The following is a 72,089-nucleotide window of genomic DNA, read 5'->3' as shown; positions in this document are numbered from 1 at the left end:
GAATTGTGTGTGTGCTATACTTGTATCCATGATGCAACTCCACATAAATTACCAATTATGAAGGAAGATGATAAGAGTAACCATAATGTGCATTTAAAGAGGAGTATTAGTGAAAACTCATAATCTTTTGGCTAGAGGCGCTGCGTATTATGGACATGTTCATCATTTGGTATTACTAGAATGTAACGTTTGTGTATATACACTAAGTTATTCTAATGAATATAATAATGATGCTAGATTTTTTGATGTTATGAAAGAATCAAAGAATTTAGCATAGTTAAAAAACACATTAGTTAATAACAAATGATGGTATAATAATTATTTTGTCTTTAAGTCGTAAATTTTTTTTGTTGTGTTAAGACTTCCATTAAGTATATTGTATCCATAATGGATTGCTGGTTATAAATTAATATATAATTTTTTTCAATCTATTTGCTTTGCATTTATCTTGAGCTATTTGTGAGATTTTGACTTCAAATTTTTTGTCAAATGGCTTGTACCTGTAGATATTGCAAGCGCAACTTACTCGAAGGGTTAGATTTGTAATGAAGAATACGTTGTTTTAAATTCTTTATTAATTCTATATAATTTTAATTTATTATACATTCAAGCATGTAAATATGCATTTGATGCTATCTCTTTGTATAATGAAATCTGTTATACACAAAATAGCATTTAGAAATTTTTAAAAAACTTATGTAGCCTTTTTATTTATATCTGATATAAAGTGTTAAAGTTCATACTTGCGTCTAATGAAGAGCTTTGATTTTGATACTTGTTTTGTCCATGATACTGGACAATTTCCTTGATCTTTTCTAGAGTAATATTATACTCGTTTAATTTTGGTTAATTTTAATGCTCCTTAATATTTTTTTGATAATGTGTCCAAATTATCTATTTGTTTTTGCGAGTTTCTGTAAGTTGACATCATATTCAAAGTGCAAGATGATAGTTTATGCTTTTATACAAGCAATTTCTCTGTTGAAAATACATGCATTGTTTCTTAATATTTTGATTATATATTTCGTAAAACGTGCAAAGTATTAGACAAAAACTTGGTTGAAGTTAATAGTTGTGTATATTATATCTACTTTAAAATACAGAGTATATGGTAAAATATAATGATAGAACTCTAAAAGATTAAAACTTGAGAACTCTAATATTTTGTTTGTGGTGATATAAAAATAACTATATTTATGTAATTGTATCTATTATCGTCAGCAAACACATCACCATTTGCATGATTGGTCTACCATTGATTAAGATACATTTTATATCACATCCATAAACTCTCACCATTCACATTGCTTAACTTGTGAATAAAAAATGTGAAATCTTTTATTTTTTTCTTGAACTAGTTTTTCTTTTTCTTGTTTCAGCTTGTGCCTTTTTGAAAATTTGTTTGAAAGCTAACAATCACAAGTACAACATAGTTATTTTCTTGTTTCCATATAGCAATTGTAAATTATGAGACAAATTTAAAGTACTTATCTCATCACCTAATCCCATTGTATTATCTTTGTTATAGATATTAAAAAATATATAAATTCTCTGCAGCTTTATCAGAAACACTCACAGGAACTTTTGAACTTCACTTCAGCTTTCAAACACTCTTTTGTGTCTTTTACAACCTTGTGATGAACCTAATAGCATGAAGTGCTCTAGATCATGAATCATGATGTCCTACTTACCCTACTCCTAGTCATCATGTGAAATGGTGATAATGGTGGTTTGGTTGCTTCCTGGCCTCTTCGGACTCTCAAGCTCTCCTTTCACCACTTCTACCACTCAAACTCCTACTCATCAACTCAACTAAGGCCTAAAACTATCTAAGTCTACCTAAGTCGAAGGATCTAGGCCAGACACACGCTCCCTAGACTCCCTCTAAGACCTAGAGAGTCCTCCACTCTTTGATCCTATCTAAATGTAAAACGAAACTCTGGCAAGCCAGAGAATCCCTATCCTCAAGGACTAGTCTCGATCACCTACCTAGGGTTTTCATCCCCTGCAGCGACGCCAATGTTGGCGGATACTCGACGATGACGTCAACACAGCGGAAACTCACCTAACAAGATTTGTCAGCTAAGGACGAAGCTCGACCCACAGGCGCGTGGAATCAAGCATAGGGTGTCAATCTACACTCGACCGACTCTCGACTAATTCTTACAGAGGTCTCTACCCAATGTTTAAGCTACAGCCTTCAAGAGTGCTTAAGAAGAGGTTTCCTACAACGCTTCCAAGAGCCAAATACCCATCAAACGGTCTCGAAACGCCATAGAACTTGAAGGAGACCCTACTAACACCAATAGGTCGCTCTCCCTAAGGTCCATGAACCAAAATTTCAACCCTAAACACCTGGTGCAAAATCACGTAGGATGTTTGGCCGAAATTTGCAGGTTGTTGTTTCGGAAAAATTAAGGTGCCTAATGTGTAGCTCTACTCAATGCGAACACGTGGATATGCTGAAATGCAAAAACGGATAACGTATGCTCACGGAATCACCAGATGAAGCTCGTAGGTCAAGCTCGCAAAACCGGACGGTACACCCGCAATGTAGGTATTGGCGCGTAGCTCTCTTGGGGGCAACACGATGCACTTCTCCGCACTCGATTCCGACCATCGGTGCGCGCGTAGCGTCAAAATGAAGCTCTCACTCTCTCTCATAAACAGTACGCTCACTCACAGACAGTACTCTTTTCTAAAATGACAAAAGGTTTTTCCATTAAGGTCAAAAAGTGGTATAAATACCTTACAATCTCAAACCCTAATGTTCCAATTTTTAACCATCTACTCAATCTAAATGTCAAAAATGGGATACAATCTAGAAACTTCTGTAAAGCCTCAATATTTACAAAGGTGAAATGTTGGGTTTTCTCAATAAATGAATAATTACAAAAAATGATAATCCGCCTAGCAGTCATTTTCCGTAGGGTGTGTCCAGCTTCTAACAGGGTCCAATGAGCATTTAACAGCCCAATGACTTGTCTGCTTCCTATTGGCCAGAAGAAAAAGGGGTCCAATGAGAGTTTGATTGATTTATTTAATTACCTAAAGCTCTCACAAAAGGGGAAATGGGGACACATGTCACAAGGCTATCACTTATGCTTTTCAATTTTCATTGGTTAAGCTTTGCAAGGTCCAATGGGGTGCCTGCAAGAGTAATTTGCAAGAGGGGTCTACCAAGAGAGAGAGAGAGGGGACTGATTTTGGCAAGGCATTATCACACACACACTCACAAAATCTCATGTATCAATCAAGAAGACTCTCTCTCTCTCCTTCTCGAGCTTTAATGAAAAGCTCATCATCTACTCCAAGCTTGTGAGAAGGGAGGCCTACAACAACAACTCTTGGCTTTGTGATGCAAATCCAACCAATGAGAACTAGGCTAGAGTAAATCTAGTTTAATTCATTAAAAACACTTGATAAAAGGACCAATAAGAATTAAGCTCTCTAGAAGACTATTGGACAGTCTCCCAAGGGGTCCAATGAGCATTCAGAAGCCCAATGGCTTGCTTGCTTCCTATTGGCCAGAAGATAAAGGGGGACACATGTCACAAGGCTATCACTTATGCTTCTAAATTTTCATTGGCTAAGCTTTGCAGGGTCCAATCGGGTGCCAACAAGAGTAATTTGCAAGAGGGGTTGACCAAGAGAGAGAGGGGGCTGATTTTGGCAAGGCATTATCACACACACACTCACAATCTCAAGTGAGAAGCAAGAAGACTCTCTTCTCTATCTCCTTCTCGAGCTTTAATGGAAAGCTCATCATCTACTCCAAGCTTGTGAGAAGGGAGGCCTACACCAACAACTCTTGGCTTTGTGATGCAAATCCAACCAAGAGCCAAGCTGCAATGCATGCTCATCTCCTCTACCATTCTAATTACTAAGCTATACTAAGCTATTATGAATGATTATGTGAGGAGATATACTTCTTTCTCGTAAGACTACTCCTTCTTCCTCTCAATCTACCCTCATACCCTGCTAGCTCTCACCATGAGAGAATTGATGTTGTGTTTTATAAGTGTTTGCTTAGTGCTTGAAGCTTCTATCTTCATTGCACTAGCTAGTTATTGAAGGAATACTTCAAGCCCTAGTTGTTGCTCCTCTTTACCCATTTAGAAAAGCACTCAAGCTATTGTACCCATGGCTCAAATATCATTAATGTCAAGGAATAGAAGAGAGGGTCTTTCAACACCAAAACAGCCACTACAAGGATAGAAAATCCCTATTCTACTTACTCAACTGTAGTTAATAATACCAACCATTTATAGCTAGCTTGAGGACCTCTCTTCTTGAGCAAGAAAAGAGAAACCTTGTGCTCTAATACCATTGTAACATTTAATGTCCTAGTAACTTGTGTGTAGCAGAAAATAACATGAACATAGTGATCATTTCATTAGAATTGATTCCTACTGAGCATAGCAAGAGTTCTTGGATGGAGAGAGCAACAAAAAGCATAACACCTAGTTAGATAAGCATGAACAATACTTCAAAAGAGAGAGAAATTAAGCTATTGACAACAGTTGAGGACAGGATTTCCATGGAGCCGGTCCCCCCTCCAAAAGGCTTTCTATTATAGGTTTCTCCCATCAAGGGAGACATTTTACAATACAATTCTTAAGTACACCTAAGAATTGTTAGAATGGCTGACAATAGTAAAGAGAGTGAAATTAATGTTGATAGCTTTGATTTTGCTAATGAGTAGGCTACTAATGATGTCCCTATGCTTGTTAACTACCTTGTTACTATGCTTCAACAAGCCATGGGCAATCCATCCCTCTAAAGTGAAGTGCAACGGAAGCTTCGTGCTCATGGGATTCTCCAAGCTCCCCACCATGATGAGAGAGTATCTAGCAAGCCTCCTTGCGAGACCTCCAAAAGAGGTCTCTCTCCGGTTTGGGAAGAAGAAGAGGATCCGTACAAAGGGCTCAAAAATTTTCTTCTTGATGACGCATCTCCTTCCCAAAGGAGAACTCAAGAGCTCCCACCAAAAGAATGAGAAAGAAGTGAGTGTCCTGCCACCTCGATGGAGATAGCTCCATGAAGATAGCGGGCAAAACGCTCTCCATCACCTTCCAAACCGAGAAGACCATCACGCACTTATCCACACTATAATTCAAAGAGGGATGATTAAAAACAAGAGAAGAAAAAGGCGAGAAAGAGGTCACCCATTTCTCCATCTTCTTCATCCTCTTCCTCTTATGAAGAAGTGATGGTGCAGGCAAGGAGGACCAAGGCAAGAAAAAGGCAAGAAAGAGGTCACCCTCTTCTCCACCTTCCTCAAATTCTTCATCTTCTGAAGAAAGCGATGGTGTAACTTTTAAACCATCCAAAAGAAGAGGGCCATAGGAAATCCTATGCCGCGTGGAAGAGATCGTCCAAGCTCAAGAAGTTCAAAGAGGGAGGAAAGAGCATCTCGTCCGCCAGGCAATGGTCGTCTAGCCTACGGACAAATGGTGAAGCTCCACGAACATGGAAAGCTTTAAGAGCTTTCATTATGAAGTAGTTTTCAGCCACCGATGCCAAAGACAAAGTACTCACCGACTGGCGAAGCTTGAAGCTCTCTCCCTACAAATCCATTCATAAATATGTAGACAAGTTTTGGGACTTACACCTCAAAGAAATTGTCTTCAAAAAGATGGATTTTGAGAGCAAAAACAAAAATTTTGTGCGGACTTAATTGAAGAAATGGTGGAGTATGTCAACTTCCAAAGGCCACGTACCATATGTATGGTCATACATCATACTATGGTGGCTTCACAAATCAATTTCCAAACAGGGGCTAAGAGAAATCTTAAGCCCACAAAAAACAGGGGTTCCAATGAGCCTAAAGGGAAGGACAATGTCCAAAAGTCTCCTAAGAGCAATTCCAATAACAACAAAGCTAAGGAGAAGGGAGTTTACAAAGGCAAAAACAAACTCTTTCTTGAAGAGATTGAGCATTATCACAAGCATAATTGTTGTTTCAAATGCGGCAAGCAAGGGCATGTGTATTGTGCTTGTCCCCAAAAGAACACCCGCCATGAGCCTCCTAGAGCTACCTTGGTCAAAATCCAAGAAGAGCAAGCTCACCACAAAGGATCTCCTCTATGCAATGCTTGGGAAAGGTAAGAGAACATGATGCTTTTATTCTCTTTGACCCTGGTTCTACTCACAATTTCATATCCACATAGTTGGCCACCAAGCTAGGCATCCAAGCCTATGAGATGGGAGATATCCTACCCGCAAATGGTGCTTTCAAGGGGCAAGAAGCTTCAGTCGCTCCCTTAAATTGGGAAATTGAGGCTCCATGTCCAAAGCTATGTGGATAAAGAGGACTTCTTTATCTCTTGTCTCAAGCACGAGGATGTAATCCTAGGGGCACCATAGTTTGATCGCATGGCTGCCAATGTTAAATTCCCTGAAAGGAGAATCTACTTTAGGTTCAGGGAAAAAGATATGTACATAGATGCTAAGAAGATGGGTAGCACCATACCCATTGTGCATACACAAGCTTTCAATAAGTTAATAAAGAGCTCTATTTTGTGTACATTATTTTTGTTAAAGATTCTCAACATGAACCTAATGCTTTAGCAAAAGAAAATGTAAACAATCACAATGAATTGGAGTTATCTAGTTTTCTCAAGGGATTTCAAGATGTCTTTATTGGCGACATCCCTTGTGAACTACCTCCTAAATGAAGCAATGATGACCATGCAATTGAACTTCTTCCAGGAAGTTCACCGCCTAATAAACCTCCTTATAGAGTTTCTCAAGCTCAACAAGAGAAGATTATGCGGCAAGTGCATGAGTTAGTTGAGAAGGGCATGGTTAGGCCTAGCTCATCTCCATTTTGTTCACCTGTGCTATTAGTGCAAAAGAAAGACGGCACATATCACATGTGTGTCGATTATAGAGCACTAAATAGGATCACTGTCAAAAAAAGGTTTCCCGTTCCATGGGTAGAAGACCTATTCGATAAGCTACAAGGGTCAAACTACTTTAGTAGAATTAACCTAAAAAGTGGCTACCATCAAATAAGGATAGTTGATCAAGACATTGTAAAGACCACATTTCGCACTACGTTTGGTCTTTACGAATACATTGTCATGCCTTTTGGCTTGACCAATGCACCAGACACATTCAACCGCTTGATGGAGAAGCTATTCAGGCCTCACCTAACCTTTACTAGAGTGTTCTTTGATGATATTATCATCTACTATAATTCACTAGACAAACACAAGCAACACCTCTAGGTAATATTTCAAGTCTGAATAGAGAATAAACTTTCTGTTAATTGAAAGAAAAGTGAGTTTTTCTTACAAGAGACTCAGTATTTATGTCATGTTATCTCTCAAGATGGCATCCAAATTGATCCATCAAAGCTAGAGGTAATAAAAGGATGGCCTCATCCAAGGAATCTTCATGAAGCAAGAAGACGCTTCATAGAAAAGTTCTCACTAATAGCAGGACCATTACATGACCTAACAAAGAAAAATTTTAGGTATACATGGTCTTCCAAGGAGAACAATGCTTTAAAAAGTTTAAAGAAAAGCTTATCTCTCAACCTGTGCTTACACTGCCGATATCTCAAAGCCATTTGAGGTCCAACGTGACGCTTGTGGTGATTGCCTTGGAGTTGTCTTTCTCCAAGAAGGGCACGCCATAGCCTATGAAAGTCGAAGGCTCAATTGACCCTGTTGAGCAAGCTCTAGGCATATATGAAAAGGAACTCCTCACAGTTTTGCGTGCCTTCGACTCGTGGAAGCACTATTTATTGAGGACTTCCGTTCATTCTACGGACGGATCACCAAAGCCTTAAGTACTTCATGACGCAGACCAAGCTCTCCGACAAACAAATGAGGTGGACAAATTTCCTTTCGCAATTTCATTTTCATATTGCTCATATTGCTGGCAAGCATAATCAAGTACCCAATACACTCTCAAGATGACCGAGAGTGAATGCGGTCTCCATAGAAACTCACAATGATCTATCTTCTATGATAGATGTGTACTCTATTGATACCGATTTTAGAGATGTGATTTGAGCCCTTGCGTTAGGGAAGAAAGAGGAACCATTTACCCTACAATATGGTAATCTTCTCTATGGCAATAGACAACTCACTACGTGAGAAAGTAATGTATAAATCTCATGCTCCTCCTTATGCGGGGCATAGAGGGATTCAGTCTACCCTAAAAGGAATTGAAACATTTTTCCATTAGCCTATCATGAAAGAAACATACAACAGTATGTTTCTAAATGTGTGGTATGCCAAAAGGACAATGTTTGATAGATTTGGATTGCTTCAACCTTTTCCAATCCATGATTCACCATGGGAGAGCATATCCATGGATTTTATCTTTGGATTACCTAAGTATGTCCATGGGAATACGAAAATATGGATGATAGTAGGCAGGTTCAACAAACAAGCTCATTTTATACATGTCAAAAAGACTATTAAAGCCCATCAAATGGCAACCCTCTTCATATCACAAATCTTCAAGTACCATGGCCTGTCGATGTCCATAGTGTCAATGAGAGATCCTAGAATGACTAGTATTTTTTGGAAGGGTCCCTTTGAGAATTTAGGGACAAGGCTAAACTTCTCTTTGGCCTATCACCCGCAAACGGACGGCCAAAGTGAAATAGCTAACCTAACAATTCTTGATCTACTAAAAGCCTACATAACGGAAATAGATCAAAGGTCCCAATGGGAGAAGTACTTACCCTTACTGGAGTATGCCTACAATGACACTGTACATACTTCCACAGGAAAAGCACCTTTTGAGGTAATTGGGGGAAGATCCAAAAGTCCCTGCTACTTAAGGTATAGGGGAATATATTCGCTGCGGATGAGTATAGCTGAGACCTGCAAGAATCTTTCCAACAGATTAAGAATGCTATCTCTATCTCACAACAAAGGCAAAAGGCTGTTGCTGATAAGCACAGAAGAGCCCACGCCTTTAAAGAAAATGATTGGGTCTTGCTTAAATTTTCCAAGGCTCGATTAAGGCACACGACGTGCAAGAATCCTACGGGACACCAAAAGTACTATGCTAAGTTAGCAAAAAGGTACTATGGTTCCTTCCAATATTTCACAAGTCAAACTTTGTCACAAGTAAGCTTACCTTTCATTGTAGGGGTTTTTGATGTTCCATGCTTGTTTTGTATTATGTACATCTTGTGACATAAGTTTTTGGCTCTATCTAGATATTCAGGAAACCCTTTGTGTGAGAGCAACAGTACAGATTGTGTCCCTTCACCAAGGTCCTCGCCAGGACCCAACGATAGTCCCCCTTCCCCCCCATAAAAGAAAAGCAGCACTGGAGCAATTGTAGGAGGGACTGTAGCTGGAATTTTGGTGGTGGCCATTGCTATTTGTATTGCTAGGTAAAGGTGGTGTGCCTCACCGTGCTTTGCCCGTGTCCGTCGGCCAGTGTCCGGCTGCCCACATTTATCTCCTTATTCTTTATACATACAAAGAATAAGGAGCTCTCACTCACATTCTCACATGGTGCTCACATAGTGAGATTTGGGAGCTCCACCCCACATCCTGTGTCCTACTCTCTCTCTCTCTCTCTCTCTCTCTCTCTCTCTCTCTCTCTCTCTCTCTCTCTCTCTCTCTCACTCTTTGCACACGCACCGCATTCGTGCACTCACAATTGGTATTAGAGCTATGGTGATTGCGGAGATCACGATGGCTTCGAGAGCTTCGAGGCGATAGATCGCATGGCGGTGGAGAGATTAAGAAAGCCTGGAATCTAAAACCAAAGGACTGCCAGGTCCCGGTCCATCCACCCAACCTCCCTTTAATAGGCTCCTAGCCACTTTCGGACCCCTTCCCACTGGCAGTCGGCCCTAGGCCGAGTCCGTGACCCCTTGGTTGGCCCTTGGCCTGACATTACTCCCCCCTTGGAGAAGCGTTTTTGTCCTCGAAAACAAAAGTGGAGAACTTCTTCTTAAGAACACTAATGTTTTTCCAAGTGGCACCCTCTTCAGGGCGATCTTTCCACTTGACTAAATCTTGACTACGTACATGATGACGAGTACGGAGTTCATGAAAATCTAAAATGCATTCAGGTTCATGCGGTTGAGTGGGAGGTTCAGTGAAATCAACCAATATATGCTGGCCGATAACATTGTCGTCCCCATGCAAGCGTTTACGTAAACGACTTACATGAAATACCGGATGGACACGAGAGTGCGCAGGTAACTCAAGTTTGTAGGCCCTATCACCAACTCGTTTGAGTATCTTGAATGGCCCACAATAATGTGGAGATAATTTGGGTGTAGGCCCAGTCTTCAGACTTTCTGAATGCTCTGGCACACGCAAAAATACCTCTTCCACTTCCGTGAAGGTAACTTGCCGACGTTTCTCATCAGCATACTTCTTATACCGATCTTGTGCTTATCGAACATTTTGACGAGCAAGTCTCAGCATGTCCATATGATCTTGGAGAAACTCCTTGACCTGTTGGGGCTTCTCAGTTGCCAACCCCACCGTCACTGGTGATCTAGGTTGAAAACCATACATAAGCATGAATGGACTAAAACCAGTTGTAACATGCTTAGCACTATTATATGCAAACTCAAGAATAGGAAGATAATCTTCCCAATCGGATTGCTTCTTGCTAACGTATGCTCGTAGCATATCCTCTAGCACTTGGTTGACTCGTGCTTCTGACCATCTGTTTCAGGGTGATCAGCCATACTTAAATTAAGTTGTGTACCCAATCGTTTAAAAACAGCCCTTCAAAAATGACTGTTAAACTTGGGATCACGATCACTCACAATGTTACTTGGCAATCCATACAACCTGTAAAGATTGTCCACAAATAACTTACCTAATTTTGGAGTCTTAATGGTTGACTTGGTTGGAATAAACCGACAAAGTTTAGTCAACCGGCCTACGACCACCCATACCGAGTCATGTCCTCGAATAGTGGTTGGTAAACCCACAATAAAATCCATAGATATACTTTCCCATTTACCATTGGGGATCTCTAAAGGATGTAAGATTCCTCCTGCTTTCAGGCGCTCTGCTTTATTAACTTGACATTTTTGGCAATGCAAGACATAGTCTTGAACATACCCATGCAAACCTGGCCAGTAAAACTATCGTCTTACGAGTGCATACGTTTTCTTAATTCCCGGGTGCCCTGCACTTGGACTATCGTGACATTCATAAAGAATTTGGCGCCGAATGTTCGCGTCTATCGGTACACACACTCTCCCCTTGTGGAGTAGGTACCCATTATCTATGGAAAAATTCTTCCATCTCTGCAGTTCATCACTCGAAAGAGGAGAACTGGGTGTGGAGGAAACAAAACCACTACCAACGTTGGAGTGAGAAGGATCCCTCTTTCTAACATAGCTCCACACCTTGGAGTATGCAGTATTATGCTCGCACTTACCTTTGAGAGATTCCAAAAACTCACTCCGCAATTCTGTGAAAAGGAGAGAGTTGATCTCTGGCATCCGGTTGAGAGCATCAGCCACTACATTTTGCTCCTTAGCAGTCCATACAAACTTAACGTTCTTCTTTGTTAAGTCGTGTAGTGGTCCTGCTACTTGAGAGAATTTTTTTATGAAGCGTCTATAGTATGCACACATATCAATAAAGCTTCTTAGCTCATGTAGATTCCTTGGGGTAGGCCATGATTTTATTACCTCTAACTTTGATGGATCCATACGAATACCATCGTGAGAGATAATATGACCTAAATATTGAATCTCTTGAAGGAAGAATTCACTTTTCTTTTGGTTGAGAAAAAGTTTGTTCTCCCTCAAGGCTTGAAAAATCACTTGGAGATGTTGCTTATGTTCCTCCAAAGACTTGGAGTAGATGATGATATCATCAAAGAACACTCCAGTAAATTTACGATATGGTCTAATTTTTTTTTCCATGAGACGATTGAAAGTAGCTGGTGCATTAGTCAAGCCAAAAGGCATGACTAGATATTCATAAAGACCAAATGTTGTGAGAAACGCGGTCTTTAGGATATCTTCATCCACTATCCTTATTTGATGATAGCCACTCTTAAGGTCAATCCTGCTGAAGTAGGTAGAGCCTTGTAGCTTATCAAACAGATCTTCTACCCAAGGCACGAGAAATCTGTTTTTGATAGTGATATGGTTTAGTGCTCGATAGTCCGCACACATATGGTATGTACCATCTTTCTTTTGCACTAAAAGGACTGGAGGCCTCACCATCCCTTTGTCTACCAATTCCTGTACTTGCCTCATAATCTCCTCTTGTTGAGCTTGTGAGACTCGATAAGGAGGTTTGTTAGGAGGTGAGCTTCTTGGAAGGAGCTCAATACGATGGTCATCATCCCCTCGTTTTGGAGGTAGGTCCATAGGGATATCATCGATGAACACATCTTGGAATCCTTTTAGAAAAGTAGACAAGTCTAACTCTTCTTGATTCCTATCATTTTCATTTGATGAAACATTATTAGCTTTTAGAGACTCTTTGACATAAATCATGTACGCAGAAATTGAGCTCTTCATTGATTTATCAAAAGAAAGAGGATTTACAAGTGGAATAGTGCGACCACGCTCACTAGCATCTATATACATGTTCTTTCCCCTGTAGGTGAAGTAAATTCTCCTTTCAGGGAACTTCATGTTGGCAGCCATGCTATCAAACCGTGGTGCCCCTAGGATAACATCCTGATGTTGGAGAGGAGAGATGAAGAAGTCTTCTTTGTCGACATAGCTTTGGACATGAAGCCTCAACTTCCCAATCAAGGGAGTAACGGAGGTTTGTTGTCCCTTGAAAGTTGCATCGGCTGTTACTATATCTCCCATCTCAAAAGCTTGAATGCCCAACTTGGTGGCCAACTCTATTGATATGAAGTTGAGAGTAGAGCCTGGGTCAAACAAGATGAAGGCATCATGCTCTCTTACCTTTCCCCACGCATAGGAAAGTGATGATCCTTTGCAATGACCATCCTCTTTTGGAGCTTCGATGGTGGAAACCCTAGGAGTCTCATTGCAAGTATTCTTCTTGGGGCAAGAACGATAGCCATGTCCTTGCTCTCCACACTTGAAACACTTATGGTCCTTGTGAAAAGCTTCAAGCTCTTCAGGAGAGTTTTTTTTTACCTTTGTAAACTCCCTTCTCCTTGGACCAATTGTTGTTGTTGTTGTTGGAAGTGCCTTGGGAATTATTTTGAGCATTGGATTTCCCCTTTGCATCATTTTTATCTTTGTTTTCCATGGGCTTGACATTACGTCTAGCCCCTTGATGGAAATTGAAGCGTGAAGCAACCATGGTGTGGTGGATTACTTCGGTAATAGTACCGGCCGTTGAGAGTTGATATATTCAGCTCGGCCATCTCTTCAGGTAATCCCGCACAGAATTGCTGTCTTTGTTCGGCAAAGTCTATCTTTTGAAAGACAGTAGCTTTGAGATGTAAATCCCAAAACTTGTCTACATACTTGTTGATAGACTCATGAGAGAGAAGCTTCAAGCCGCGCCATTCGGTAAGAACTTTATTTTTAGTATCACTTGGAAGAAATTGCTTCATGATGGAAACTCGTAGAGTTTTCCATGTCTTTGGGGCTTCTCCATTTCCACGAAGGCTAGCCCACCATTGACGAGCTGATTTTTGGAAGTGCATAGCTACATGGCGTAGCTTGGAGGACTCTATGAAGCCCTCGTCCCCAAAGGCCGCATCAAATTGTTGGATGAAGGCCAACACTTTGTCGGTAGCACCAAAGGTGCCATCATAGGTGAGAAAAGAGATACTCTTTCCTCCCTCCTTGAACTTCTTTAGCTTTTGTGACCTTCGCCATGCAAGAAATGATTTGCAATGTCCTCCCCGCTTGTATTCTCTAGGAGAATAGCCATAATTTTCATCGAAAGAGGAGGAAGGTGAAGAAGAAGGAGAAGAGGGTGACCTCTTCCTAGACCTTTTCTTCCTTTGTTTCCTCTTGCCTTTCAGAGTGATGAGGAGAAGGACTATATGTTGCTCTTTTCCTCTTGGGAGGAGTAGGCGATCGTCTAGACCGCCGTCTTCGTGCAGCCACATCTTCAGAAGAACTTAGACTGTCATTGCTTTCTTTCTCTTTGGATTCCTCCTCTCGAATGGGAAAGAGTCTTCTTTTGGGGGTCTCTTCAAGAGGCCTCCTAAGCTCTCTCTCCTCTGGGAGAGGAAGGGAAATTCCATAAGCACGAAGTTGTTGAGTAACTTCGGCTTGCAAAACAAGGTTGCCCATAGCTTGTTGCAACCTAGTGACGAGATAATTCACAAACATGGGAGCATCATCATTAGCACCTTCATGTGCAAAATCAACGCTATCAATGTTCATTCTACTCTCTTGATTATTGTCAGCCATGTTGACAAAATTTATGTTTATACTTAGTGTATGCTTTGGCAATACAAAACCTTAGTTGCCACTCCTCTTAGCCTTTGAAAATTGGCTCTTAAGTATCTACACCCACGGCTCAAAGTGGTTAATTATAGAGAGTAGAGGAGTAGGTCTAACATAGCAGAGTTGCCAAGGGTTAGCTCCTTTTGGACTTCTTATGGCTCAATAATGGTAAAGCCGTAGGCAGGTCTAGAAAGACTCCATTATTAAGTCCAAAGCTCCCGAGGTGTGCACCATCCCCTACATAGTGGGCTCAACAAAACCGATAATAGATCCCAATTCCACTTACCCTATTATAATTAACAACATCAACCATTTATAGGCTACTTAAGGACCTTTCTTCTTAAGGAAGAAAAGAGAAACCAAATGCTCTGATACCAATGTAATGGAATTTGCCTATTCAATTTGAGAGTAGCGGAATTTAATGAGAGTACTTTCAAGAAATGATTTTGTGAGCATAGCGGGTTGACATAATTGAAGATAGCAACATAATCATAGCAATTAGTTAACTTGGCATAGACAATACTTTTGCAAGAGAGAGAGTTTAGAGAACATGACAACAAGTCCGTCCTCCAATAGGCATTTGTATTATGATTTCTCCCATAAAGAGAGACTTGTTACAATACAGTCTTTGTGTTCCTTGTGACCTAGGTGATGCCATGAAGATGGAAGGCTTCATGCATCACAAACATAACATAAACTTGAAAAAAGCTTTAACTATCCCAAGCCTCAGTCCCAAGACCTCAAACACCTTCGAAGGTGGAGAGAGCTAGCAGGGAATGAGGGTAGAGAAGAGGAAGAAGAAACATTTCATACGAGAAAGAGCTAGTTCCTCACTTATCATAACTCTTGTGCTAGCATACATAATAGCATAGTAATGACGAAGAAATAGATGGCAAGCTCAAGCATTGAAGCATGGCTCTTGGATGGATTTGCACTCCATAGCCAAGAGTGTTGGTGTAGGCTCTCAACCTCTACTTGCTTGGAGAAAGAGAGGGAGCTCTTGCACTTTGCATAGTACACAATGAGAGTGCTTGTGAGTGTGTGTGGGTGAGTATACCCCCTAAGCACCCCCTAGCTTGCTTGGGTCGACCCCTCCTTGTAGCTCATGCTTGAAGCTCATTGCACCCCTCCAGGCCTTGCCAATCACAAGCAGAAGCCATTACAAGCAACAGGGATAGCCTTGGGACAAGTGTCCCCCTTTCCCCTTTGAGAGAGAGGACTTGATAAATGCAAAAACAATTAGATAATTCAAGTAATTTATCATTGGACCCCTTTGAAGCTTAGCCAATAGGCTTCAAGCAACACATGAAGGTAACATGGGTAGGGACCTGACATGTGTCCTTGCTGCCTCTTCAAGTTGGGGCTTCCCTTGTGAGTGTGAGTGTGTGTTCTCTCTCTAATCCCTAGGAAAAGGGCTCGCCCCCCCTCTTGTAGGGATGCTTTTGACTTTAGGAGCTCAAGCACCTTAGTCATCAAGCATGACAAGGCACTTGGACTAGGGGGTATTCCCACAAGCATCTCAAGCAAGCATATCAAGGCACCTCAAACACCTTAATCAAGCGGCAAGTCAAGCACCTCAAGCATGGAGTAAGTCAAGCACCTCAAGCACCTCAAGCAGGACAAACACCTCAAGCACGACAAGCACCTCAAGCAGGTCAAGCACCTCGAGTTTGGGTCGGGTTCCCACCTCAAGCTCAGCCCTAGCTTACCTAAGGTCAAAGGACTTTTACACACATTATTGGAGGTCTTCAATAAAGCTAACCCTAAGGTCTTATGCTCCATTGGTTAGCCTTGCTCCTGATAGACCATCTCCCATTTGGTCCCCTTTACTATTGGCCCCGTGTTGAGATAGATCTATAAGCACATATCTATATCTTAACACTTATTCCCGTTTATTCTCCCACATTAAGTGATCAATTTAATATGAGAAAATCATTTGGGTTGGTTAGATATTAGATTTTATGACATGATCAAAAAGTCTTTCATAACTCCTAAATAGGAGGGGGCAAGCCCTTAACGTAGGGGAAGAGAGAGAAGATTCTGAGAGAACACACACACACACACACACACACACACTCAAAGGCTTCCCTTTACACAAAGGGCATAATGAACACATGTGAGCTCCCTAGCCCAATTTCCCACAAGGTGCATTCAAATCCTATTGGATGACTATAGAGGTGGACCAATGAGAATTAGGCTAGAGTAAATCTAGTTTAATTCATTTAAAAACACTTGATAAACGGACCAATACGAATCAAGCTCTCTAGAATACTATTGCACAGTCTCCAAAGCGGTCCAATGAGCATTCAACAGCCCAATGGCTTGCTTGCTTCCTATTGGCCATAAGAGAAAGGGGTCCAATGAGAGTTTAATTGGTTTATTTGATTACTATAAGCTCTCACAAAAGGGGAAAGGGGACACATGTCACAAGGCTATCACTTATTGTTCTCAATTTTCATTGGGCTAAGCTTTGTTGGGTCCAATGGGGTGCCAACAAGAGTAATTTGAAAAAGGAGTTAACCAAGAGAGAGAGAGAGAGAGAGGGGGGGGGACTGATTTTGGCAAGGCATTATCACTTACACACTCACACAATCTCATGTATGAAGCAAGAAGACTCTCTCTCTCCTTCTCAAGCTTTAATGGAAAGCTCATCTACTCCAAGCTTGTGAGAAGGGAGGCCTATACCAACAATGTTGGGCTTTGTGATGCAAATCCAACCAAGAGCCAAGCTTCAATGCATGTTCATCTCGTCTACCATGCTAATTACTAAGCTATGCTATGCTATTATGAGTGATTATGTGAGGAGATATACTTTTTTCTCGTAAGACTACTCCTTCTTCCTCTCAATCTACTCTCATACCCGCTAGCTCTCACCATCTTCAAAGGTGTGTGAGGTCTTGGGTCTGAGACCGTGAGGGGATGTTGTGTTTTATAAGTGCTTGCTTAGTGCTTGAAGCTTCCATCTTCATTGCACTAGCTAGTTATTGAAGGAACACAAAGAATTGTATTTTAAAATGTCTCCCGTGATGGGGGAAACCTACAATACAAAGACTTTTAGAGGGGGGACTGGCTCCATGTAAATCCGGTCCTCAATTGTTGTCAATAGTTTAATTTCTCTCTCTTTTGAAGTATTGTTCATGCCTATCTAATTAGGTGTTATGCTTTTTGTTGCTCTCTCCATCCAAGCACTCTTGCTATGCTCATTAGGAATCAATCCTAATGAAATGCTCACTTTGTTCATGTTATTTTTTGCTAGACACAAGTTACTAGACCATTAAATGTTACAAAAATAATCTAAAGAGGCTTCTCTAGCATTTTCAATCAAAATTGTCACCATGTATTTCAAGTTGCAACACAAAGCAAAGCATACCTAGTCTTTTTTGACTCTCTATAAAATACAAATAGCACAGGGTGGAGGACATTCTACTTGCCAAGGATCATGCCTATCTAATTAGGTGTTATGCTTTTTGTTGCTCTCTCCATCCAAGCACTCTTGCTATGCTCATTAGGAATCAATCCTAATGAAATGCTCACTTTGTTCATGTTATTTTTCGCTAGACACAAGTTACTAGACCATTAAATGTTACAAAAATAATCTAAAGAGGCTTCTCTAGCATTTTCAATCAAAATTGTCACCATGTATTTCAAGTTGCAACACAAAGCAAAGCATACCTAGTCTTTTTTGACTCTCTATAAAATACAAATAGCACAGGGTGGAGGACATTCTACTTGCCAAGGATCCTTCTTTATGCACAATGCTAAGCTTCTAGATATAGTGAGAAAGAGGAGAGTCACCTTCAAAGTACATGCACTCTTTACCATGGTAATTGTGCAACTTCATCAAGAAAGAAGGTCGTTAAAGAATGAAGGAGCCAAGTTTTGAGATAAACTTCAAAGTGCACATCACAACCTCTTTCTGTAGCATTTCATCGACTCTTATCTCCCACCTCCACTTTGATAGAGCTCCATGGCTATAAGCAGATGCAAATATATAAATATATATATTTATATATATATATTAAAAGAGAGAGAGAGAGAGAGAGAGAGAGAGAGAGAGAGAGAAGAAGAAGAAGAAGAAGAAAAAGAATAGCAGTATCTAGATCTTGTGTCGTGATCACCTATAACTCGACCACTACCTGGAGGACATGAATTATCTCTCTGCAGAGTGAGACTTTTAGATGGGGGCATAAGTTAATATTTTCTATGAGAACAAAAAATAGAGAGTTCCTCGTAAAACAAGATATTTTGTGTGTGTGTGTGTGTGAGAGAGAGAGAGAGAGAGCTCTTTTATTGAGTAGACGGTACAATGTGCTTCCTTCACATGACTGTTGGCATGGACATAGTGATTATTGTTGTGCGCAAAAGATCCTAGGAATGGCTCTTATGTGGCTACATGTAAATGCAGCTCCGTGGAGCTAGACTCTTGGGTTTTTTATATAATATAAAGAAGGTAAATCTTCCTTGTTTCTTAGCTTAAGTCCTTGGGGAGATATGTCCTTGCTAGCCATATCTCCCAACAATTGCACTCCATGAGACTAACTTTGAAGAGTAGTCCAAGCTCTATTCTCTAAAAATAACTTAGAGCTTCATGGCCCTGCCCTTGTTGGGCATATCTTGGAATCAATCACATTTTTAAGATCTCTTTAACACACTCTAGAGTGTCTTTTCATTGTGTGTTAGCAGCAAGCTAACACGGATACCATTTTTTGGAGTTCTCATTGTAAAACACTTATTATTTTGATAAACTGGGAATATTGTAACTCCTATTTTCATGGATAAACTCTGTAATTAATGAGCCGGGGCTACAAGCTTCCAGATTGTATCAACCTGTCATTACCCATCTTTGGTAGCACTCCCATATTATTAGTTTTGACTACCAAAAACCTTGGATAAGGTATAAAAGCCAATTTTTGTAAGTTATTTTTAAGTTTTGGATAAGGAAATACACAGCGTGAGCTAACAACGCTCACTCCTCTCCTTCTCGCGCTTCCTACTTCCTCCCCAATTATCACATTACATTTGTGTTTGTTGCATTGCAACCGAAGGTAGGAGCTCTACGGATTGATGTAAATAGTTCATAGTATTTCGTAGCTTTTGACGTCCATGACCCGCGGCGTGAATGCATTCTGGATCGAAAATGACTAGATCAAAAATCCATTGCTGCTAATAATTGTGATTTTGGAACTTGACTTAAAGTGGGGTTTGAGACTATAAGCATATGTGGTTAGGTCTTATAAACATGTCCTAGAAGTTTCGTTACGTTTGGATGTTATTAGATGCTGTAACGGATGTGATTTGTTTGCTGATGAACGATTGGCTTTTGGTGATTTCAATCACTTGAGTGTAGCTTGAGTTAGATGCGAGTTGTTAATTGTTTTTCGAGAGATTGACAACCTCTTGTAGCCTCTATGCACTAGTCAAGTCAGCTTCATCCCATGGATTGACAATTTGATCGTGATTCTCGCTAATACTGCAATAAGATAGGATGGTGAGGTTACACATGCGTCCCACATTTGGCACCGCTATCGGGGATCAAAGAGACCTAAATTAGAAAAAAAACACGAGTGTCTTGTGAAGTTATCCTTTAACTTCCTCTAGGATCGCTTAGAGTTCAAAACCTTCTTTTAAAAATTGCATAGCTTAAGATTGTCATCTTTTACTATGTAGAGGTACCTAGCTTGGAAGTAAGTGTTTTTGCTAAGTGTCTTTAGGATTATAGGATTGTAAAAATAGATTAGGATTTTGAGGATGATTGGTAGACGAAACAAGTCTTAAGATCAATGTTTTAGAAACCATAAAAGAAAAGAAAACGAGTGTTTGTGGTACTTTCCACAACTCCATTGGATGAGAATCTAGGAGTAGGGTAAAGATCCGAGGTGGATTTCAGAACATTGCTCTCTCTCAAAGAATCAAGTGTAAGTTGTTATTAGAAGTTGCAGAATTTTAGATCTACGGTTAGAAATAGCATGAGAAAACTCGAAACCACTTAATTCAACTGGAGAGTAAGCCTAAAATTTGTATGAACCAGTTGTTAAGCTCAAGGACACTTCGAAGTAAAAATTTTAAGAGTTGGTCAAAACTCAGATTATTTACTTTTTCTTGACATTTTAGGCCAAATTAAGTTTTGACTTGATTCATAGGCTTAAAATAGCTCATGTAAAGACTGTCTTTGAAAAAATTACAAAAAGTGTTCATTTCAAACTTGAAGTTAATAATCACGATTATTAACGTTTAGCTCAGATTTGACCAAGGTTCATATCATTGACTCATTGTATGTGTACAAACAGCTTTTGTAAAGACACAAAAGATTTGTAAAGGCACATTAGCTCAAGGATTTGTAGCTGCTTGTTCCAAAACGGGGATCAAACATAATACGGTAGCTCAAATCTACAGTTTTAAACAAAAACATGGTGAGTCTGTTAGGGATTGTGCAACTCGAATGAAACAATACATTGTCAGATGCCTGGGCTAAAGATACTTGCAGAAGAACGACTCGTATCCTTGTTTTTAGAGGGACTTCTAAACAAAGAACTTCATGCTATACTCTATAGTAAAAAGCATACAACCTTAGAAGAGTGTGTGTCAGATGCTATTGACTTAAGAGACAATTGTGATATTTTTAACGAAGAAGATGTCCCTAAGGATAACCAAAGTGAGAAAATAGCATCCACTAAACCAGCACAAGTGGGAACGACTGGTACAACACCACTTTCAGCCATAGAAGATATGCTCAAAAGGATGAACGACATGCAAAAAGCACCTATGAGGGGACCAAGATAAGGGATACCTCAACAGGGACAACCAATTAGGCCACAAAAATGGTGTGTAATTGAGGATAAATGGACCAACCATGAGACCCACGAGTGCTACTTTAGACCCAAATATGATGGAAATGTTCAGTACGTGCCCATGAGGCCACAAGGACAACCCATGTACATATATCAGCCTAATATGTCCCAAGCTCAAAGACCACCAATGGGTATGGAAAGACCTCAACCTGTGTTGGGTCAACAACCTCCGTACCCAGGATATAATGCAGTGCCTATTAATGCCGCCTTGGAAGCCTACCAAGCAAGACTTAAAGCAGGCAAAAACATGAAAAACAAACGGAAAAACTATGCTTCTCCAAATATGGAAGCAGCTATGTTGAAAGATTATCAAAATTTGATAAGAATCACGCAAGAAATGCTGAAAAAACAAAAACCCAAACTTGAAAGTACGCAAAACTTGAGGAGCTTGTGGTAAGAGATATTGAAGAAAAACCCGATGTGGTGACAGAACCCCACCTTGAAACAAAAGAACTAGAATTTATAGTGATGGACAACGAAGATGCCTTAGACAAAATTCCATTTGTAGAGGAAGCATGGCCAGGACACTTATGGAAAAAAGTTAGAGAGATTAATGATGGGAGCCTAACTCTGAAGTCAACTCCTACAGAGGAAGTTTGGTTCGTTAACCTACCTTCTGATATGAATATGGATGTACAATCCTTGTATGGGGATTGCGGATCTGAAGCTTCAGGAATGTCAAAACCTTTGACCTTGAAAACATTACCTTCTTACTTGGAAGATAATGAAGATGAATCCATAGTGTGTAAGACCACTCAAGTAAAAAGAGTTGAATAGACCCTAGAAGTAGACAACATTTATTCAATCATTTCTACACCCATCCAATGCACTCTTACCTTGGGAGAACTGTTAAAACTCATACCATACTTATGGAATGATCTACAGAAAACCCTAGAGAAGGTGGGGATAACGGGACTAATCTCAAAAAATTTGGAAAAATTAAAAAACAAAATGGACAACAAAGAGATTCAATCTGTTCCAATGAACAAAGTTGGAGAATATTACAAAGCGAAAGAAGGAAACACCACCCTTCCAATGAAATATAATGACATTGAAACCATAGCAATACTGGATACTGGAGCAGACATAGCCATAGCCACGAGAGCAGTATGGGAATCCTGGGGACAACCAGCCATTAGAGAAACTCGAGTGATTTCATTGGCTGACGTACACATTGAGAGAACATTAGGGATGCCTGAAAAGGTAATAGTCAATTCCTGTGGAATTGAATATCAACACACTTTTGCCATAGTAGACTTTGGGAAAAAACTGAATTATGAAATCATATTGAAAAGACCTTTCATGCGACAAGTACAGCTTATCCAAGATTGGAGAAACAATTATCTGTACTTGAAGCAAGTGGGATCTATAACAAGAGTAAATTTAAAAGATCGCACTTATAGAGATGTCTTGAAAACACCCATACAAGAGTTTGATTCAGTCTCTTTGGCTGAAACTAAGATTCCATTCTGGTTAAACAAGACACTTCTATGTGGATGTGTGGAGTTTCAAAAAAAAAAAGTTTAAAACGAGAAGCATGTATCCTAGAAAGGGACTGCACAGACGAAGCCTATGTACCCGAACCCTTTCCAAAGCATTACTGGATACTGGAGCAGACATAGCCATAGCCACGAGAGCAGTATGGGAATACTGGAGCAGTAGCAATACTGGATACTGGAGCAGACATAGCCATAGCCACGAGAGCAGTATGGGAATCCTGGGGACAACCAACCATTAGAAAAACTCGAGTGAAATTTCATTGGCTGACGTACACATTGAGAGAACATTAGGGCTGCCTGAAAAGGTAATAGTCAATTCCTGTGGAATTGAATATCAACACACTTTTGCCATAGTAGACTTTGGGAAAAAACTGAATTATGAAATCATATTGAAAAGACCTTTCATGCGACAAGTACAGCTTATCCAAGATTGGAGAAACAATTATCTGTACTTGAAGCAAGTGGGATCTATAACAAGAGTAAATTTAAAAGATCACACTTATAGAGATGTCTTGAAAACACCCATACAAGAGTTTGATTCAATCTCTTTGGCTGAAACTAAGATTCCATTCTGGTTAAACAAGACACTTCTATGTGGATGTGTGGAGCTTCAAAAAAAAAAAGTTTAAAACGAGAAGAATGTATCCTAGAAAGGGACTCCACAGACGAAGCCTATGTACCTGAACCCTTTCCAAAGTATTTGTTTGAGCCATTCGAGTGGACTCAAATTTTAGCGACCATGGATGTATGTGTGAATACGTCTATGCCTACTCAATTTTGCAATGAGGATGGCTACGACATAATTCCCATCCAAATGATTTCAACCCTCAACATTGAAGACGAAGATGAGGAACCTAACGACTTGATGAAAGCTCAACAAGGGTCTAAAAAAGAACACGTGAGGGCCAAGCTACTCTTGAAAGGAGGAGAGGAAAACTTTTTTGACTTTCCCAACCAGAAATGAAGAAGGCAAAAATGGTATAGACGAAAAAAAGACACCAGAAATATGAAGACACGAACACAATTCACAATGCAGATAGATGAAAATGATTGTATTAAGGACAAAATCATTGGCAGATATCCTTCAAACAAAAATTCAAAAATATCTAAAACATCGATAAAAACAAGGAAGGATACTCAAGCAAACCCATAGGATAAGAAATCACTCATGACCCGAGTTGAGCAAGTGAAGATGAGTATATTCTGATTACAGAGCAAGCACATGCTGGATTAGCTGGGGGTCACTTTTTTAGTGAGACCATTGCAAGAGAAATCTTAATGACAAGCATATGGTGGCCGACACTTTTTGCAGATACCAAAGAATATGTTCGAAGGTGTGATGCTTGTCAATGAGCAAAAATGCGAACACGTGTAGATAGCATGCCCTTAAGACCAATGATGGGAGCTAGAGCTTTTGCAAAATGGGGTATAGATTTTGTTGGGCCAATACAACCACCTGCTTATAGAACCCAAACTCAATATATCATTGTAACTACGGACTATTTGACCAAGTGGGCCGAGGCTAAAGCAACTCAAAAGAATGATGCCGGTACCACTGTTGCATTCTTATATGAGTATGTATTCACGAGATATGGACTGCCAATAGAAATTGGCAGTGATCGGGGAACTCATTTCCTCAATGAAATAATCTAGTATTTGCTTAATGAATTTATGGTCATCCATAACAAATCAACTCCCTATCACCCACAAGCAAACGGACAAGCTGAGCATACGAACAAAATTCTTAGCTTAGTGCTGACTAAAGTGGTTAGTTCAGAAAGGACAGACTAGGAAATGAATCTCCATGCTGCTCTATGGGCTTATCGAGTTTCATTCAAAAAAGCTTTAAGTGCTACACCCTTTAATCTTGTTTATGGTCTTGATGCCGCCAATAGAATTTCTTTTATCGACATTAAGGGTAGCACGGAATCTTGAGTGGACTGAACATGAATTGTCAGAAAGACTTGAAGATTTGGAAAAGCTAGATGAGAAAAGTCTAACTGCTGTAGCTCACATCTATGCACAAAAGCGGAAACAGAAACAGTTTTTTGATTCCCACTTAATCAAAAAAATCTTTAAGAAAGGAGACTTAGTTTTATTCTATTCCCTTAAGCAACACATTCCCAAGTTTCCAAAAAAGGGAAACGGACCATTTATCATTGAAGATGTATTTCCATGTAGAGCCGTAAAATTGTCCACCCTAGATGGTGAACCAATGGCGAATTGGATTAGTGGATGTTGTTTAAAGAAATACAATTTGCTGCTAACCAATGAATTACTAGAAAGAATACATGCAGCCAAGCAAAAGAAGATTAAACGACAGCAAGTTATTGAGGGAAGCCCAAGAGGAATCTTGGCTTTGGATACTTAAATGGAAAGCTGCTCTCAAGAATCAACAGATACCGATTCCCATCAACACTCTGGAAATAGATAACCAACAATGGGAATTACCTAAAAATGCAGTTTCAATAGATGATTACTGGTTATACGGAATGTACTTGCGCATCAAAGTACAGCTTAACAATCATAACACCAATGCTTTGGTCAACACAGGAGCTAAAGTAAATGCAATCAATTATTCCACGTACAAGAAGGCAGTAAGTCAAGAATTAATATCAGGAATAGTGACAATCAAAGGATGCAACAAGAACCCAACCTCAATATTGGGAGTAGTCAACCTGAATGTGATAGTACATGTCCTCATCAGTTTGTATGCTTACCAGCTGAACACATGAATGAGATGATGATTCTTGGAATTCCCTGGATGCGGACATACAAAGCAGTACCAGATTGGGATAAAAATCAGCTAAAGCTATCACCTAAAGACGGGCAACTCATTGTTCCAATTGCAGCAAGCAAGGAGGAATGGAAAGGAAGTAATCAGTAGACCAAACTACGCAGTAATCAATCTTATCCATCCCCTCGACAAGCAAATACTACAAGTAGCATACAAAGAGTCAGGCAAATTTGGGTACCAAAAGCATAGCTTAAAGATAAGCCGATTCAAATATGGGTGTCCAAAAACTTCACCGACAAAACAAAAGAAGGTTCCAAGGGTAAAAACATAGAGACGAGCATCTCTGAGCAAGAAACCTAACTTGAAATGGATTTGAAAGAAAAAGAAGCATTTATCTTCTCCACAAACCGTAAACACAATCAAGCAATGGCAAGTTAAGTCTAAAAGACTCCAGCACACCATACAGCACCAAGTAGACCAAGCTACCAATGGCGAGAAAAAGCTCAACAACAATCAAAAGTGCTACCAACAGCTCAAGCAATCAGCATGCTGAAGCATCCTAATGGTACAATCGAATAGAGAGCACACAAGCTATAATATTTTCTCTTTGGAAGACATCCGCAGCAAACCTCGACATCAGAAACCTTGAGTTAATTACTCAAGACCCAGCTCTTGCACAACATAGTGTTTTGAATTGCATTGATCTTCAAAGCATGGTAGAACCAACCACGTCTATGCATAGATACGATTGTTCAACCCATGCACACAGCCCTCCCGGAGTACACCATATAGAAGGGGTGAAAAAAGTTCGATGTTAATGTGTGATTTTTTGCAAAATTACCTAATAATGCCCTTATAGTTCATCATTAAGAAAAAAATCATTGCTAATATCTTCCTGATGAGTGTCAATAGTGTATATACTATCAGAAAATCATCAAAAAATAGTTCTTTTTTGTTATTTTTCATCACTTTTGTTGATAATGAGACTTAAATATAGAAAAATTTAACAAAAAACAATAAAGTTGTGTTTTTCAATGGATTTTCTTGATTATTGGATTTTCACTTTACTTTTTTAGAGCATTTTACTATTTTCTTTGATTTTTTCAATAAACAGGTCAAAAATCATTAATAAATAGCAAAGAAGCTCAGATGAAAAAATGAAAGACACGATGGTGATAAAAAAGACAAGGCGGATAAGCACAAATAAAAATTTTGATATTTTGCCATCATACATACAAAGTACATGATGTGTTAAGCCCACTAGCCAAGTTTGAACCAATTTGGAGCTCAAAATCTCAAATTTCCATTATATCTACTGTTTCAGAGACCTAAGACCTAAAGCCAATATCTGGTACCATTTTCATCCTATGCATCTAAATGAGCCCATATTTCACTCAAATTATGTATTTGGTATATAATTCAAGTTTGTGATGCCAAGTTTGCAAAATGTTAAAAAAATTACTCAGCTATAAATAATCACGATTATTTACTTTGGTTACAAAATTTTGTTTAAACTTTACAATTTTGTTCCTTGCATGTGTTTATGCATCTATGCTTGTTCAAAAATTGATTTAAAACCATTGAACCAAAATTGTCAGCATTTCAGACTCAAGGACATTTCAGAGAAAAATCCGATAAACCTGCTAACTTTGATACTCTTTTCACTGAACAGGAGCCATGCAAGCAGCAGAAAGGGCCAAGAAGAAGCTCAACCAGAAAGAAAAGTTGTAGGAGCTACCTATATACCAACTGGATCCAGATTCAGCCAAAGCCACCAAGGTATCCTATCTTTCAAAAGAATAGCTAGAAGAGCATCACACCACAATGTTCACCGGCAGATTCAAGAGTGAAGAGGGACATCAGGTAGAGTTGCAACTCCTACCAAAAGAAGTGTATGATGTTTCCGCGAAGCTTGAGAACAAAGAAGCCAACCGCAGGCTAGGACTCAGAGATTTCTATGGACAGGAACCGTGCGGTGTGGATTTCCAAAAAGCTTACGAGCTTTTATCCACGATTAAAGAAGATGGAACTGCCCAGATTTCTAACCCTCAGGGGAATAAAGTCAAAGTGGTAATAACCAAGAAAATAGTTTCAAAAGTACTCAGACTGCCCACAGAAGGAATGACGATGAGGGCAAGGGATAGAAAAACAATAGATACTTTCACCAAAGAAACCGCCTCAATTACCTTTGCAAACCTAATTCACAAGCAACTGAAAGTGCCAGCCAGATTGCCAGATTGCCATTTGATTCTTTAAAAGTCTACCTGATTTGTCATTTGCTATGTTATATAAGATCTATTGAATGTTGCTCACATGCATCGAAGTGTTCAATGAGCCAGAGCAAGCAAGTGCCCCTTGGATGTCATTCCTCGAGGGTAATAAAGGTTTGTGCTATGATCTCAGTGGCCAACCTTCTGAAGAATTCTTCTACGGCTTCTACGCCAGATGCATGTTTCTACCTTCACACAATATGCTGGTGTTTGAGGAAGCGTTCTACACGGGATTCTTCTCTTGGCAAACGAAGATATTTTGCGTCAGTGATCAGCAACCTCACCTCAAGGTTTGTAGGCTACTCAGTAGTGGAGCTGAAAAACAGAGTAATTATGCAGTTTCTACAAGTGCCAGACAAAGGAAGAAAAATTAGATACCAGAAGATACTAAGTGCGCTTAAAGACGGCCTCGCCAGCCCGAAGACTACTTCAGCCAATAAAGCTGTGTTAAGGGACGACCCAGGCGAGGAGGGGGGGAATGTTAGTAGCAAGCTAACATGGATACCATTTTTCGGAGTTCTCATTGTAAAACACTTATTATTTGATAAATTGGGAATATTGTAACTCCTATTTTCTCGGATAAACTCTCTCATTAATGAGTCGGGGCTATAAGCTTCCAGATTGTATCAACCTATCATTACCTATATTTGGTAGAACTCCCATATTATTAGTTTTGACCACCAAAAACCTTGGCTAAGGTATAAAAGCCAATTTTTGTAAGTTATTTTTAAGTTTTGAATAAGGAAATACCCAGCATGAGCTAACAGTTCTCCATCCTCTCCTTCTCGCGCTTCCTACTCCCTCCCCGGTTGTCACATTGCAGTCACGTTTGTTGCATTGCAACCGCAGGTAAGAGCTCTATGCATTGACAAAAGCAGTTTACAATATTTTGTAACTTTTGACGTCGCCGCCCGCGGTCTAATTTCATTATAACTAGGAATTTACACTTTCAAATAAAAAACTAAGCATAGGTGGGGCATTGGGACATCATTGCTAAGCATTTAGATGCATTCGGGGTCGAAAATGACTAGGTCAAAAACCCACTGCTGTTAATAATCACGATTTTGGAACTTGACATAAAGTGGGATTTGAGACCATAAACATGTGTTCTTAGATCTTATAAACATGTCCTAGAAGTTTCATTATGTTTGGATGTCATTAGATGTTGTAACAGATGTGATTTGTTTGCCGATGAGCGATTGGCTTTTGGTGATTTCAGTCACTTGAGTGTAGCTTGAGTTAGATGTGAGTTGTTAGTTGTTTTCCGAGAGATTGACAACCTCTTGTAGCCTCTATGCACCAGTCAAGTCAGCTTCATCCCATGGATTGACAATTTAGCTGTGGTTCTCGCTAATATTGCAATAAGATAGGATGGTGAGGTTAGACATGCGTCCCACACATTGTTTATGCTTTCTAAGGATATAAAGGTGGCCCAAGAATATAAAGTCCAATGACAGATTTCCACCCAAAATAAGTAGCTCCATTAGGAGTTTTGAGGAAAAACACAAAAGTGAAGCGTGGAGAGAAATCCCAATTAAGATAGCATTTCTATGGAGGTTATCTTTAGGAAGAAAGCAACCATCAAGGTTAATTTAACCCAAGTAATGAATCCGTGAACATGTGGAAGTAAATGTTATGAGTTACTTGTCAAATACTCTTCAATGCACAAGGGGCCATATGAACCCACAACAAAGAGTAGCTTCAAAAGGAGAAGCAATCTGAAGAATATAGGCAGTACGTGATTCCATTAATAGATCGCCCTTCTATAGGGCTTTTGACTCAAGGTTAACAACTAATAAGGTAAACTAGAGCCCAAGGTAGGGAAAAAATAATTTCCATGTATTTGGCCAACTCTAATTGGAATGTCAACTCTAGTCAGAGTAAATTGATCCAAATCAATCAAACAATCAAGCAAGGTTTAGAGAGAAAGATAGGAAATATTAGGGTAAACCAAAATATCAATTAACCATTTAACAACTCATTTTCTTGCCTTCAAATTATCCATAATCTTTAAGTCACAAATGGAAACATGTTTATCAAGGCCTTCAAACATTCTCCAAAACTTACTATAATGTGTGCAATTCCATTGAGTAGTCAAACTCTTTTTAAGAAAGTCAACATTATAGTCTAAATTTTTAAAAAGTTATGATAATACCTTTGTCCCATGTCTCTTTAAATATCATCTTTCTTCAAAAATAATAAAAAAACACTTTCATTCATAATCTGATTTCAAGCTGAAGAATGAAGGATCGCCATCAAGTACCACACAACCTAGGAGGACGTAGACAAAATCTTGAAAGTCACAAAACATGTTCTTTTCTTGTGTACATTCACAATTAACATGACCCAATCTATATGTTCTATCTTGTAGAGGAATTTTTTTTCTTTCAATTTGTCTATTTTCTTCTTAATATTTTTAATAAACATCTCATTGTAAGTATAAGAATGTGGTTTAAGTGGTTTAGCATCACTCTTAAGAGAGATTGTATGTTGAATAATGTCAAGATCTACTCCTTTAAAATCTTTAAATGACCAAGCAAAAATATCTCGGTAATTCTTGAGCATTGCTATTAAGATCTCCTCCTCTTTTAGGATTAGATCATTCACTATACATAGAGGACTTAGCTCTTCTCTAGGCTCTGTTAGCTCAAATTTTTCCCTTTCTCAAGCCCATCAAAATATTTTCTTGGTTCTTTAAGATCTGTCATCGATTGTTGGACTAGAATTCTTCTATCCTAGATCGTGTACCTCTTGCAATGGGATGGAACCATAATTTGATCTAACTTCAATTCTTTGTCCCTTTTCATCTTCGTCATCTAAGCCTCTTTCAAAGTTCATTTCAGCTCTTGATATTTCCTTTTCCATTCAAATTTTGATTTTTTTTATTTTTTATTTACAAAACTCACAATGGTGAGTAGATTATATTGTCATAACCAAACAATTTACAAGCTTCTGTCATGCTCGTGTGAGCCATGCTAGCTTCAAGGGGTCCTACCTACATCATTTGATTGGGGATTCCATACCTTTACCCAAACAAGGTACCCAATGACACGGGACGAGCCGACACCTCTATTCCTATAAGTCATTTACTACGACATCCAAGGCAAGATCTCTCCACTCTTCAATGTGGAGCAAGTCGGTCTCCGGATTCTAAACCCTAGCACTCATGCATCGGCCCAATGTTGGAAGTTTTGTCAAACTTTAAGTTCATTGCTTTTTTTTTTGGGGGGGGGGGGGGGGGGGGGGGGGGGGGGGTTAGCTTTCAGCTCTTTATGGTTTTCCTTGTTTCTCAAGGATCTTGAGTATCTTTTTGTGATTTTATCCTTCAGACAATCTAAAGCCCCCCGTAGGAACCAAGAAGTGTTTTTTATACTTAAGTTTTGGTATCAAATTTTATCTTTTGTTACCTAGCTATTTGGTGCAATTCATTTTTTTATATCTCATTTGTCATCTCAATTTTTTGTTAGGAAAGTCATAAAACTTGTCCTCTTCTCTTATGACTAAATTTTTTTCTTCTAAAGCAGTTGAGTTCTCGTCATTTTTTTCTTCATGTAATGGCTTAAGGATGTCTCTTATCATTCCTCATTTGCATACCTAGTATCTCATTTTTTAATGCTCTCTACTTCTTTGCGACACCCATCTCATGAATTATCCCAACCATTTGAAAGACAGTAATGTCATAGCGCTCTTCTATCATAGAATTTGGTGGGGGTGACTTCATTCAGACATATATCCATGATGGCTAATAGCTTAATCTATTCTAGAGGTTCAAGAAGATCCTTTGGAAAGAATTTGGCAGATAAGAATCATCTTCTAGCGATTTTTTAAATTTGTAGTCTTCTTTGAAGAGATTGTCTCAATGTGGTGCTCTATATATTTAAATATGAGCTTAAGATTGAAGCCATGTAGAAATTTTTGGTTTGTTTATCATAGCTAGATCAAACTCCTCAATGGGTGTTCAATCAACATCTTTGTTGGAGTGATTTGTCAGGCCAACTCTTGTAGTCATTTAAATCCTTATGATGCAGGTAGATCTAACCCCAATCTTGAATGATTTTAAGTTGCTTCATAAATGAACATTTCAAAGTAATATCAATGTTTTTGTCTTTTCAAAGCATTCTATGACCTCATATGTTTGTATTTAATTTTGTAGAATGTGACTACTATCTATTATAACATTGTCATAAGATTTTTCACATATCCATTTTCTAATTATAGATTCTATGCGTGTTTTACATAGATCTAGACAAGTATTGGCTCAATACTTTTTCTATATATTTCACTTTCTTTGTTTTTGATTCCATATCCTTGAATGGAACTATGATATCCATCTTTTCCAAGCTCTTGCCCACTTCAACCCATACATTTGGCCTAATTTTTGGCAATTTTGCTAAGGTTATCATACATTGGATTGGAATGGGCATCAACTATTGTAAACTCCTTGAGTTGATAAAACTCGGCATTGTTTTTCATTGTGAGGCAGAAGCCTTTACTTTCGATTTTCCTTTTATATTGATAAAGTCTTGAATGTGCGTGGTTTGATCTCTATGGAAACTATAGATCCTATGTCACCATAAGTGATGAGAATTCCAGGTTTTGGTGCTCTTATTTAGGTTTATGTCTGTGATAGGAGAAAATTAAAACGCTACACAATCTTCTTTTGCATTTGTCATTGCTGTCATTTATGGTGTTGGCAACCACTCGGTCATCCAATCAAATACCTAGTCTAAAGATAGTCTGAGAAGGTGTTTTCAAAACCTTCTCTTTACGTGTTTCAAGTTCAACTCTCTGTTCATTTCAAGGAGTGGAATAGGTGGTGCAAACTCAATCAAGACTTGTGTGGTCTCAATTAATTTCTTACACAGTTCCAACCTTTTTTGCTATATTTTAGGATGAGGATAAGTCGATCTCTCTCTACGTGTATAGTTTATGTTGTTTTAAAAAGGCCTTGTTCCAGATGCAATAAACTATGTTTGTGCTTGTAGTCGAAGGATGAAATCATAACTATCCGAGCATCATGATAGGCAAGACGACAAAAACCCTCTCTCCTCTCTCCTCACTTTCACATACACACACAAAACACAAAATCAAGGCTAAGTAAGGGGCCAAAGCAACCCTCAGCTCCTTATATAGAAAGTCATGCAGGTGGAGGCATTAAGAAATGTGACATCTAGAAGATCCCCACTCAATTTGCACATTCAGTTCAACTTGACTCTCAAGGCCCAAGAAAACGAGAGGCGGCCACCATGATCTTCATTGTTAGGGGTTAACTTAGGAGAGATGCAGACTATTATAAGCAGCAAGCCCACAAGTGGTTTCACAGAGAGAGAGAGAGAGAGAGAGAGAGAGAGAGAGAGAGAGAGAGAGAGAGAGAGAGAGAGAGAGGGTCGAAAGGGGGAATCGAGTGAGGCAAAATACTGAGTATGATACATCATTATGCATGTGCACTACAGACGAATCATAAAGACCTCCACATATTGAGGGTTAATAATTGGCAAGGCAGGCACCTTGCAAAAGTGAAGTCCCATGTAGGACAAAAAAACTCCGCCCCTTAAGAAGGCGGTAGTCCCACAAGGGGTTTAAGTTCCATGTTTATAAGGGGGGGTAGGCAATCCAAGCTATGCAGCCTAGTGTCAATTGCCAAAGAAATTTTGTGCATTGATCACTCTTGGGGGTGTATGTGAAAAATTCTCCACTATTGTTTTTTATTCTGTTAATTGGCCAAAGTTGAGTGGCTGAGTACCTAAAAAGAGGCAACTAATAAGATCATATATTGCATGTTATATAAGCATAGCAATGTCTTAAGGTAAAAATACCCCCATTTTTGCAGGGAAAGTTATGTGGGCATGGTCAAAAGGCAACTCACAACATCACAAATGTGCATAGATAGAAGACATTCCTGCCCGTGATGTTGTGTCTAGGATGTTGCCCCAACCATTAGATTTAATTTTCTTAACTTCTCCTTGAATAACATTTTTCTCTCTCAAAACTTCAGACCAAGGCTCATAGAATAGTCTTTGAAGTCTTTTAGGATTATTCCAACGACATTGAGATCTTTCTTGTCATTGATGTGTGTGTTTGTGTGTGTGTGTGTGTGTGTGTGTGTTTCAATAATAAGAGGAAACTAAAATAACCTTTCTATCACCCAAGTATGGTAGATTGGTTCCCACTTTTCTATGGAGTATCAACAAGTTTTGATTTCAAGATTCGTTGGAGATATGTTTGAGGTCTCTTGTGAACCTACAACATTAAAATGTCTTTTTCTTTATGATGGCAGATTGTAGGTAAGTTTTCAAAAAGTCTAATTTTTATACTTTCAAACAATATTAACATGTAACGTTGGTATGTTTTGGGGGGTTGTGTGACTAGAGTAGATTCAATTTGTGTTACTCTACTTATGCAACCTTTCACTCTATTGAGCGCGGCCAACGATGGACCAGTATAAGAGCAGTTAAGCTTGTTGATGTTGCCAATAATTGGAGATTCTCTCTCTCTCTCTCTCTCTCTCTCTCTCTCTCTCTCTCTCTCTCTCTACGTGTATAGTTTATGTTTTTTTTAAGGCCTTGTTTCAGATGCAATAAACTTTTTTTGTGCTTGTAGTCAAAGAATGAAATCATAGCTATCCGAGCATCACGATAAGTAGGAGGACAAAAAACCTCTCTCCTCACTTTCACATACTCACACAAAACACAAAATCAAGGCTAAGTAAGGGGCCAAAGCAACCCTCACCTCCTTATATAGAAAGTCACGTAGGTGGAGGCATTAAGAAATGTGAAGTCTAGAAGATCCCCACTCAATTTGCACATTCAGTTCAACCTGAGTCTCAAGGCCCAAGAAAACGAGAGGCGGACACCGTGATCTTCATTGTTAGGAGTTAAGTTAGAAGAGAAGTTGACTATCATAAGCAGCAAGTCCACAAGTGGTTTCAATGTGTGTGAGAGGGAGAGAGAGAAGAGAGAGTCAATAGTGGGGAATAGAGCGAGGCAAAATACTAAGTGTGATATGTCATTATGCATGTGCACTACAGACGAGTCATATCCCATGTAGGACAAAAAACCCTAGCCCCTTAAGAAGGCAAAAGTCCAACAAGGGGTTGTTGAGGCACATTGGAGGAGAATCTATTCAAGTTTAAGGATGACAAATTCGCAGAGCACAACCGACTTTTGCCACAGTGCTAGCAGCCCCTAGTAAACTCGACCCTATCACTCAACATCAAGCGGCTCTTGATCGAGTCATGGAAGAAAACTGTGACCTCCAAACTCGCCTTAGCAAGCTAGAGGCACTTTGATTCCATGGTCAATCTCGCCAACAACAAGGTCAAGCAAGTTGAAGCGAAGGTGTGCCAAGCTTACTCAGCAACGACCATTGCCAAGGTGGAGACTTGTGTGACAACATAGCTTTGCGAGCAATGACTACAGGAAGAGAACGTCCTCAAGGTCCGGATTGGTGGTCTACCCTCACCATGGTGCACCACCAAGGATACCCTCGAAGAAGCACTTGTTAAGCTCAATGAAATTATTCAACCAGTTAACGTCAAGCTAGAAACCATCTCTTGGATCAATGAAAACACATAGGCATGTGCCACCCGAGCATTGTGTTCTCACTTTCAAGGATAAAGAGGAACGGATTAAGTTGCTATGCCAATTGACACCCTCAAAGGAACAAATGTCTGGATCAGTGAGGAACTGACTATAAATCAGCTCAAGTTTAAAAAACAAGAACACAAGAAAGTGCATGAAGCACGCAAGCAAGGTAAATGGGCCCGTCTACATAGGTGGTAAAGCCATCATCCAAGAGTTTCAAACTCCTAAAGGGACTCCCCCCTCACCTAACTCCCCTTAGGCTTTTCTTTTCTTTTACCCTCCTAGCGGACCCTCAGTCCTTAACCGATATGTATACAACCAAAATCCCTTTCACTTAGAAGGAGGCTTTGTTATGTTTTGTATGGTCCCATGGGTCATATCTTACCTCCGTGGATGATAATTCAGTCTCTCTCTCTCTCTCTCTCTCTCTCTCTCTCTCTCTCTCTCTCTCTCTCTCTCTCTCTCTCTCTCTCTCTCCTTGTTGATAGATCTTTAAGGTCTCTTGGTATAGTTTCCTACGACGTTAAAATACTCCTCTTATTCTTCTTCTTCTTCTCTCTCTCTCTCTCTCTCTCTCTCTCTCTCTCTCTCTCTCTCTCAAACGCGCGCGCACACACACACACACACACACACTAGAGGCTTGCACATTGATGTGGCTCTCTCTCTCTCTCTCTCTCTCTCTCTCACACACACACACACACAGCATGCATGAGCAGTGGCAAGAGGCTTCTCTCTCTCTCTCTCTCTCTCTCTCTCTCTCTCTCTCTCTCTCTCTCTCTCTCTCTCTCTATATATATATATATATATATATATATATATATATATATATATATATATATATATATATATATATATATATATGACAGTCGAATTGTATGTGAAGCTCGCATGTGGAAAACGATACGCGAGGATGTATTGTCCTAGGTTGTAGCTCATGTTTATAGATGAAGTTTGAACACTGGCAAGCTACGTGATCACAGACAACATTCCATTTTTGTAGCATACTCTATAGATGATGCATAAAAGAGGCCTTGAGATTTTTAGTTTCTCTAATTAAACTTAGCTTTGTATCATGTTTCCTACGGCTTGAGACCCTGGTGTGAGAAATCTCTCTCTCTCTCTCTCTCTCTCTCTCTCTCTCTCAATAGTGGCCTAGACATTGTAATAGATCCACCAGGATTGTGGTCATTTTTGCCTCTTGAATACATTTCATATCTCTCTCTCTCTCTCTCTCTCTCTCTCTCTCTCTCTCTCTTCCCCGCATAGATCTTTAAGGTCTCTTGGGATAGTTTCCTACACACGTTAAAATACTCTTCTTCTTCTTCGTCTCTCTCTCTCAAACACACACACACACACACTCTAGAGGCTCGCACATTGATTTGGCTCTCTCTCTCTCTCTCTCTCTCTCTCTCTCTCTCTCTCTCTCTCTCTCTCTCTCTCTCTCTCAACCATAGTCACCGTAGTCTGGATTCTCACTCTCTAGCAAATGCATGTGCCAAGTCGAGTGCACGTAGCGTTCAAGAATTCTTAAATAACAAAGACATAGTTTTGGCGGTGAAAAGTCTATATAATATACAAGATACCGTTTTTTATAGTACTTGGGCTGAAATGAGTTGTAATTTTAGGGGATCCAAATGTTCTTAACCTAATGCCTTAGCACCTTTGAGTTCAAATTTAGTTAACCCATTGGTTCTATTTGCATTTAAGTAAATAGTATGATAGCCATAAGTTTGTATCTTTTTGTATATTTATTTGAGCTTTCCATAGTTGAAATTTACCAACATGGTATGACACTATGTTTCTATGTTCTAAATTAGGTCAAAAATAGGCCCATGTTTGTGTATTTTATCTAATAAAGGATAAAAAGAGGTTTGGATCGAGAAGGAAAATCTTTATTTACATTTATGTCAATCTTTGTTACAATTGATATTACAACTCTATGTTTTTTTATGGATAACTATATTATATAGCTTTATTTCTTTATTTATTTTTTAATATGTTTTCGATTTGTGAAGATATGTGAAGTGAGCATCAATTTGCAAACTTATATCTTTAATGTCTTCTTTGTAGATCCATAACATGATATGAGCATGAGCCGACCCTCAATATCGAATTTTATAATGTATGAGATAGTTCCAAGTAGTCCATATTTATGTAATATAGATTTTTTAAAGAATGTTTTTAATTGTATATGGAGAAGTACAACACATTCTTTTAAACAATTTTTCCATGTAACCTCTATGTTTAAGGTTTTTATTGAATTTTCTAATTGATTTCATTTAATCCATCGTGTCTCAAAAATTTTGTTAGATGTTGATATGAAAAATAATAAAATTGGTAATGCATAATAATCTACCATTGTCTTAATTTTTTTCATTTTCTTCTATGCCATGATGGAGATCTTGATATAGTACTTGGAACATCAAATTTTACTACATGTCAAATTATCTATTCTTTAGCTAGTTGTGGACGTTTTTTTTCTTAGTTAAACATCTATATCTCTTTGCAATATGAGGTATTTAGCATATTTTCAATATTGATGTAGATGTTTTTCTCATTCAATCCATCCAATGATGTTTGTAATGTTTGTTCACTAGATGAAGTTTTGCATCATGGTATAATATTTCCAATATCATGGGGGGCTTTTGAGTGTTTGTATTTTTGTTTAGGAAAATAGCCTACACGCTCAAGCAATGCCATGTAAGATTTTTATGCATTGTAGACATTAGATCGTGTTACCTTGTACTATGACTTTGTAAAATTTTATATATTGCTTCTATTGATATAATGCTAAGACCTAATTTAGGATTATCTCATTCAGCCATCATTAAATGTTGTTGTGGAATAGAATTATGATATGGATGTATAGAAAGACTTCTAATAAAGAAGAAGGTAATGTACTAATATGTGTTGTTAAAATAGACTTTAATATGTTAACTACTAAAGGATTATCAAATATACTAGTTGAAAAAATGCTACCAAATGCAATACTACTATATGTTTTAGTTGCATAGACTGAAACATGTACTATTGAAAAAAATGATATTTACATATGGTAAATATGGAATTCAAATAATATAGGTCATGAAATATGGTATATTCTATCAAGATATGTTCTACGTAATTTGTATATGTTCATTTTATTAGTTTTATGATTATTAATTACATGTATTTCGAAAAATAGATTGGATGAATGAAATAGTGGTGGTATTTCATTTTTACTATCTATATTGATTTGTATTGATTTCTTTAATTCAATTGACCCACATGTATTGCAACAACTGAGTTTTTTTTATAGTTTTATCGCAACAAATGTCCCACTTGATTGTATCTTTCAACGTAGACTTAAAATATGGATAAGATGTTAAACATTTTCTTTTTTGATATTTCAATGTGAGTTTCTTTTGTGAAATTTTTGTTATTTTATTGATGGCATTTTAATCTTGATTACAAAGTATATGATAAAATGCCTTCAAGATGCAACCCTATCTGATTGCATATGGAGAGAGGATGCCATTCCTTTGCATGCACACTAAACACAACCTAGAGATTCTTGGCCCTACCCCTCTTAGACATATGTTGCAATCAATGCACTCCAAAAAACCCTTACTTCACATCAATGCATCTGACAAAGGTTTTGCCTCCGCATGTGTTGAAAACAACTAGACTACATTTCTAAAGTAGTCTGCATTTAGCAGGCATTTTCCAACAACCCCTAAATAACAATATTATTATGAATACTTTGTCTATATTAACATCTTGCATAGTGCCACATGCCTTTAAAATATAACCATAGAAGATTGCATCTGGAGAGATGATGTCACCTTATAAGTGAAAACAATCCAATGGATCATTGCCATGCTTTTGTTGCGTATACCCATCAATCAGTGCTTTCAAAGAGATGACTCCTTAGGGGGAAATATCTTCAATCAATTTTTGTGATTTCTAAAATACACTAGATTTGGTATACATGCCAACCAAGGGAGTCTTAAGCACGACATTTATTTTCAACAGCCCTTGACTAACAATGTCACCATGAATCCTTTTGTCCATATTAGCATTCGTTGAAAATAACCTAGAGATTCCTCACCCTATCCCTCTTGGACATATCTTGCAATCAATGTACACAAAAAAAAAGTACATTGTTGACAAAAAGCTCCTCAAGCACATTATGTGCTTTTTGAAGTACACAATTTTGGCATGATCAAGCTAGTTTCAAGCAAAACATTTTGTTTTAATAGCCCCTCTTCAAGATGTAAGCATAGCCAATTGCATCTGGACACATGCTGCAATTACTGCAATGTTAATCCCCACGGCTAGGATAGGCATGTTTCCGCGTCCTCTTGGGCCCGCCCAAGAGGGCTGCGTACACGAGATTTGGGATACATGTCAGCCAAGGCACGATGTTGTTTTTTCAACAACCCTTGACAAATAATGTCATTATAAATTCTTTTTTCCTTATTAGGGTCATCATCAATAACCCTTGATTAATAATTCCATTGTGCATTCTTTTGTCCATGTTATTGTCTTTTGTAGTGCCACATGCCTTCAAAAATGGAAGGGTAGCTAATAGGATTTTGAGAGATGCCCTCTCTTTACATCCACTAAAAGACAATCGAGAGCTTCTTAGACCTATCCCTCTTGGACATATCTTGTAATCAGTGTGTACTTCAAGAGACTAGATTGCTGACATTTTGGAGTTCTAAAGTACACCACATTTGGCATACATGTTGACCAAGAAAGTCCCAAGAACAATTTTTTTAAATTTTCAATAGCACTTGACTATAACAAAACTACAGTGCTGACAAAATGCTTATCAAGCACATTATGTGTTTTCTAAAGTACACTACTTTTGGCATGACCAAGCCAATTCCAAGCATCATGATTTTTTTTATTGTTTTCTCCATATGCAATCTCCTATGATTATCATTTGAAAGCATGTGGCACTACGGAAGATGTTAATATGGGCAAAGTATACATAATGATATTGTTAGTTAGCAGGTGTTGGAAAAAAATCGTGCTTGACATTGCCTTCGTTGACATGTATGACAAATGTTGTCTACTTTGGAAAGTGCAAAAAGAACTTGAGAAACTTTGTCGTTGAGATGTTTACTCTTGGAAAGAAATTATTTAAATGGATCTCTTCAAATGCAATCATGGATAGTTACATCTTGAAAGCATGTGGCACTATGCTGGAGAAACATATTGTGCTTAGTAGTGCATTGGATCAGATAGGCTTGCATCTTGAAGGTATGTGACACTATGCAACATGCTAATATGCACAAAAAATTCATGGTGAAAGTTGAAAATAAATATTGTGCTTTTGGTTGTCTTGGTTGACATGTATGTCAAAATTTTAGAAAGCACAAAAGGTATTTGAGAAGATTTCTCTCTAGGGTGTCATGTCTTGGAACACACTAATTCTTGAATATGCTCACAAGGGGAAAGTCCAGGATGCATTTAGTTCTTTTCAATGGATGCAAAGGAAGAGCATCTCTCCAAATGTAATCTCCTATGCATTGTGCTAATATGTTCTCTCTCATTCAACAAATGCAAAGAGAGGGCATTTCTCCAAATTCTATAAACCACGCTTGCATTTCGAAGGCGTGTGGCACTATGGAACATTCTAACATGGGCAAAATCATTCAAATTGACATTGTCAATCAATCTACAAAACTACATTGTTGATTATGTGTTTTCTAAACTACACTATATCTGGCATGACCAAGCACGATGTTTATTCAAGAGCACCTTGAAGGTTGTCACATTATTCAAGACATTCAGCTGAGTGAGATAGTTTAGCATAAGATTTTGGAAATATATATCGTGCTTAGTGGCGTTCACATTCAATATGTATGGAAAATATGGGTGCTTTTAACAAAAGCATAGCTTTCCAGGCTTGTTGTGTACAAGATTATCTTTTGGAGTGCAATGATTGCATGATAGCTATGGTAAGGAGTCTCTAGGAACTGTTAAGAAGAGTGAGGGTTTTTGACAAGATGAAATGTCTCAGAATGGTCGTATATGCATTTAACACCAGGCTGCATAGCTTGGATTCCTACCCCCCCTTATAAACATGGAGCTTAAACCCCTTGTGGGAATATTTCCTTCTTAAGGGGTGAGGATTTTTTGTTGTACATGGGACTCCACCTTTTGCAAGAAGCCTACCTTGCCAATTATTAACCCTCAATATGTGGAGGTCTTTATGACTCGTCTGTAGTGCACATGCATAATGACGTATCACATTCAATATTTTTCCTCAGTCTATCTCCACTTTTGAATCTCTCTCTCTCTCTCTCTCTCTCTCTCTCTCTCTCTCTCTCTCTCTCTCTCTCTCTCTCTCTGTCTGAAACCACTTTCGGGCTTGTTGCTTATGATAGTCTACCTCTCTCCTAACTTAACCCCTAACAATGAAGATCATGGTGGCTCCCTCTCGTTTTCTTGGGCCTTGAGAGTCGGGTTGAACTAAATGTGCTAATTGAGTGGGGATCTTCAGGACAACATTTCTTAATTCCTCCACTTGCGTGACTTTCTATACAAGGAGGTGAGGGTTGCTTTGGCCCCTTACTTAGCCTTGATTTTGTGTTTTGTGTGTGTATGAAAAAGTGAAGAGGAGAGGGATTTTTGTCCTCCTGCTTATCGTGATGCTCGGATAGCTATGATCTCATCCTCTGCCTACAAGCACAAACATAGTTTATTGCATTATATATATATATATATATATATATATATATATATATATATATATATATATATATATATATATATATATATATATATAGATATATATATATATATATATAGAGAGAGAGAGAGAGAGAGAGAGAGAGAAGAATCTCCAATTATTGGTACCATCAACAAGCTAAACTGCTCTTATACTGGTCCATCGCTGCCCGTGCTCAATAGAAAGAAAGGTTGCATAAGTAGAGTAACACAAATTGAATCTACTTTAGTTACACAACCCCCAAAAACATCTCCAAGTTACACGTTAAAATCGTTTGAAAGTATAAAACATGGACTTTTTTATAAACTTACCTATAATTTGCCATCATAAAGAAAAAGATATTTTAAGGTTTTAGGATCACAAGAGACCTCAAACATCTCTCCAACAAATCTTGAACTCAAAACTTGATGATACTCCATAGGAAACTAGGAACCAATCTACCACACTTGGGTGATAGAGAGGTTATTTTAGTTTCCTCTTATTATTCAAACACACACACACACACACACACACACACACACACATAGATGACAAGAAAGATCTCAATGTTGTTGGAATAATCCTAAGGGACCTCAAAGACTATTCTATGAGCCTTGAACTCAAGTTTTGAGAGAGAAAAATGTTATTGAAGGAGAGGTTAAGAAAATTAAATCTTATGGTTTGAGAAACATCCTAGACACAACATCATGGGCATGAATGTCTTCTATCTATGCACATTTGTGATGGTTTGGACCTTGTTAGTTGCCTTGTGACCATGCCCACACAACTTTCCCTCAAAAAATGGGGGTATTTTTACCTTAAGATATTGCTATGCTTATATAACATACAATGTATAATCTTATTACTTGCCTCATTTTAGGTACTCAGCCACTGAACTTTGTCCAATTAACAAAATAACATCAATAGTGGAGAATTTTTCACAATACCCCCCTGCGGTGATCAATGCAAAAAATATCTTTGACATTTGACACCAGGCTGCATAGCTTGGATTGCCTACACCCCCTTCCTTATAAACATGGAGCTTAAACCCCTTGTGGGACTATTGCCTTCTTCAAGGGTGGATTTTTTTTGTCCTACATGGGATTCCACCTTTTGCAAGGTGCTTGGCTTGCCAATTATAAACCCTCAATATGTGGAGGTCTTTATGACTCGTCCGGTAGTGCACATGCATAATGACGTATGACACTCAGTATTTTGCCTTACTCTATTCCCCACTATTTACTCTCTCTCTCTCTCTCTCTCTCTCTCTCTCTCAAACCGCTTGCTGCTTATGATAGTGTCCCTCTCTCCTAACTTAACCCTTGGCAATGGAGATCATGGTGGCCGCCTCTCGTTTGAGTCGGGTTGAAGTGAATGTGAAAAAATTGAGTGGGGATCCACCTACGTGACTTTCTATATAAGGAGGTAAGGGTTGCTTTGGCCCCTTACTTACCCTTGATTTTGTGTTTTGTGTGTGTATGTGAAAGTGAGGAGAGAGGGTTTTTGTCCTCCTACTTATCGTGATGCTCGGATAGCTATGATTTCATCCTCTGACTACAAGCACAAGCAAAGTTTATTGCATCTGGAACATGGCGTTTTTAAAACAACATATACGCGAGAGAGAGAGAGAGAGAGAGAGAGAGAGAGAGAGAGAGAGAGAGAGAGAGAGAGAGAGAGAGAATCTCCAATTTTTGGCAACATCAACATGCTAAACTGCTCTTATACTGGTCCATCGTTGTCTGTGCTCAATAGAGTGAAAAATTACATAAGTAGAGTAACACAAATTGAATCTACTTTAGTCACACAACCCCCAAAAACATCTCAACGTTACACATTAATATTGTTTGAAAGTATAAAAAGTGGACTTTTTTATAAACTTACCTACAATCTGCCATCATAAAGAAAAACATATTTTAAGGTTGTAGGATCACAAGAGGCCTCAAACATCTCTCCAACAAATCTTGAACTCAAGACTTGTTGAACTCAAAACTGGGAACCAATCTACCACATGTGGGTGATAAAAAGGTTATTTGAGTCTCTCTCTCTCTCTCTCTCTCTCTCTCTCTCTCTCTCTCTCTCTCTCTCTCTCTCTCTCTCTCTGAAACAACTTGCAGGCTTGCTCCTTATGATACTCTCCCTCTCTCATAACTTAAACCCGAACAATGAAGATCATGGTGGCCGCCTCTCATTTTCTTTGGCCTTGAGAGTCGGGTTGAACTGAATGTGTAAATTTTGTGAGGATCTTCTAGACTTTGCATTTCTTAATGCCTCCACCTGCGTGACTTTCTATAAAAGGAGGCGAGGGTTGCTTTGGCCCCTTACTTAGTCTTGATTTTGTGTTTTGTGTGTGTATGTGAAAGTGAGGAGAGAGGGTTTTTTGTCCTCTTGCTTATCGTCATGCTCGGATAGCTATTATTTCATTCTTGTTTGTTGCATTTGGAACGAGGCCTTTTTAAAACAAGATAAACTATGCTCGTAGAGAGAGAGAGAGAGAGAGAGAGAGAGAGAGAGAGAGAGAGTCTCCAATTATTGGCAACATCAAGCTAAACTGCCCTTATACTAGTCCATCGTTGCCCATGCTCAACAGAGTGAAAGGTTGCATAAGTAGAGTAACACAAATTGAGTCTAGTTTAGTCACACAACCCCCAAAAACATCTCAATGCTACGCATAAATATTGTTTGAGAGTATAAAAAGTGGACTTTTTTAAAAACTTGCCTACAATCTACCATCATAAAGAAAAAGATATTTTAGAGTTGTAGGATCATAAGAGACCTCAAACATCCCTCCAACAAATCTTGAACTCAAAACTTGTTGATACTCCATAGGAAACTGGAAACCAATCTACCACACTTGGGTGATAGAAAGGTTATTTTATTTTCTTCTTATTATTCACACATACACATGCGGGCACGCACACACACACACACGCATCGTAAAAAGAAAGATCTCAATGTCATTGGAATAATCCTAAGAGACCTCAAAGACTATTCTATGAACCTTGAACTCAAGTTTTGAGAGAGAAAATTTTATTCAAGGAGAAGTTGAGAAAATTAAATCTAATGGTTGGAGCAACATCATGGGCATGAATGACTTTTATCTATGCACATTTGTGATAGTTTGGACCTTGTGAGTCGGTTTTTAACCATGTCCACACAACTTTCCCTCCAAAAATGGGGGTATTTTTACCTTAAGATATTGCTATGCTTATATATCATACAATGTATGATCTTATTAGTTGCCTCTTTTTAGGTACTTAGCCCTTGAACTTTCGCCAATTAGCAATATAACATCATTAGTGGGGAATTTTTCACACAAACCCGCTAGAGTGACCAATGCAAAAGATTTCTTTGGCATTTGACATCAGGATGCTTGCCTTGCAAATACATGGGACTCTAGTATTTGCAAGGCGCCTTCCTTGCCAATTATTAACCCTCAATATGTGGAGGTCTTTATGACTCGTCTATAGTGCACATGCATAATGACATATCACGCCTAGTATTTTGCCTCACTCTTTTCCCTACTATTGACTCTCTCTCTCTCTCTCTCTCTCTCTCTCTCTCTCTCTCTCTCTCTCTCTCTCACACACACACACACACACACACACACACACACACTGAAACCACTTGTGGACTTGCTGCTTATGATAGTTTGATTCTCTCCTAGCTTAACCTCTAACAGTGAAGATCATGGTGTTCGCCTCTCGTTTTCTTAGGCCTTGTGAGTTAGGTTGACTTGAATGTGCAAATTGAGTGGGGATCTTCTAGAGTTTGCATTTCTTAATGGATCCACCTGCATGACTTTCTATATAAGAAGGTTAGGTTGCTTTGGCCCCTTACTTAGCTTTGATTTTGTTTTTCTGTGTGTATGTGAAAGTGAGGAGAGAGGGTTTATTTGTCCTCCTGCTTTTTGTGATGCTCATCCCAGCTATGATTTCATCCTTTGACTACAAGCACAAACAAGGCCCTTTTAAAATACCATAAACTATACACGTAGAGAGAGAGAGAGAGAGAGAGAGAGAGAGAGAGAGAGAGAGAGAGAGAGAGAGAGAGAGAGAGAGAGAGAGAATCTCCAATTTGCAACATCAACAAGCTAAACTACTCTTATACTGATCCATGATTGCCCGTAGAGTGAAATGTTGCATAAGTAGAGTAGCACAAATTGAATCTACGTTAGTCACACAACCCTCAAACCCCCCCGCCCTCCCTCCTCCACACACACACACACACACACACACACACACACACACACACACACACACACACACACACACACACACACATCGATGATAAGGAAGATCTCAATGTTGTTGGAATAATCCTAAGAGACCTCAAAGACTATTCTATGAGCCTTGACCTCAAGTTTTGAGAGAGAAAAATAAAATCTAATGGTTGGGGCAACATCATGGCATGAATGTCTTTTATCTATGCATGCACATTTGTGATGGTTTGGACCTTGTGAGTTTCCTTTTGACCATGCCCACACAACTTTTCCGCAAAAAATGTGGTTATTTTTACCTGAAGATATTGCTATGCTTATATAACATACAATGTATGATCTTATTATTTGCCTCTTTTTAGGTACTCAGCCACTGAACTTTGGCCCAATTAACAGAATAACATTAGTAGTCGGAAATTTATCACATAAACCCCCTAGAGTGACCAATGCAAAAAATTTCTTTGGCATTTGATACCAGGCTGCAAACATGGAGCTTAATATTGTGCATGAAGAATGATCTTTGGCAAGTAAGATGCAAGCTGCCATGTGTTGTCTGTACATTGCAGAGAGAAATAAGGCATGTATACTTTGCTTCATGAAAATTTCACTTGCAATTTGAAATGTGTGGTGAGAATAATTTAAAATGCTTTGGTAAGGTCCAATGCTTAGATGGTAACCTTGTCTTCTCACTAACTCCGTGCGCTCTCTCTCTCTCTCTCTCTCTCTCTCTCTCTCTCTCTCTCTCTCTCTCTCTCTCTCTCTCACACACACACACACACACACACACACTCTTACTTTGTCACTATACTGGGCGTGACCTAATTGCCTTCCTAGATAATACTTTCAATATTGGTGGGATGGAGGGCATGTTTCTCTTCTCACACACTTACACTTGAGCTATTGATATAGTCGATGGCTATTTTATCTTGTGGATGACTACTTTGAGTCTGTATCCTAGAAGAATTTGACTCTTTCACAGCATGATGGAGTTGACAAGTAAACAAGCTTTATTTCACAATCGTGGGAAGGTTTGTACTACTGGCCGGTTACTTTGTTGAAGTCTTCACCTGCTACCTCCCATTTGAGAATATTTTGAAGGGTGATATTATTAAGCTTTCCTTAAGGTTGTACTATTCATATTGGGGCTATCGATTACATTGACTAGTGGACCTTGTACCATATACACGCATACACCCTATCTTATTGCAGTATGCCTTGCTGATTTCATATTCTTGGGGTAGGAAACTCACCTTGTTTTAGGGTCTTGATGGGTGTCGAAGTTTGATTGCTATGGGACTTAACCCTTGTTGCCTACCTACCATATTTATTACCTGGGGTTTTCCTTTATAAAAAAAAAGAAACTCTCATTTGTCTTGTTCTTTACCTGCATTCTTTGCTAGGTCATCTTCACTCTGTCATGTTGTTTTCTTGGCATAACTCGTGCGGGGTTGTCCTTGCTATGTCGTCCCTCGTAAGTCTCTGAGACACTTCCCTCTCCTACCTCCCCTCTCTCTCCCCCTTCCTCCCTGTGCCAATTTGTTGCCTAGTATATTGGGCGACCCCTTGAAGATTATGCTTTTGTGGTCCTCTGAGGCTTGCATGGTTGCTATATTGTTGGGATATGGATCTTTATTCAAGGTGCACAACCAGACCCATCATGAGAATACAAATTGGGTGTTTTCATGTCTCAAAATTGCTATGGTAACTTCATTGGCTGACAGGGTACATATTTAACCAAGGTGAGGGTTTTTCTATACCCTCACTTAACCTTGTTTCACTATTTGATTCTTGTTAAAACCTATGTAAGAGTTGGTGATGATAGCTTCTTTGATGGTTTAACTGATACAACATGAAGGTGATGATAAGGTTCGCTGCTTCACAAGTTATGTTCTTTATCATACTTGGTTGATGATTATTCAAATTGTCGTAACCTGTTATAAATCTGATGATGGCAATGCTAGACTATTATGTTTAAAAAATTATGCATACAACGTCACTTTTAATCTCATGCAAATAGGCATTGTGGGTTTATGTCACAATCTTATTCCATAAATGGCTATTGTCTAATAGCTGTGATTTTGACTTTCAGGCATTTGGTAGTTTATATCAGTCTTTATTTATGAGATGGATATATATTTAACTCATTGATAGAAAAAAATCTCACTTTGTCTGGTTCTTTTTGTTGTACAAAATGGAATTAACCATATATAGGGACATCTTTTCCTACTTATGAGTTGATGATATGTATAATAAGATAACGATGCCTGTTGGCTCTTCATTTGACTTTTCATTTGATTTTGAATTTGATTCTCAAACTTTACTTTGTTTGAACCCCCTTCTTGGATTGGTTGCAATTATTGGGCATGCTTCTGGTGGATATTACTTCTATTATAATGGTATCATGGCTTGGCTATTGCTTCCCATGCTGTTAAATATGATACTCGCACTCTAATGTTAATCTGGTCCTATTTACTAGCACTTATTCACCCCTCTAGGTTATTGGTTATGATAATATGATAGCCTTTGATGCTGCTCTTAGACATAAACTGATCTTAGTTATTACTTCTCGGTCATGTTGACTGAACTCATTGTTGGCTCTTGATGCCTTCACTAATCTATGTTTATATGGAAACTGATCATTTACTTTTAGTTTTGTGTTTCTTTAATGACAGTGATAGAACTATATTATGATAACTTGGTAATATTTGGGCATAATTAATTGATTTGATGTAACTGGCTTAGGAATTTGGGTTTATAGAACCATGGAAAATCTTTTTGTTAGTAAATTGGTGAGCCTTGATGGGCTGCATTAATATGATTAGTGATTTTGTACTTACACTTGGGAGATGGTTGCTGTGATAATCTCTTTGCATTGTGATGTGGTCTTTAAAGCATGATATGGTTTGATCTTTATGAGACTTTTTGGATACTCTCACTTCCTTGGCAATAATACTTAAAATGGTTTGCTAGTTTGGCTGTGGTTGATGAGTCTGTCTGTGATTTTGGTTTAACTAAACCTTACCCACTCGTTCTCTAAGCTAACAAGACTCATATTTTTTTTTTTTAAAGATAGCACAAATAAGCCTGTTTTAACTCTATGAATGAAGTTCAAATTTTACTTTAACAATCTGGGCTGTGATTCTTGATACTATTGTCTAGACTTTACCTTGAAAAAACTTACATTTGGAATGGGATTTACATGAAAACCATGGCCCAAATGATAGCTCTAGCTCTAGGGCTTGAGTTTACTTTATTTGGATTGTGTACATCATGGCTTGTGCTTGGTTTGTAACAATAAATCTCTAATTGTTTTTACATTGGACCATGTAGGCTTCTAGAATTTTTACATTTGTAGTTATATGGAACTAATTCGAAGAAATAGACTGGTCCACAACTGTCTGGGCTACTTAAAGCTTCACTTTTCTTTATATTTTGTTAACAACTTCGACACTAGTTTGATACAATTTTGTTTAGACTAAATAAGCAGCTCGTTGATTGTGTGATTGACTCATGTTTTAGGACACTTTATATATAGTTCAAAAGGTTTTGGGACAACCCTTGGCTCAGAAGGGGTGTTGGCCTTTTGATCACAATAATTAAAAAAAAACTTGCTAATCATTCAATTTTGAAAGGATAATCATATCCTAAATACTTTTATTTTTTCTAAAATATTTAAGGGATCATTTGTCAATTGTATCAAAAGGGATTGTGGCCTTCTGCTCACATAAAAAACATTAAAAAATATAGCTTTATGTTTTGGGGTTTGTAATTCAAAAAGTTATATCTTATTTGGAATACATTACAAAATTTGTAGCAGAAGGAGAGGTGGCCTTCTTATCACAATACTTTCAAACTAAAGGGATTTTTTGACTTTTGGATCTGAAAGGGTGATGGCCTTTTGATCACAATAAAACGATGTGGAAATACATTTCTTTTGGTTCATCTACTTACTTTTGCAACGGATACTTGTCTCCTAAATACTTTGCACCATCTGATATTTTAAAAAGAATGGTAGGTTTAAGTTAAAAGGTTTTCTAAATAAGATATGGATAACAATTGATAGATTTGTTGACACTTGTAATACATATTCAAGGCTAATGAATCTGTTGTCTTGTTTATATGGATATAGGTGAGGATCCTATATTTCCTTAGAAACTTTTTGGCTTAGCTGTTGTCTAACAATGAAGAACCTAGATTCCCTTACTTTAAAACTAGTTTTTTGACTATCTCATGTATAAATGCATTGGAATGATACTTCATTATCACTTTGATTTACAAAAATTAATCTCAAACTGAGTCATTTTATGTCAATCTCTGTCCTTTGTCTAAAACCAGTTATCTTTTGAACTTTTATGTTCACTTGTTATAAGTATAGATTTAATACAACACACACACACACACACACACACACACACACACACACACACACATGTATGCACTGATATTACTTGATTAATGAAAATGGTCCAAAGGTAGTCTACAACTTCGAAATAGAAGGCCAAGGAGAAAAGCCAAATCCAATGAGAAGAAGTTGGTATTGAACAATGGCCAAAAGAGACATGCTAGATATGTCTAAAGGAGCCTCTACAGTGAACATGTCATAGGAAATTGTACTTTCAATACAATGAAGGTGTCTATGTATCCTTTGTTTATAAATGAATTGAGAGAGAGAGAGAGAGAGAGAGAGAGAGAGAGAGAGATAGAAAACTTGCTGACCTGCATCAAGAGAGAGAAAAAGGACGTGAAGAGAAGTTTTTTTCAAAGAGACTTCGAGATCTATCCGGAGCAAGTGTAGTTCTCTCTCTCTCTCTCTCTCTCTCTCTCTCTCTCTCTCTCTCTTTGTGAATTGCATGTAAGCTGGATTAGGCGCAAGATAAACACACATATAGAGGCAAAATTTTACTTTTTCTCTTATCCAAAAAGTGTGCTTAAGGAGGCATCACCATCATTTCAGTGTTTTGATTGCAAGGTAGACTCAATGTTGGCAAAATAAACTAGCTTTGAGTGTAGTAGTTCAAGAGTTAATTAGGAGAAAAGAAAAGTTATTGGTTTGCTCGGCATAAGAGCAGGTGCTTAAATTTGGGCACTAGATGATGGAGATTATTTATTTGGAGCTTATAATGCGATTTGTTGCATATAATGAGGGAATCCTAATAATGGAAGTAGCCTATCTATGTGTTGGAATTGTGTGTGTGCTATCCTTGTATCCATGATGCAACTCCACATAAATTACCAATTATGAAGGAAGATGATAAGAGTCACCATAATGTGCATTTAAAGAGGAGTATTAGTGAAAACTCATAATCTTTTGGCTAGAGGCGCTGCGTATTATGGACATGTTCATCATTTGGTATTACTAGAATTTAACGTTTGTGTATATACACTAAGTTATTATAATGAATATAATAATGATGCTAGATTTTTTGATGTTATGAAAGAATCAAAGAATTTAGCATAGTTAAAAAACACATTAGTTAATAACAAATGATGGTATAATAATTATTTTGTCTTTAAGTGGCAAATTTTTTTTGTTGTGTTAAGACTTCCATTAAGTATATTGTATCCATAATGGATTGCTTGTTATAAATTAATATATAATTTTTTTCAATCTATTTGCTTTGCATTTATCTTGAGCTATTTGTGAGATTTTGACTTCAAAGTTTTTGTCAAATGGCTTGTACCTGTAGATATTGCAAGCGCAACTTACTCGAAGGGTTAGATTTGTAATCATGAAGAATACGTTGTTTTAAATTCTTTATTAATTCTATATAATTTTAATTTATTATACATTCAAGCATGTAAATATGCATTTGATCCTATCTCTTTGTATAATGAAATCTGTTATACACAAAATAGCATTTAAAAATTTTCTAAAAACTTATGTAGCCTTTTTATTTATATCTGATATAAAGTGCTAAAGTTCATACTTGCATCTAATGAAGAGTTTTGATTTTCATACTTGTTTTGTCCATGATACTGGACAATTTCCTTGATCTTTTCTAGAGTAATATTATACTCGTTTAATTTTGGTGTTTTTTAATGCTCCTTAATATTTTTTTTGATAATGTGTCCAAATTATCTATTTGTTTTTGCGAGTTTCTGTAAGTTGACATCATATTCAAAGTGCAAGATGATAGTTTATGCTTTTATACAAGCCATTTCTCTGCTGAAAATACATGCATTGTTGCTTAATATTTTGATTGTATATTTTGTAAAACGTGCAAAGTATTAGACAAAAACTTGGATGAAGTTAATAGTTGTATATATTATATCTACTTTAAAATACAGAGTATATGGTAAAATATAATGATAGAACTTTAAAAGATGAAAACTTGAGAACTCTAATATTTTGTTTGTGGTGATATAAAAATAACTATATTTTATGTAATTGTATCTATTATTGTCAGCAAACACATCACCATTTGCATGATTGGTCTACCATTGATTAAGATACATTTTATATCACATCCATAAACTCTCACCATTCACATTGCTTAACTTGTGAATAAAAAATGTGAAATCTTTTATTTTTTTCTTGAACTAGTTTTTCTTTTTCTTGTTCAGGTTGTGTCTTTCTGAAAATTTGTTTGAAAAGCTAACAATCACAAGTACAACATAGTTATTTTCTTGTTTCCATATAGAAATTGTAAATTACGAGACAAATTTAAAGTACTTATCTCATCACCTAATCCCATTGTATTATCTTTGTTATAGATATTAAAAAATATATAAATTCTCTACAGCTCTATCAGAAACACTCACAAGAACTTTTGAACTTCACTTCAGCTTTCAAACACTCTTTTGTGTCTTTTACAACCTTGTGATGAACCTAATAGCATGAAATTCTCTAGATCATGAATCATGATATCCTACTTACCCTACTCCTACTCATTATGTGAAATGGTGATAATGGTGTTTTGGTTGCTTCGTGGCCTCTCTGGACTCTCAAGCTCTCCTTTCACCGCTTCTACCACTCAAACTCCTACTCATCAACTCAACTAAGGCCTAAAACTATCTAAGTCTACCTAAGTCAAAGGATCTAGGCCAGATACACGCTCCCTAGACTCCCTCTAAGACCTAGAGAGTCCTCCACTCTCTGATCCTATCTAAATGTAAAACGAGACTCTGGCAAGCCAGAGAATCCCTATCCTCAAGGACTAGTCTCGATCACCTACCTAGGGTTTTCATCCCCTGCAGCAGTGCCAATGTTGGCGGATACGCCGCGACGACGTCAGCACAGCGTGAACTCACCTAACAAAATTTATCAGCTAAGGACGAAGCTCGATCCACAGGCGCGTGGAAGCAAGTATAGGCTGTCAATCTACACTCGATCGACTCTCAACTAATTCCTACAGAGGTCTCTACCCAATGTCCAAGCTACAGCCTTCAAGAGTGCTTAAGAAGAGGTTTCCTACAACGCTTCCAAGAGCCAAATACCCATCAAACGGTCTCAAAACGCCATGGAACTTGAAGGAGACCCTACTAACACCAATAGGTCGCTCTCCCTAAGGTCCATGAACCAAAATCTCAACCCTAAACACCTGGTGCAAAATCACGTAGGATGTCTGGCCGAAATTTGCAGGTTGTCGTTTTTAAAAACTAAAGTGCCTAATGTGTAGCTTTACGTATACTCACAGAATCACCAGATGAAGCTCGTAGGTCAAGCTCGCAAAACCGGACGGTACGTCCGCAATGTAGGTATTGGCGCGTAGCTCTCATCGGGGGCAACACGATGTACTTCTCCGCACTCGATTTCGACCATCGGTGCGCGTGTAGCGTCAAAATGAAGCTCTCACTCTCTCTCATACACAATACGCTCACTCACAGACAATACTCTTTTTTAAAATGACAAAAAAAATTTCTATTAAGGTCAAAAAGTGGTATAAATACCTTACAATCTCAAACCCTAATGTTCCAATTTTTAACCATCTACTCAATCTAACTGTCAAAAATGGGATTCAATCTGGAAACTTCTGTAAGCCTCAATATTTACAAAGGTGAAATGTCGGTTTTCTTAATAAATGAATAATTACAAAAAATGATAATCCGTCGAGCAGTCATTTTCCGTAGGGTGTGTCCAGCTTCTAACAGGGTCCAATGAGCATTCAACAGCCCAATGGCTTGTCTGCTTTCTATTGGCCACAAGACAAAGGGGTCCAATGAGAGTTTGATTGATTAATTTAATTACCTAAAGCTCTCACAAAAGGGGAAATGGCGACACATGTCACAAGGCTATCACTTATGCTTCTCAATTTTCATTGGCTAAGCTTTGCAAGGTCCAATGGGCTGCCTGCAAGAGTAATTTGCAAGAGGGGTCGACCAAGAGAGAGAGGGGACTGATTTTGGCAAGGCATTATCACACACACACACTCATACAATCTCATGTATGAATCAAAAAGACTCTCTCCTTCTCAAGCTTTAATGAAAAGCTCATCATCTACTCCAAGCTTGTGAGAAGGGAGGCCTACAACAACAACTCTTGGCTTTGTGATGCAAATCCAACCAATGAGAACTAGGCTAGAATAAATCTAGTTTAATTCATTTAAAAACACTTGATAAAAGGACCAATAAGAATTAAGCTCTCTAGAAGACTATTGGACAGTCTCCCAAGGGGTCCAATGAGCATTCAGAAGCCCAATGGCTTGCTTGCTTCCTATTGGCCAGAAGACAAAGGGGTCCAATGAGAGTTTAATTGATTTATTTAATTACCTAAAGCTCTCACAAAAGGGGAAAGGGGGACACATGTCACAAGGCTATCACTTATGCTTCTAAATTTTCATTTGCTAAGCTTTGCAGGGTCCAATCGGGTGCCAACAAGAGTAATTTGCAAGAGGGGTTGACCAAGAGAGAGAGGGGGCTGATTTTGGCAAGGCATTATCACACACACTCACAATCTCATGTGAGAAGCAAGAAGACTCTCTTCTCTATCTCCTTCTCGAGCTTTAATGGAAAGCTCATCATCTACTCCAAGCTTGTGAGAAGGGAGGCCTACACCAACAACTCTTGGCTTTGTGATGCAAATCCAACCAAGAGCCAAGCTGCAATGCATGCTCATCTCCTCTACCATTCTAATTACTAAGCTATACTAAGCTATTATGAATGATTATGTGAGGAGATATACTTCTTTCTCATAAGACTACTCCTTCTTCCTCTCAATCTACCCTCATATCCTGCTAGCTCTCACCATGTTCGAAGGTGTGTGAGGTCTTGAGTCTGAGACAGTGAAGGAATTGATGTTGTGTTTTATAAGTGTTTACTTAGTGCTTGAAGCTTCTACCTTCATTGCACTAGCTAGTTATTGAAGGAATACTTCAAGCCCTAGTTGTTGCTCCTCTTTACCCATTTAGAAAAAAAAGCACTCAAGCTATTGTACCCATGGCTCAAATATCATTAATGTCAAGGAATAGAAGAGAGGGTCTTTCAACACCAAAACAGCCACTACAAGGATAGAAAATCCCTATTCTACTTACTCAACTGCAGTTAATAATACCAACCATTTATAGCTAGCTTGAGGACCTCCCTTCTTGAGCAAGAAAAGAGAAACCTTGTGCTCTAATACCATTGTAACATTTAATGGCCTAGTAACTTGTGTGTAGCGGAAAATAACATGAACATAGTGATCATTTCATTAGAATTGATTCCTACTGAGCATAGCAAGAGTTCTTGGATGGAGAGAGAAACAAAAAACATAACACCTAGTTAGATAGGCATGAACAATACTTCAAAAGAGAGAGAAATTAAGCTATTGACAACAGTTGAGGACAGGATTTCCATGGAGCCGGGGGACCCTCCAAAAGGTTTTCTATTATAGGTTTTCCCCATCAAGGGAGACATTTTACAATACAATTCTTAAGTACACCTAAGAATTGTTAGAATGGCTGACAATAGTAACGAGAGTGAAATTAATGTTGATAGCTTTGATTTTGCTAATGAGTAAGCTACTAATGATGTCCCTATGCTTGTTAACCACCTTGTTACTATGCTTCAACAAGCCATGGGCAATCCATCCCTCTAAAGTGAAGTGCAACGGCAGCTTCGTGCTCATGGGATTCTCCAAGCTACCCACCATGACGAGAGAGTACTGATCCGGTTAGGGAAGAAAAAGAGGATCAGTACAAAGGGCTCAAAAATTTGCTTCTTGATGACGCATCTCCTTCCCAAAGGAGAACTCAAGAGCCCCCACCAAAAGAATGAGAAAGAAGTGAGTCTCCTACCACCTCGATGGAGATAGCTGCAGGAAGATAGCGGGCAAAACGCTCTCCATCACCTTCCAAACCGAGAAGACCATCACACACTTCTCCACACCATAATTCAAAGAGGGATGATAAAAAAAAAGAGAAGAAAAAGGCAAGAAAGAGGTCCCCCATTTCTCCATCTTCTTCATCCTATTCCTCTTATGAAGAAGTGATAGTGCATTGAAGGAGGACCAAGGCAAGAAAAAGGCAAGAAAGAGGTCACCCTCTTCTCCACCTTCCTCAAATTCTTCATCTTCTGAAGAAAGCGATGGTGCAACTTTTAAACCATCCAAAAGAAGAGGGCCGTAGGAAATCCTATGCCGCGTGGAAGAGATCGTCCAAGCTCAAGAAGTTCAAAGAGGGAGGAAAGAGCATCTCGTCCGCCAGGCAATGGTCGTCTAGCCTACAGGCAAACGGTGAAGCTCCACGAACATGGAAAGCTTTAAGAGCTTCCATTATGAAGCAGTTTTTGGCCACCGATGCCAAAGACAAAGTACTCACCGAATGGTGAAGCTTGAAGCTCTCTCCCTACTAATCCATTCATTAATATGTAGACAAGTTTTGGGACTTACACCTCAAAGCAACTGTCTTCAAAAAGATGGATTTTGGAGAGCAAAAACAAAAATTTTGTGCGGACTTAATTAAAGAAATGGTGGAGTATGTCAACTTCCAAAGGCCAGGTACCATATGTATGGTCATACATCATACTATGGTGGCTTCACATATCAATTTCCAAACAGGGGCTAAGAGAAATCTTAAGCCCACAAAAAACACGTGTTCCAATGAGCCTAAAGGGAAGGACAATGTCCAAAAGTCTCCTAAGACCAATTCCAATAACAACAAAGCTAAGGAGAAGGGAGTTTACAAAGGCAAAAACAAACTACCTCTTGAAGAGATTGAGCATTATCACAAGGATAATTGCTGTTTCAAATGCAGCAAGCAAGGGCATGTGTACTGTGCTTGTCCCCAAAAGAACACCCGCCATGAGCCTCCTAGAGCTACCTTGGTCAAAATCCAAGAAGAGGAAGCTCACCACAAAGGATCTCCTCTATGCCATGCTTGGGAAAGGTAAGAGAACATGATGCTTTTATCCTCTTTGACCCTGGTTCTACTCACAATTTCATATCCACATAGTTGGCCACCAAGCTTAGGCATCCAAGCCTATGAGATGGGAGATATCCTACCCGCAAATGGTGCTTTAAAGGGGCAAGAAGCTTCAGTCGCTCCCTTAAATTGGGATATTGAGGCTCCATGTCCAAAGCTATGTGGATAAAGAGGACTTCTTTATCTCTTGTCTCAAGCACGAGGATGTAATCCTAGGGGCACCATAGTTTGATCGCATGGCTGCCAATGTTAAATTCCCTGAAAGGAGAATCTACTTTAGGTTCAGGGAAAAAGATATGTACATAGATGCTAAGAAGATGGGTAGCACCATACCCATTGTACATACGCAAGCTTTCAATAAGTTAATAAAGAGCTCTATTTTTGTGTACATTATTTTTGTTAAAGATTCTCAACATGAACCTAATGCTTTAGCAAAAGAAAATATAAACAATCACAACGAATTGGAGTTATCTAGTTTTCTCAAGGGATTTCAAAATGTCTTTATTGACGACATCCCTTGTGAACTACCTCCTAAACGAGGCAATGATGACCATGCAATTGAACTTCTTCCAGGAAGTTCATCGCTTAATAAACCTCCTTATAGAGTTTCTCAAGCTCAACAAGAGGAGATTATGCGGCAAGTGCATGAGTTAGTTGAGAAGGGCATGGTTAGGCCTAGCTCATCTCCATTTTGTTCACCTGTGCTATTAGTGCAAAAGAAAGACGGCACATATCACATGTGTGTCGATTATAGAGCACTAAATAGGATCACTGTCAAAAAAAGGTTTCCCGTTCCATGGGTAGAAGACCTATTCGATAAGCTACAAGGGTCAACCTACTTTAGTAGAATTGACCTAAAAAGTGGCTACCATGAAATAAGGATAGTTGATCAAGACATTGTAAAGACCACATTTCGCACTACGTTTGGTCTTTACAAATACATTGTCATGCCTTTTGGCTTCACCAATGCACCAGCCACATTCAACCGCTTGATGGAGAAGCTATTCAGGCCTCACCTAACCTTTACTAGAGTGTTCTTTGATGATATTATCATCTACTATAATTCACTAGACAAACACAAGCAACACCTCTGGGTAATATTTCAAGTCTGAAGAGAGAATAAACTTTATGTTAATCGAAAGAAAAGTGAGTTTTTCTTACAAGAGACTCAGTATTTATGTCATGTTATCTCTCAAGATGGCATCCAAATGGATCCATCGAAGCTAGAGGTAATAAAAGGATGGCCTCATCCAAGGAATCTTCATGAAGCAAGAAGACGCTTCATAGAAAAGTTCTCACTAATAGCAGGACCATTACATGACCTAACAAAGAAAAATGTTAGGTATACATGGTCTGCCAAGGAGAAAAATGCTTTCAAAAGTTTAAAGAAAAGCTTATCTCTCAACCTGTGCTTACACTGCCAATCTCTCAAAGCCATTTGAGGTCCAACGTGACGCTTGTGGTGATTGCCTTGGAGTTGTCTTGCTCCAAGAAGGGCAGGCCATAGCCTATGAAAGTCGAAGGCTTGACCCTGTTGAGCAAGCTCTAGGCATATATGAAAAGGAACTCCTCACAGTTTTGCGTGCCTTCGACTCGTGGAAGCACTATTTATTGGGGACTTCCTTCCATTGTGCGGACGGAGCACCAAAGCCTTAAGTACTTCATGACGCAGACCAAGCTCTCCGAAAAACAAATGAGGTGGACAAATTTCCTTTCGCAATTTCATTTTCATATTGCTCATATTGCTGGCAAGCATAATCAAGTACCCAATACACTCTCAAGATGACCGAGAGTGAATGCGGTCTCCATAGCAACTCACAATGATCTATCTTCTATGATAGATGTGTACTCTATTGATCCCGATTTTAGAGATGTGATTTGAGCCCTTGCATTAGGGAAGAAAGAGGAACCATTTACCCTACAATATGGTTATCTTCTCTATGGAAATAGACAACTCACTACGTGAAAAAGTAATGTATAAATCTCATGCTCCTCCTTATGCGGGGCATAAAGGGATTTAGTCTACCCTAAAAGGGATTGAAACATTTTTCCATTGGCCTACCATAAAATCAAACATACAACAGTATGTTTCTAAATGTGTGGTATGCCAAAAGACAATGTTTGATAGATTTGGATTGCTTCAACCTTTTCCAATCCCTAATTCACCATGGGAGAGCATATCCATGGATTTTATCTTTGGATTGCCTAAGTATGTCCATGGGAATACGGAAATATGGACGATAGTAGGCAGGTTCAACAAACAAGCTCATTTTATACATGTCAAAAAGACTATTAAAGCCCATCAAATGGCAACCCTCTTCATATCACAAATCTTCAAGTACCATGGCCTGTCGATGTCCATAGTGTCAATGAGAGATCCTAGAATAACCACTATTTTTCGGAAGGGTCTCTTTGAGAATTTAGGGACAAGGCTAAACTTCTCTTTGGCCTATCACCCGCAAACGGACGGCCAAAGTGAAATAGCTAACCTAACAATTCTTGATCTACTAAAAGCCTACATAGCGGAAATAGATCAAAGGTCCCAATGGGAGAAGTACTTACCCTTACTGGAGTATGCCTACAATGACACTGTACATACTTCCACAAGAAAAGCACCTTTTGAGGTAATTGAGGGAAGATCCAAAAGTCCCTGCTACTTAAGGTACAGGGGAACATATTCGTTGGGGATGAGTATAGCTGAGACCTGCAAGAATCTTTCCAAAAGATTAAGAATGCTATCTCTATCTCACAACAAAGGCAAAAGGATGCTGCTGATAAGCACAGAAGAGCCCACGCCTTTAAAGAAAATGATTGGGTCTTGCTTAAATTTTCCAAGGCTCGATTAAGGCACACGACGGGTAAGAATCCTACGGGACACCAAAAGTACTATGCTCAGTTAGCAAAAAGGTACTATGGTCCCTTTCAATATTTCACAAGTCAAACTCTGTCACAAGTAAGCTTACCTTTCATTGTAGGGGTTTTTGATGTTCCATGCTTGTTTCGTATTATGTACATCTTATGACATAAGTTTTTTGCTCTATCTAGATATTCAGGAAACCCTTTGTGTGAGAGCAACAGTGCAGATTGTGTCCCTCCACGAAGGTCCCCGCCAGGACCCAACGGTAGTCCCCCTTCCCCCCATAAAAGAAAAGCAGCATTGGAGCAATTGTAGGAGGGACTGTAGCTGGAATTTTGGTGGTGGCCATTGCTATTTGTATTGTTAGGTAAAGGTGGTGTCCCTCACCGTGCTTTGCCCATGTCCGTCGGCCAGTGTCCGGCTGCCCATATTTATCTCCTTATTCTTTATACATACAAAGAATAAGGAGCTCTCACTCACATTCTCACATGGTGCTCACACAGTGAGATTTGGGAGCTCCACCCCACATCCTGTGTCCTGCTCTCTCTCTCTCTCTCTCTCTCTCTCTCTCTCCTTCTCACTCTTTGCACACGCACCGCATTCGTGCACTCACAATTGGTATCAGAGCTATGGTGATTGCGGAGATCACGATGACTTCGAAAGCTTCGAGGCGATAGCTCGCTCGGCGGTGGAGAGATTAAGAAAGCCTAGAAGCTTTGTGAGAATGCAATGGGAGCTTGTGAGCTCAGTTGAGAGTGATGTATGCTCTTGTGGAAGCTCAAAGAAGAGTGTGGAAGATTGTGTGTAAGTGAAGGTGTTGCCCTAAAAACTGTGTGCACAGCAGCACTATTTTCAGATTCGTTTTTCTCCTTGTAGAATGAAGATCTGAGAATTCTGTCTCAAAGGGCCCATCCGTTTCGACGTGGTCTACAACTTTACAGAAGAAATTTTTTGCAAATTCCTCACCATTTTGCTGATATTCAGCTCAGACTGACTATATACACAAATTGCAGGTTTTTTGTTTTCGCATAGTGTGCGAGTTATGCACTTTTGGAAGCACGGTAGGTGCTCGAAGTTAGGTGCATCAATTTTGAGCTGAAGATGCAATTTGAGCTTGTGCAGAGCTTGTGATTTGAGGGTTTTTTGGTAGATTTGGGCAACGAAGTATGAAGACGTTTACACACCATCGAAGCGGTCTCTTGAGAAACGTTTTTTGGAGCACACAGGTGGAGCTTCTTTCACTGGTTTTTACAGGATACTTTGGCAGTGATTTTGTGCTTGGATTCATGGTCTTTGTGAATGGGTTTGCATATGGTTATGGTGCATAGTTGATGCCCATTATATATGCATTTTGGCGAGCACTTTCAAGTGTCGGTGAGCTCTCTTGAGAGCATTGTTTTCGCATTGATCAAGTTTCCGGATTGTAACTCTTTTGGCGCTTGCTTATGCGCGATCACTCCGTTGATGTACGTTGAGTGCGGATTGCCTTTGTATGTGAAAATGTGGAGTCATTTTGGCATTTCTACTCATTGGCATTGATTAGTGTTATGGTTTATGGTAGAGATTGTACTTGAGTTTTTGCTTAGTTTTCGGGGGAAACTCTGTCGAGGATTTTCCCAGATTCTCGCCATAGTTTGTGATCGAGTGTTTACTCTCACTTTTGGACACAATTTTGTGTTTTTGTATCCACTCTCGCAAGAATGAGAAGTTGTGTATCCTTCTTTGCTTGAGACAGTGGTTTGCTCTCGGGTGGGAGAGTCTTGTGATCTCAAGCATTGTTGCCATAGTTTTGGCATGGAGACACTTCAGGTTAGAGGCAGTTCTTGTTCATGATCGCGACTGACATATTGGCATTGCGGCCATGATGGGCATATTAGGCACCCTTGCTTCAAGCGTATGAGACAGTGGAAGAGGCAGATGCATGGTGCTACTATGAGGACATATGCTAGAGAGTATGCATGTGACGGACATGTCACTTTTGAGTCTAGCTTGCCTTCAGACTATTTTGTGTCTTGGGATAGCACATTGTCTACATGTTTTCTACTAGACGAGCATGCAATGTTTCACGTGACGCCACGTCGTGATTTGTTTTGCTCTTTTTCTAGTAGGAGACTTGGTTGTGTGCAGTTTGCTGATGATTCAGCATATGACATAGAGGGTGATGGAGATGTATGCATGTCTTTACCTAGTGGTGCATTGCTTACGCTACGAGATGTACGTTATGTACCAGGACTCAACCAGAGTCTCATTTCAGTGCGTCAATTGTTGCAGAGTAGTGGACATTGTGTACTGCTTGGAGAGCGGTCATTTCAGATGCATAGGGGATCACTGGTGATAGCTAGAGATGCTAGGAGTGATCTGGTATACCCTTTGTATATTTTTGACACACGAGGCGGAGAAGTCTCTGTGTACTTGCAGCCATGTTTGGAGCGAGAGACGAGGCGTGTCTCTTTTGCAGATGTGCTGCATGGAGAGCAGGTTCTGCATTTGTCTTGTGGTGACGTTCACACAGACAGTGGTATCTCTGGGAATGCATAGCTTTGTCAGTCATCAATTGAGGTGACATTAATTGAGCCAGGGATCGATGCATTGTTCTATGATGCATCTGATACGTTTGAGGGTGACAATTTCCTTCAGACAGTTGTGTGTGATTGCAGTGGTGCTGAGTTTTTGGTTTTGCAGTCATTCTCAACAGATATGCCTTTGCCAGAGGATGCTGACATAGTGATGCATAGTCAAGTGGTTCCTTATGAGGATGCATATGGCACTGAGGTTGCTGACAGGGATAGGTTGGCACACATAGTGCATGTTTCATCGGCTTTTGGATCTCTCATGTATGACCTTTTGGTTTCGAGACCTGATCTTGCTTATGCGGTTGGTGCATTTACAATGAAGTTGTCAGTCGTGCGATGACTGACACTGGCATTGTGCATTGTGAAGCCATGCAGGTCGTCACTCAATACCTGCATCATGAGTGTCATTGTAGCTTTAGCCCTAGTGATATGCATGTTGTATCTACACTAGAGCATGTTTGGAGTGAGCCAGTGGGCATAGGTTGAGAGTCGTCTTCTCTCACCTCTTGTATATACTAGTTGTAGGCTAGTCTTCTCGCCACTTATCGGCACACAGCCTTTAGTGGGAGAATGTTAGGTAAAGGCGGTGTGCCTCACCGTGCTTTGCCCGTGTCCGTCGGCCAGTGTCCGACTGCCCACATTTATCTCCTTATTCTTTATACATACAAAGAATAAGGAGCTCTCAGTCACATTCTCACATGGTGCTCACATAGTGAGATTTGAGAGCTCCACCCCACATCCTGTGTCCTGCTCTCTCTCTCTCTCTCTCTCTCTCCCTCTCTCTCCTTCTCACTCTTCGCACACACACCGCATTTGTGCACTCACATGTATTGCTGTCTACTGCTGTTGTTTCAAGAAGAAACCCCCTGTACAGAAGGATCCCAAACTCGATGTTCCTTGAGGAGGAGGAGTGGAAATAAATCAAATATATGAAAACTCAGGTTCATAATTCAGCTCTCAACTGAGACTCTCTCCACAGCATGTTTCTTTGTGTTGTTTCTCAAAAGGGCAAATGCAATGCACAACTCACTAAAGGCACTGTCTGAATAACAAAGGGATGCTGCTAATAAGTCTTAAAGCATGTTTCTTTGTTTTGTTTCTCAAAAAGGTAGATGCAATACATAGCTCACTAAAGGTACTCTTTGAATAACAAAGGGATGCTGCCAATCCTTAAGAGTCGTTTGGGTCATGTTTGTCTTTCTTGGATGGGACAGCCAGATGCAGCGACTACAATAGCATTATTTTTTTGTTATAGCCAGCATGGGTACACAACGAAAGTTTTTGAGATCTTCAAAGGAATGCTAGCCAATGGTCTAGAGACAGATGACTTTGTTTTGTCTAACCTCTTGAAAGCCTCTTCATGTGGCTTATTGTTTGTTCAGGGTATGCTTGTCCATTGTCTTGTAGTGGAGATCGGCTTTGATGAGGATACAATTGTCGGAAGCGCTCTTGTTGACATGTATGTGAAATGAGGCGATATTTTAGATGCTTGCAAAGTGTTTAGCACTATGCCAGGAACAAAGATTCCATTATGGAACTCCTTGACTGCAGGGTTTGCATTGCAGGGGGGCAAGGTTTAGTGTTGAGCTATGTTGAGGATTTGCAGAGACAAGGTTTGAAGCCGGACAAGCTGGGGTTTGCTTGCTTGCTTTCTGCTTGCAACAGATTGGGTTAGGTGGGCAATGGATACACCCTTTTTGAATGGATGCAGAAGAGGCACGGTGTTACCCAACAATAGAGCACTTCACTTACATAGCAGACCTACTGAGCCGAGCACGGCTAGTAACACGAGCAAAAGATTTGCTTCAAAGCATGCCGGCTCCCTCAGACACTGTTGGGTGGTTTACTATGTTGAGCCATTTTAGGACATTTGGCGATGCAAGGGATGCTTTGCACTCTTCTTCTGGCTTACATTCCAATTTAATGCACAACACATGTTTCAGTGATTCAACAAAGTCTTGAACCTTCAAGTTTCCATAAGCGATGGCGAATGTGAGACACGCACCACTTTCGAGAGGGTGGGCTCTGGTGAGCACCAGCCCGTGTTTCATTCCAGGTTCTTTGCTTGGCAAGTGATTATGCACATCTTCCTACTCATTAGCCGGTGCTAGCTAAGATTGAATCACTGGACACCGGGTAGCGGGGCAACAGATGAACGATATTCGTATAGCAACCAACAAGGCACTGGGGTGAAGAGTCGCTCTACAATGCAAGGATTGCAATCGAGTGATTTCAGTTGGCTGATTGCTTGGATTGAGTGTATGAGGTGGATACCTCCTCGTCACAGAAGTTGTGAATGCACAAACAGGTGCAAAAGGCAGCCAAATCAACACCAAGTTCTGGGAGGTGATATGCATAGAGCACGGCATTGATTCCACGGGGTCATATAATGGTGACACTACGTGGAGCTGGAGAGAGTGAATGTGTACTACAACAAGGCAAGCTGTGGACGCTATGTGCCTCGCACCGTGCTCATGGATCCAGAGCGAGGTACTATGGACAGTGTTCGAACGGGCCCCTATGGAAAGATCTTCCACCCTGATAACTTTGTCTTTGGCCAGTCCAAAGTTGGCAACAACTGGGCCAAGGGTCACTACACCGAAGGCTCATTGATTTTGTCCGTGACGTTGTCCACAAAGAGGCTAAAAACTGCGACTGCCTTCAAGGTGAGTGCCTTTAAGATCTCATTCTATCGTTCTTTATTCTATTTTATTCTGTGAAATGTTGTTTTGTCAAGCCTTCTTTGCCATTTCTCCGATGTTATAGTTCCAGTTATGTGCGGTATAATGATTCTATTGTCAGTTTTGTTTATATTTGACAATGTAGCTAGCCTGTGCAATCGTCTTGTTTGAAAACAATGTTCAGATCTGTCCTTAGTGAAGATTGTCAGATTTCTTTAAGTGAAATTTTCACCGCTATTGTTCCAACTTCTCTAGCTTCCTAGTATCCCCCCTCACTTGGTAGACATAGGCTTTAGATCTATGCTTGCCACTCCCAGCTAGTGCTGGATTCCAAATTTGTTTCAAGCTAGCAAGGCTTTGCCACAAAATCTTTCTTCAATTAATGTTGATCTATAAACTGTATACTATTTCTATGCTTGAGATGTTTGTCTATACACTATGATGCAAGCTTCTGTAGTGGCAGAAGCTTCAATGTCTTAACATTGTGTCATTAATCCTACCGAATTGGTTGATGGTGTCTTGTATACCTAGAATGACGGTTTTTTCTTTCTACTATAGCTACATTTCATAAAAAAGCTAGCTTTTCTCTACTATTCAGTTAAATCTATGACTGCTTGCTTTGAGGCCTTTGTTTTGTAGTTTTGAGCTCTGCCTCCCGTAGTCAGTTCGCATTCTCAACGGCTTCCTTGGGCCTCATTTTATTAAGCTTCCTCTTTTCATACTTCTTTGGCAAGGATAATGACGATGCAAGGAGGAGTTTGTGTTGACGCTCATGATGGGAGGCCAGTACCTTGCAAGCAAAGCGATTGCCAGACGCAGGGTGAGTTCTCATTTCACTTTAGTCGTGACTCATTTTTCGCATGCTCAATGCCCTTAGGCTTTAGCTACGATGTCCGAGTCCTGACCTGCTGATCAGTGACACTTAGTCTTGACGTCTCGACCTGCTGGAGCTAGCGTACGAGTCCCGACTTCTTCCACTGTAGCCACCAATGCTGTTGACTCCTTGAGCCTCTCATTGCCTGTCCGATGCACTAAATCGACTTTTAGATCATAGTTTGAAGCATCTATCATTAGTTACACTAAATCTTGTCACATTTTGTCAAAAAATTTTGAGGCAAGCTCGAAATCAAGCCTAGATTTTGCAAGTTAGTGATACTCACAATATTGGGTGGTAGTTGTATTAACTCAATAAAGAATGTACTTAATCTCAAACTGGATGTGTGACATCATAGCGTTAAAGATTTTAAGATCGTTAGTTTCTTTTACATGTAGTTACAAATTCTATAGTCGAAATTTTCCACATGGTCATATGGCTTGATCGGGTGTGCTATCTTGAGCTATAGTTTCTTGCTAAGACACGTCTAGCATACCTTGGGTCTATGTGTCACACATACACAATGTTTTTATTTTGTATATAATTACAAATATAGTCTCAATTTTTCACATGGTCATATGGCTTGATCGGGTGTGCCATCTTGAGCTACCGATTTTTACCTTCAGTTCTTCTAGCTATCCATATGGCTCAACAAGTTTAGCATACCTTGGGTCTATGTGTCACGCATACACAATGTCTTTATTTTGTATAGTTACAAATATAGTCTCAATTTTTCACATGGTCATATGGCTTGACTGGGTGTGCCATCTTGAGCTATTGATTTTTACCTTCAGTTCTTCTAGCTATCCATATGGCTTGAGCGTGTCTCTTGAGCTATCCATTCTTACCAAATGTGTAGTTGTGCCTCTTTTTACGATAAAAAGCGTTAAAGATTTTAATATCGTTAGTTTCTTTTACATGTAGTTACAAATTCTATAGTCTCAATTTCCCACACGATCATATGGCTTGATCGGGTGTGTTATCTTGAGCTATAGTTTCTTGCCAAGACACGTCTAGCATACCTTGGGTTTATGTGTCATACCACCACTTTGAAGTTAGATTACTTTGATTCTATTGAAAATGTGTTTGATTTTAACGTGTAAGATAATCCTTAAATCCAAGTGGGAGCCCAAGATGAGGTGGACAATTTTTTTGGAAAAAGAAATTATGTGATGAAAATCCCATGTGGGAGCCCAAGAAAAGGGTATACTGATTTTTTTAAGAAAGAGGTCTCTGTACAAAGGACACTCTTGCAAAAATTTTAAGATTTATATTTTATGTACAAACTCAAAATTAAATACATATGGTGCTTTTTTAAAAGTTGCATTTTGCTTAAGCATAGACGTGCATTCATATCACAGATAATTGTTTTTGTTCAAAAAGATTAATCTTTTAATGGGTTGTTTTTTATTTGATGAGTGAAGTTTTTCATGGTTGTTTAAGAGTATGCATTATTTGTTATTTAGAGAACAATTCATTTCATATGTGTGCTTTAAATCCCATGTGGGAAGCCTACTAAGTAGGTGGCTAGTATCATATGTTTTCAAATTGAGATTTGTACCAGTTTACAAGGCAAATGCTATTTGTTTTTTGACAAAATTACATTGAGACGGTCGGTTTGTTTTAATTTAGTGTTCATTATATTTGTTGCTTTTTATAGTTTTTTCTCTTAACATCTATTGCAAATGAAAACATACTACAATGTACACTTCTGTTCATTTGCAGTACAATATGTATTTTTGCAAAAGCACGTGCTTCTAAAATTGTTATGTTACTAGTATACATAAAATAGTGGGTCATTACATTCTGTACGAAATCCGTATGAGGGGGGATGGCTCATTGCGAGAACATGCGTATCTTGTCCGTATGTAGGGGGGTAGGTTAGCAAGTAAGATACCGTACATAAGGGGATTTCTCTAATTTTGATGCACGCAAGTGACATCCCCCCATTACTAATAGTGAATCCCCGGGTATAAAACAAGAGAAGAGAAAGAGGTCACCCATTTCTCCATATTCTTCATCCTCTTCCTCTTATGAAGAAAGTGATGGTGGACACAAGGAGGACCAAGGCAAGAAAAAGGCGAGAAAGAGGTCACCCTCTTCTCCACCTTCCTCAAATTCTTCATCTTCTGAAGAAAGCAATGGTGCAACTTTTGAATCATAAAAAAGAAGAGGGCCATAGGAAATCCTATGCCACATGGAAGAGATCATCCAAGCTCAAGAAGTTCAAAGAGGGAGAAAAGAGCATCTCTTTCCTTATCTATGATGGCACCTTTGGTGCTACGGACAAAGTCTTGGCTCTCATCTAACAATTCGATGCGACGTTTATAGATGAGGGCTTCATGGAGTCCTCTAAGCTGTCGACACCATGTAGCTATGCATTTTCAAAAGTCAGCTAGGCAATAGTGGTCTAGCCTACGGGAAAACATTGAAGCTCCATGAACATGGAAAGCTTTAAGAGCTTCCATTATGAAGCAGTTTTTGGCCACCGATGCCAAAGACAAAGTACTCACCGAATAGCGAAGCTTGAAGCTCTCTCCCTACGAATCCATTCATAAATATGTAGACAAGTTTTGGGACTTACATCTGAAAGCAACTGTCTTAAAAAAGATGGATTTTGGAAAGCAAAAACAACAATTTTGTGCGGACTTAACTGAAGAAATGGCGGAGTATGTCAACTCCCAAAGGCCACCCACCATATCTACGATCATACACCATACCATGGTGGCTTCACTAATCAATTTCCAAACAGGGGCTAAGAGAAATCTTAAGCCCATGAGAAACAAGGGTTCCAATGAGCCTAAAGGGAAGGACAATGTCCAAAAGTCTCCTAAGAGCAATTCCAATAACAACAAATCTAAGGAGAAGGGAGTTTACAAAGGTAAAAACAAACTATCTCTTGAAAAGCTAAGGAGAAGGGAGTTTACAAAGGCAAAAACAAACTCTCTCCAATAACAACAAAGCTAAGGAGAAGGGAGTTTACAAAAGCAAGAACAAACTCTCTCCTGAAGAGCTTGAGTGTTATCACAAGGATAACCGTTGTTTCAAATGCGATAAGCAAGGGCATGTGTACCGCTCTTGTCCCCAAACGAACACCCACCATGAGCCTCCTAGAGCTACCTTGCTTGAAATCCAAGAAGAGGAAGATCACCACAAAGGATCTCCTCTATGCCATGCTTGGGGAAAGGTAAGAGAACATGATGCTTTTATTCTCTTTGACCCTGGTTCTACTCACAATTTCATATCCACATAGTTGGCCACCAAGCTAGGCATCCAACCCTATGAGATGGGAGATATCCTACCCGCAGCTGGTGCTTTCAAGGGGCAAGAAGCTTTAGTCGCTCCCTTAATTGGAAAATTGAGACTCCATGTCCAAAGTTATGTGGACAAAGAGGACTTCTTTATATCTCCTCTCAAGCATGAGGATGTTATCCTAGGGGCACCATGGTTTGATTGCATGGTTGCCAATGTTAAATTCCCTGAAAGAGAATCTACTTTAGGTTTAGGAAAAAATTTATATACATAGATGCTTAAGGACATCGGTAACACCATACCCATTGTACATACGCAAGCTTTCAATAAGTTAATAAAGAGCTCTATTTTCGTGTACATGATTGTTGTTAAAGATTCTCAACATGAACCTAAAAAATGGCTACCATCAAATAAGAATAGTTGATCAAGACATTGTAAAGACCGCATTGCACACTCAGTTTAATCTTTACGAATACATTGTCATGCGTTTTGACTTGACCAATGCACCAGCCACATTCAACCGATTGACGGAGAAGCTATTCAAGCCTCACCGAACCTTTACTAGAGTGTTGTTTGATGATATTATCATCTACTCTAATTCACTAGACAAACACAAGTAACACCTCCAGGTAATATTTCAAGTCTTAAGAGAGAATAAATTTTTTATTAATCGAAAGAAAAGTGAGTTTTTCTTACAAGAGATTCAGTATTTAGGTCACATTATCTCTCAAGATGGCATCCAAATGGATCCATTAAAGCTACAGGTAATAAAAGGATGGCCTAATCCAAGGAATCTTCATGAACTAAGAAGCTTTATAGGTATGTTTACATATTATAGATGCTTCATAGAAAAGTTCTCACTAATAGCAGGACCATTACATGACCTAACAAAGAAAAATGTTAGGTATATGGTCTACCAAGGAGAACAATGCTTTTGAAAAGCTTATCTCTCAGACTGTGCTTACACTGTCGGATCTTTCAAAGCCATTTGAGGTCCAATGTGACGCTTGTGATGATTGCCTTGGAGCTGTCTTGCTCCAAGAAGGGCATTCCATAGCCTATGAAGTCAAAGGCTCAACCCTATTGAGCAATTTTTAGGCATATATGAAAAGGAACTCCTCGCAGTTCTACATGCCTTAGACTCATGGAAGCACTATTTATTGGGGACTCCTTTCATTCTGCAAACGGTTCACCAAAGCCTTAAGTACTTCATGACGCAGACCAAGCTCTCTAACAAACAAATGAGGTGGACAAATTTCCTTTCACAATTTCATTTTCATATTGCTCACATTGATGTCAAGCATACAAGTAGCCAATGCACTCTCAAGACGACCGAGAGTGAATGCGATTTCCGTAGCAACTCACAATGATCTATCTTCTATGATAGATGAGTACGCTATTGATCTTGATTTAGAGATGTGATTTCAGCCCTTGCATCAGGGAAGAAAGAGGAACCATTTACCCTACAAGATGGTTATCTTCTCTATGGCAATAGACTATGCGTTACCAATTCAATACGTGAGAAAGTAATGTATAAATCTCATGCTCCTCCTTATGCAGGGCATAGAGGGATTCAATCTACCATAAAAGGGATTGAAACATATTTCTATTGGCCTACCATGAAAGCAAACACACAAGAGTATGTTTCTAAATGTGTGGTATGCCAAAAGACGAAGTTTGATAGAGGGAAGCAACCTGGATTGCTTCAACCTTTTCCAATCCCTAATTCACCATGGGAGAGCATATCCATGGATTTTATCTTTGGATTGCCTAAGTCTATCCATGGGAATACGGGAATATGGATGATAGTAGACAGGTTCAGCAAACAAACAAGCTCAATTTATACTAGTCAAAAAGACTATCAAAGCCCATCAAATGGAAACCAAAAGACGAAGTTTGATAGAGGGAAGCAATCTGGATTGCTACAACCTTTGCCAATCCCTAATTCACCATGGAAGAGAATATCCATGGGTTTTATCTTTGGATTGCCTGAGTCTATCCATGGGAATATGAGAATATGGACGATAGTAGACAAGTTCAACAAACAAACAAGCTCATTTTATACATGTCAAAGAGACTAGCAAAGCCCATCAAATGGCAACCCTCTTTATATCACAAATCTTCAAGTACCATGGCTTGCCGATGTTCATATTGTCGGATAGAGATCCTAGAATGACCAATAATTTTTAGAAGGGTCTCTTTGAGAATTTAGGGACAACGCTAAACTTCTCTTTGGCCTATCACCCGCAAACGGATGGCCAAAGTGAAATAGCTAACCTAACAATTTTTGATCTA

The 72,089-nt window shown here is 39.0% G+C and overlaps 1 pseudogene; it reads left to right on the top strand.

The window, feature by feature from the left end:
* Positions 1 to 40,455: 40,455 nt before the first annotated feature.
* Positions 40,456 to 65,864, top strand: LOC147420698 (uncharacterized; annotated as a pseudogene).
* Positions 65,865 to 72,089: the final 6,225 nt, after the last annotated feature.

This window comes from Adiantum capillus-veneris, chromosome 28 (genome assembly GCF_014529385.1).
Source record: "Adiantum capillus-veneris isolate H3 chromosome 28, ASM1452938v2, whole genome shotgun sequence".
NCBI classification, from domain to species: domain Eukaryota; kingdom Viridiplantae; phylum Streptophyta; class Polypodiopsida; order Polypodiales; family Pteridaceae; genus Adiantum; species Adiantum capillus-veneris.
The sequence above is the reverse complement of the archived record's forward strand: the minus strand, read 5'-3'. Positions and strand labels throughout refer to the sequence as shown.